At 34.4% G+C, this 72,089-nt stretch overlaps 6 protein-coding genes and 1 non-coding gene across 7 annotated transcripts; 1 reads left to right on the forward strand and 6 right to left on the reverse strand.

The window, feature by feature from the left end:
- Positions 1-17,435: 17,435 nt before the first annotated feature.
- On the reverse strand, positions 17,436-25,695 carry LOC109796826 (cellulose synthase A catalytic subunit 5 [UDP-forming]). The gene is made up of 14 exons (XM_020356642.3): positions 24,970-25,695; positions 23,494-23,689; positions 23,187-23,404; positions 22,909-23,011; positions 22,639-22,822; positions 22,098-22,364; positions 21,603-21,948; positions 21,103-21,240; positions 20,487-20,612; positions 20,160-20,372; positions 19,799-20,066; positions 19,511-19,707; positions 19,056-19,406; positions 17,436-18,458 (listed from the first exon to the last, which is right to left on the reverse strand). Exons 1-14 carry the CDS (start codon positions 25,048-25,050, stop codon positions 17,871-17,873), a joined length of 3,276 nt encoding a protein of 1,091 aa, XP_020212231.1. The 5' UTR covers positions 25,051-25,695; the 3' UTR covers positions 17,436-17,870.
- A 6,768-nt stretch (positions 25,696-32,463) lies between these two features.
- LOC145949410 (uncharacterized) lies at positions 32,464-33,956 on the reverse strand. The gene is made up of 3 exons (XM_083059370.1): positions 33,896-33,956; positions 33,149-33,823; positions 32,464-33,074 (listed from the first exon to the last, which is right to left on the reverse strand). Exons 1-3 carry the CDS (start codon positions 33,954-33,956, stop codon positions 32,464-32,466), a joined length of 1,347 nt encoding a protein of 448 aa, XP_082915496.1.
- Positions 33,957-38,497: 4,541 nt separating this feature from the next.
- TRNAI-AAU (transfer RNA isoleucine (anticodon AAU)) lies at positions 38,498-38,571 on the forward strand. Its single transcript has one exon. It is a non-coding gene; the product is annotated as a tRNA-Ile (tRNA).
- Positions 38,572-40,784: 2,213 nt separating this feature from the next.
- LOC109795982 (citrate-binding protein) lies at positions 40,785-43,309 on the reverse strand. Its single transcript, XM_020355563.2, has 2 exons — positions 42,098-43,309; positions 40,785-41,993 (listed from the first exon to the last, which is right to left on the reverse strand). Exons 1-2 carry the CDS (start codon positions 42,368-42,370, stop codon positions 41,601-41,603), a joined length of 666 nt encoding a protein of 221 aa, XP_020211152.1. The 5' UTR covers positions 42,371-43,309; the 3' UTR covers positions 40,785-41,600.
- A 6,144-nt stretch (positions 43,310-49,453) lies between these two features.
- Positions 49,454-55,920, reverse strand: LOC145958901 (uncharacterized). The gene is made up of 2 exons (XM_083076493.1): positions 54,369-55,920; positions 49,454-54,046 (listed from the first exon to the last, which is right to left on the reverse strand). Exon 2 carries the CDS (start codon positions 53,277-53,279, stop codon positions 49,458-49,460), a length of 3,822 nt encoding a protein of 1,273 aa, XP_082932619.1. The 5' UTR covers positions 53,280-54,046; positions 54,369-55,920; the 3' UTR covers positions 49,454-49,457.
- On the reverse strand, positions 53,852-54,620 carry LOC109795991 (citrate-binding protein-like). The gene is made up of 2 exons (XM_083059371.1): positions 54,369-54,620; positions 53,852-54,046 (listed from the first exon to the last, which is right to left on the reverse strand). The coding sequence occupies exons 1-2, from the start codon at positions 54,618-54,620 to the stop codon at positions 53,852-53,854; spliced, it is 447 nt and encodes a 148-aa protein (XP_082915497.1).
- A 10,701-nt stretch (positions 55,921-66,621) lies between the features above and the next one.
- Positions 66,622-67,716, reverse strand: LOC145949411 (uncharacterized). Its single transcript, XM_083059372.1, has one exon. The coding sequence runs from the start codon at positions 67,714-67,716 to the stop codon at positions 66,622-66,624; it is 1,095 nt and encodes a 364-aa protein (XP_082915498.1).
- Between the last annotated feature and the right edge of the window lie 4,373 nt (positions 67,717-72,089).

Raw genomic sequence — 72,089 nt, forward strand, 5'->3', positions numbered from 1 at the left:
ACTTCCAGAACGGGCCGTTCTGAAACCAGAACGGCCCGTTCTAGATGAAAAAATAACACAGGAATAATGCACCAGAACGGGCCGTTCTACAAGGAAAAAAAACACGTGATAAACTACACCAGAACGGGCCGTTCTGAAATCTGAACGGCCCGTTCCAGATTTAAAAATAACATATGATTACTTAAACCAGAACGGGCCGTTCTGAATTCAGAACGGCCCGTTCTGGCTACATATTTGTTTTTTTTTTTTTCATTATACTAAATCACATTTAAAATTTAAGTATAGTTTTTCAATTGAGCGAGATATGAAGCCCCTTCCTCAATGACATCAAACATCTTATGAATAAAAGCCAAAACTAGGCCTAATAAACTTAAAACCCAAAAAGTCTTATACTAAGGCCCATAATACAAGACCAAACAATATAAACTCCTATACTACCAAATATATGAGAAAGGTGGTCATTTATGTAAAGTCCAAGTAAAGAGAACCTTATGCCCATCAAACCCATTAGGCTCACTAAGCTCAAAAGCAATCAAAAGTCTAAAGGCCCATGAAGCCCAAAGCTAGGCCCAACAAGCTTATAAAACCCAAAAAGTCTTATACTTAGGTCCATAATACAAGACCAAACAATATAAACTCCTATACTAAAGACCAAGTAAAGAGAACCTTAGGCCCACCAAACTCATTGGGCTCACTAAGCTCAGAAGCAGTCAAAAGCTCAAAGGCCCATGAAGCCCAAAACTAGGTCCAATAAGCTTAAAACCCAAAAAGTCATATACAAAGGCCCATAATACAAGACCAAACAATATAAACTCCTATACTACCAAATATATGAGAAAGGTGGTCATCTATGTAAAGCCCAAGTAAAGAGAACCTTAGGCCCATCAAACCCATTGGGCTCATTAAGCTCAAAAGCAATCAAAAGTCCAAAGGCCCATGAAGCCCAAAACTAGGCCCAACAAGCTTAAAACCCAAAAAGTCTTATACTTAGGTCCATAATACAAGACCAAACAATATAAACTCCTATACTAAAGACCAAGTAAAGAGAACCTTAGGCCCACCAAACTCATTGGGCTCACTAAGCTCATAAGCAATCAAAAGCTCAAAGGCCCATGAAGCCCAAAACTAGGTCCAATAAGCTTAAAACCCAAAAAGTCATATACTAAGGCCCATAATATAAGACCAAGCAATATAAACTCCTATACTACCAAATATATGAGAAAGGTAGTCATCTATGTAAAATCTAAGTAAAGAGAACTTTAGGCCCATCAAACCCATTGGGCTCACTAAGCTCAAAAGCAATTAAAAGTCCAAAGGCCCATGAAGCCCAAAACTAGGCCCAATAAGCTTAAAACCCAAAAAGTCTTATACTAAGGCCCATAATACAAGACCAAACAGTATAAACTCCTATACTACCAAATATATGAGAAACGTGGTCATCTATGTAAAGCCCAAGTAAAGAGAACATTTGGCCCATCAAACCCATTGGGCTCATTAAGCTCAAAAGCAATCAAAAGTCCAAAGGCCCATGAAGCCCAAAACTAGGCCCAATAAGCTTAAAATCCAAAAAGTCTTATACTAAGGCCCATAATACAGGACCAAACAATATAAACTCCTATACTACCAAATATATGAGAAAGGTGGTCATCTATATAAAGCCCCAAGTAAAGAGAACCTTAGGCCCACCAAACCCATTGGGCTCACTAAGCTCAAAAGCAATCAATAGTCCAAAGGCCCATGAAGCCCAAAACTAGGCCCAATAAGCATAAAACTCAAAAAGTCTTATACTAAGGCCCATAATACAAGACCAAACAATATAAACTCCTATACTGCCAAATATATGAGAAAGGTGGTCATCTATGTAAAGCCCAAGTAAAGATAACCTTTGGCCCACCAAACCCATTGGGCTCACTAACCTAGTTTTGTACTTCATGGACCTTTGGGCTTTTGTTTTGGTCTTGTATTATGGGCCTTAGTATAAGACTTTTTGGGTTTTAAGCTTATTGGGCCTAGTTTTGGGCTTCATGGGCCTTTGGACTTTTGATTACTTCTGAGCTTAGTGAGCCTAATGGATTTGGTGGGCCTAAGGTTCTCTTTACTTGGGCTTTATATAGATGACCACCTTTCTCATATATTTGGTAGTATAGGAATTTATATTGTTTGGTCTTGTATTATGGGTCTTAGTATAAGACTTTTTGGATTTTAAGCTTATTGGGCCTAGTTTTGGGCTTTATGGGCCTTTGGGCTTTTGTTTACTTTTGAGCTTAGTGAGCCCAATGAGTTTGGTGGGCCTAAGGTTCTCTTTACTTGGGCTTTACATGGATGACCACCTTTCTCATATATTTGGTAGTATAGGAGTTTATAATGTTTGGTCTTGTATTATGGGCCTTAGTATAAGACTTTTTGGGTTTTAAGCTTATTGGGCCTAGTTTTGGGCTTTGTGGGCCTTTGGGCTTTTGTTTACTTTTGAGCTTAGTGAGCCCAATGAGTTTGGTGGGCCTAAGGTTCTCTTTACTTGGTCTTTACATGGATGACCACCTTTCTCATATATTTGGTAGTATAGGAGTTTATAATGTTTGGTCTTGTATTATGGGCCTTAGTATAAGACTTTTTGGGTTTTAAGCTTATTGGGCCTAGTTTTGGGCTTTGTGGGCCTTTGGGCTTTTGTTTACTTCTGAGCTTAGTGAGCCCAATGAGTTTGGTGGGCCTAAGGTTCTCTTTACTTGGTCTTTACATGGATGACCACCTTTCTCATATATTTGGTAGTATAGGAGTTTATAATGTTTGGTCTTGTATTATGGGCCTTAGTATAAGACTTTTTGGGTTTTAAGCTTATTGGGCCTAGTTTTGGGCTTTGTGGGTCTTTGGGCTTTTGTTTACTTCTGAGCTTAGTGAGCCCAATGGGTTTGGTGGGCCTAAGGTTCTCTTTACTTGGACTTTACATGGGTGACCGCCTTTCTCATATATTTGGTAGTATAGGAGTTTATAATGTTTGGTCTTGTATTATGAGCCTTAGTGGATGACCACTTTTCTTATATATTTGGTAGTACAAGAGTTTATATTGTTTGGTCTTGTATTATGGACCTTAGTATAAGATTTTTTGGGTTTAGGGCTTAGGGTGTAGATGTAATTTAGTAGAATGGATAAAAAATATATTATTTTGCTTTAAAAAATTCGTGTGACAAATTTGTAGTTAGAACGGGCCGTTCCGTTTTCAGAACGGCCCGTTCTGATTTAATTATTGATGTGTCATTTTTGAATTCGGAACGGGCCGTTCTGATGTTGGAACGGGCCGTTCCGTTCCATTCTTCATGTGTTTTTTTGTCATCTGGAACGGCCCGTTCTGGTCCAATATTTACGTGTTATTTATTCATTTGGAACGGCCCGTTCTGATTTCAGAACGGCCCGTTCCGAGTGTCAGTAGCAGCTGCGTCTGTTGTCACGTGTTTTTTTTTTGGGTAATTTTAAAAAAAAAATCAGTAAAAAAATCGAAAATTTAGATCCAGTGTGGTAAGGTGTATTATGGTCTACTAGTTTAGATGCATCTAAGGGTGAAAATTGATGATGCACCCATGGACCACTTGTGAAAGTGGTCCTTCAGAGAATTCACCTATAAAGACGCTCGGAGAATGATAAGTTTATAATTAACAAATGTTTATATATATATATATATATATATATATATATATATATATATATATATATATATATGTGTGTGTATGTATGTATGAGAGAGATTAAATAACTCTACCAGTAGCTTTTGATAAATCTACTTTACTTAATAACTCATGATTTATGTTAAATTTTAATGATCAAAATATTAAATTAAGATTTTTAATGTATAAATTGTGTCTATAAATTTTTTAAAATTTTGAAAACTATTTGCTGCTTTATTTTATTAGTTCAAATTGACAAATAATCATAAAAAATATTTTATACATTGATTTGAATCTATATATATAATAAAATATCATATGTTTTTAATTTTTGTAAAATTTTGTATACTTAGTATATACATTAAGAAAAAATAATTTAATGGTTGGATCATTAAAGTTCAACATACACTATGAGCTAATGAGTGAAATAACTTTACAACTCTTTGAGTCATTTGATCTCTCCTTATATAATGTGTGTGTGAAAGAGAGGAGAAATCATCTTACTCTAAGAATAACTCTATTTAGACTTATTTCACTCAATAATTCTTATTCTATATCAAGTAATACATAGATCAAGACTGCAAATTTTTAAAAATTTTAAAAATTATTTGATACTCCATTATTTTAATTCAAATTCATGGATAATCATAATAAATATTTTATATATTGATTTAAATTAATAAAATTTAGAATCGAACAACCAACCAAAAATACTTGGTGGTTTTAGTTATTTCGAGAAGGATGGAATCATGATTTTTTAAACTTTTTTTTTTTACTATTTTCTAAATACTTAATTACTAAATTTGTAAAATTATATAAGTTTAGAGTTAAAATGTGCAAAAGAAAAAAATTGGGATGAATTTTGCAAAATTTAAAATTTAAGAGGAAAAAAACTGTAATTAACCTTTTTAAAATTTTATTTAGGCATAAATGTGTTTTTTATCTTTCAAATATTGTAGTTATACGATTTTAGTCTTTCAAATTTAAATCAAACAATTTTTATCTTTTAAGTAATACAATTGTACAATTTTTCTTTCTCAATTTTCAATTGAATATTTTTAATGTCTAAAGTACCACAATTATGTAATTTAATTTTTCGTATTAAAAATTTAAGAATTTTTCTTGATGAAATTCTAAAAAGTAATATGATGTACCGATATTTCTAATTATTTTTTAATATATTTATATTTTTATAAAAGTATATTAATATATACTATTCATATATTTATGAAATTATTTATTTATCTATCTATATATATATATATATAATTTATAAATGAATTTGACCGTTATTACAATTTTAAGAACTAAATCACTCTACATATATAAATCAGAATATTTTTCTTGATGAAGAGTTTTTTTTTTAATAATTATTCAAAACAAAAACATTTTTAGCTGTTTTCTTTTTCAACCAGAACACTTTTAGAAGTTTTCTCAATCGCTCATCTCTTTTAATTTATCTTTTTTATTTTTAATTTTATATAGTATAATTTAAATATTTTTTAAAAATTATCAGAAACTAAAAATTACAATATAATACATTTATTATAAATTTTAATTATATAAAACAAACATTTATTTTAGCAGATTTTTCTTTCCGACCAGAACATTTCTAGAAATTTTCTCAATCTAACATTTCTTTTTAATTTATCTATTTTATTTTTAAGTTTATATAGAATTAATTTTAATTTTTAAAAATATTATCAGTAATTAAAAATTACTATAAAATATGTTTTTATAGATTATAATATATAAAACAAACATTACTTTTTTGTTATATATGCACGAGCTAAAATATTAGTTAATTAATAGTTTACAATTTCAGAAACTATTTGTCATTTTATTTATTTCAAGGATCAATTTAACCATTTATTACAATTTTAGAAACTAAAAAATTAATTGATATTTATGATCTCAAAAACTATTTTATCTTTTTACTAATTTTAGACCGACTTAACTACCTATAGAATTTCAGAAACGAAACCTGTGATTACTCTTTCAGAATCAGAATATTATATATGATGCTAACAAGGGCATGGTGGTGAACTTGCACGATAATCTTCCTCTTAATATATTCATGGCTGCTCAGTTATACCATCGTTGCATATGACATCATGCACACTTTACTGCAAAATGTGTCTGTTCTTACCGGAGATTGGTCGTAGGGGACGATCTGTTGGGTAAGATCGGTAAGCCTCCTTCGCTGGTACGCTTGCTGCTCCAAGATGGGGGTGGTACCTGCAAAAGAGACTCCGATGCTAAAGTTAGTGTTTGTGGGTGTATGAGTCTCGTATAAGTAATGCACGTACCTTTGTGTGTATTGGGATTTTGTTAGGCCTTGGGCCCGAGATCAGTTTATGACCTAATTGGATAGCGAGCCGATGTCGCCTAGCGCGTGTCCGAGGTCATTTCGCGCTGTGATGCCGAGCTCGAGCTCGGCATAGCGGTACGGATAGTACACTAGCCCCCCGAGCTCCGAAGACCGTAGGTCGATGAGTTACGACCGAGCTCGACAATGGTGACTCGCGTACGCCTATTTGTCATGACGCCATGTGTCATAACCGTCACCTCGTTCCCATAACGCGTGGGCGGTGCGGTGACAAGATTGTATTTTTATTTGTTTGATGACGTGACCTCTTTGGGTCGATGTGGTGTTCCGATATCCATGTTTCATGGTCGGGCTGAGGAGCTCGGTAATAATGAGCTTACTTCTTGGTTAGGCTGGTAAATCTTTGACCGAGTCAGCAAATTGGTGAAGGACAAGTCGGCAACTCGGCTGGCCAGTACAGTGCCTAATAATTTGGATAACATATATATATATATATATATATATATATATATATATATATATATATATATATATATATATATATATATATATATATATGAGGAATGTTAATATACTCCCACCTATTTTTTAGTGGGAGTATGTTAGCAACCTACACCAAAATTTTAGGACAAAAAAATCACTCATTTCTTTTGATTTGGTTAATTTGTACAAAAGATATTATAGTAATTTAATTTAATTTTAAATAAAAATAAAATATTTTTTCTCTCTTATTAATTTCATTCTCCAATTCATTTATTTTTTCTATTAATTAATTTTTATTTGTTTAGAGAGAGAGGGGGGAGACATCATGAGAGATGAGAGAGAAATGAGTTAAAGAAGAAATTTAATAGGAGAGAAAAAAATAAGTTAGAGAAAGAATTTAATAGGAAAGAGAAATGAGTTGGAGAGAGAATTTAATAGGAGAGAGAAATGACTTAGAGAATGAAATTAATAAGAGAGAGGAAATATTTTATTTTTATTTAAAATTAAATTAAATTACTATTATATCCTTTGTACGAATTAACCAAATAAAAAAAATGAGTGGTTTTTTTGTCCTAAAATTTTGGTGTAGGTTGCTAACATACTCCCACTAAAAAATAGGTGAGAGTATATTAGCATTCCCCTATATATATAGGTTATAATTACACCGATGTAACTTTTAATAAGTATTACACCGCTCAATAACTTTATATTAAATGTGAATTTTGTAAATCTAACCGTTAGATTGAAAGTTCATATTTCTTAGATCATATATACAAAATTTTATATTAATCCAAGATGATTTGATACTTCATTCTTATAAAACAAAATTGACGTAATATATTCATTTCAAAATACATTAAAATATGAACACTTTGATCACCTTCAAGTTATTGTTCAATTTTAACAAAATTTGAATGTGAATTTTGTAAATCCAACCGTTGGATTGAAAGTTCATATCATTTTATACGTATATATCAAATTTTGTTAAAATTGAACAATAACTTGAAGGTGATCAAAGTGTTCATATTTTAATGTATTTTAAAATGAATATATTACGTCAATTTTGTTTTATAAGAATGAAGTATCAAATCATCTTGGATTAATATAAAATTTTGTATATATGATCTAAGAAATATGAACTTTCAATCTAACGGTTAGATTTACAAAATTCACATTTAATATAAAGTTATTGAGCGGTGTAATACTTAGTAAAAGTTATATCAGTATAATTATAACTCCTCTCATATATATATATATATATAGGGAACATATCAAGTGAGGGAATTTATTATGAGAGATGAGAGGGTTAAAATATAACTCTTAGATTAATTTCTTCTCACTTGATTAAATCTCAAATTTTCTCTCACTTGATTAATCTAAGGGTTATATTTTAACCCTCTCATCTCTCATAATAAATTCTCTCTCACTTAATATGCTCCTTATATATATATATATATCATCTGCTTTAATTATAGCTTCCTTTACCGAGTATGAATCACTGATGAAATTAAATAAGTGATTGAGGAATTGGGCTCAAGCTTGTTATTTATCTATTTGTCCATTTTTGGGGAACATTTTTCAGTAGCCTTTATGTATTTCTAAATCATGATTGGAGATTATATTTTGGAAAAAATTCAAGTTTAGTAATACAGGTCAGTTTTGTAAGTTTGAATTAAACTCAAATTCACTATTCTAAAATGATATTAGAACTATCATAAATCATTAAAAAGATACTACCTATCCTAAATTATTAAAAAGGGTGACTCATCATTTATCCACATACAAGTCTAATAGTATTGGACGTGGAGAGATGTATTAAAAAAAATCCAAGTTCCACATCAACTAGAAATTAAGTAATTACTTACTATATAAGTGAAAAATAAGCCTTCCCTTCTAAAATGATTTTGTAGAATTAAATTAAACTTAAATCTACTATTTTAATAACGAGAATAGTTATATATTTGTTTCCTATGTAACAATCTCGCCCAAGTTAGAGCTGACACCAAATTAAAATGCTTCTGCAAGCTCCACAGGAAAAGTTTCCTATGACGTTTTATTATCTGGCCCATTGATAAACAAATATATTGTAATATTATGAGTTATGAGCTTGTTATTTACGAGAGTTTTTCTTTCAGAGTTTTTTTACTGTAAAATATTTTTCGGTAGATAAGTTTTTAATTTTGTTTTTCTAAATTTATATCCAAACATATTTTATATTATATGTATATGTATGTGTTAAGACCACTCGAAAAACATGAGACTCAAAAGTTACATTTAATTGGCCATTCGGAGGAATGATAAAGGGACGAAACTTATCAGGAGCCTTATTTGTTTGTATTCGAGACATGGTCGAATAGAAACTGGTCGAGTTGAAACAAAGAGATGCTCGAAAAATGGAAAAAAGAGGCTACTAGAGGTTTTCAAGTAGTGTTTGGTTAAAATAGATCGAAGAGATAAAAACACGTGGGACGAACGGTTACGAGAAGTTATATTCCAAACCCATGAAAAGGACGTAGTGGCGAACGGTTACGAGAAGTTATATTTTAAACCCATGTAAAGGACGTAGTGGATGGCAGTTACGCGCCCATGATGGATTTACGCAAGAGTAACCACCCTCGAGGAGAGTTTATAAATACGAGAACCATACCCCATACAGGAGGTCGAAAACTTCATACTTGAAACTCTCAAGCACTCGCTGCCTGCGCATATGACTTTCGTGCAAAGAATGGCTTCTGGGTATGATCAATATGTTTCAACTTCTTAGTGTAACACTACAACAAAATTTGTTATTAATGATAATTATTTAATGATAATAATTTAATTGTCGCCATATATAAAAATATTAATGGCTAATATATAATAACCACTAAAAATGTATTTATATTACACTAAAGTTTACTATTAGCGACAATTATTTATTAGAAAAAACTTAAGTCTCACATCAATTAGAGATAAGATAATTAAACAATATATAAGTGAGTAATAATTATCACCTTACAGGTTCATTTTATAGGGTTGACTCCTAATTCACTATTCTAAATTGGTATCAAATCACTCATTGTTACTAAGTTCAATAGTGCTATAAAACAATTAGAGAGCAACTTTCACCTTATAAATCTCACATCTCTTAAGAGACAAGACAATTAAAAAAATAAATTAAAATATATATAAGTAAAAGACAACTCTTATCTTACAAATCCCACATCAAGTAGAGATAAAAAGTATATAAGTTATGAATTTAGAAAAAGAAATTATAGGAATAAATTATTTAAAGTAAATGAGACAATTGAAAAAAATAACTTTTAATAGCCTTTAAAATGGCTACTAGAATTGCCACTAAAAAAAAAGTTTTTCCGACAATTTAGTAGATCTTTACCGGCATTTTATATAAATGACGGTAATAGTATTAGCGACACTGGATACACCAGCCATTATTTAAATGCTGGTAAAAAAATAATGGTCATTTATATGACCACTAAATAATAAATTAATTGCCACAAAAAATTAATTTTGGTGTAGTGTAATTTGATCAGTAAAACAAAGTGAACCATGATTTGTATTGCTAATGTGTCTATTGTTCATTCTATTTATATATAAGGATTTATGTGAACGAATGTTGTTGCTTGTTAATCATTGATGAATACTTAGAAACAAGTAATTCGTAAATCTTTCTGCTTCATCTCTTATTCTTCAAATACCTAACTTGAAACGCCATTCGTGCTAGTTCGAATAAAAAGAATCCATAAACGAATTTCACTGTAAACAGTATGTTAGTGCGAGTAGAATTAAAAGTGACACTTCTAAAATAATTAGTCAGATTTTTTTTCAGTAAATTATTAATCATTAAAAAAATTGGTGATACTTAACATTAATAACATGATGAAAAGAAAAAAAAAAACTGTATCACGTACGATATATCAATATGTTGTATAAGAAAACTTGCTTCAAATTCGTGCGTATCAAATACTATTCATACAGAAGCTTAATTCGAACTCTCTCCTCTTCTCAATTCTTTTATCACGTAATGCATCAAACATTTCTAAATTTTATGAGTAATATGTTGATAGTAGTATATATTTATAAATCAATTTTATAAGAGGGAATTATTAACTCTTGTAACAGGAAAGGTTAGACCTGAGAACTTAAAGCATGGATGCAGCTATTCACTTATTTAGCAACCGGTCAATAGCGGGCGCCGACTACAGTGCCCTTGCTGACCCTCTTTCTCCCTTTGAATTAATTCCTTCCTTTGTTCCACTTCTTCAGTTCACACCTTAACTTCCTCCTATATTTTTCTTCTTATTAATCATTCTCTTATCTATTGCCACTGAGAACCATACACACTTGAAATTGAGAATGAGCATCCTAGCTATATAACAATGATTTAATTGGATTGAAGAAACAATTGTTTTCTATTTTTTCTTTAGGTCTGCCCTCATCTCCTTTCCTCCTTTTCATTTCATTGTAAATTACATTGGTATGTAGCATAAGGGTACCACCTCCAAGTAACTCTATATATATCACAAAGCTTTCCTACTTTTTGTCTTGTAAACGCCAAACTTGTGAATTAATTAAGCTCTGCACTTTGTAATGCTTATGCTAAGGACAGCTACCTAGTTGCGCACTGAATCTTTGTCTTTCTTCCGAAATAAACACCATACTTTTTTTTATTAATAAAAGTTACAATTGGGATAAATCGAAGATATTGTATATATTGTTCTAAGTCTTTAACCTCTCACTAGACTTATCCTAATATTTCTCGATATAGTTCTTTATTCCCAAGGAGGCTTGAATAATTCATTCTTCCATCGACATTTTTTTACAACAAAGATAATAAGATTTAATTGAACTTAAAATCTGTTGCAAACTATCAACCCTTCATTACTTAGATTACCTTAATGAGTTCCTCTAGTATAAAATAGCAGGTACACACACTTACATGTATATACACACGCACTCCCCACGGAATTCAGGTAATAGATATCAACTCCGGAAAGGTATTAAAAATTATGAAAACCAAAGCTCATCTTAAAAATAATCAGAGGAAGTGGTGATCATTCCCCCTCTACCCCACTGAAAATCTTAATTATTATTCCCCTTGTGTGTAACTTTTTTTACAATTAAGAAAGAGATAGAAAAGAAAACAAACTATAGAATGTGCATAGAAATCATATGACTCAATTATCAACATGCACATGCACTTGTATCATCAGGAGATTGACAATGAACAAGGTAAATAATAATTAACAAGCAGCGCGTCAAGTTGAGTTTAGATCCTTGATTTCATTCTCAACATTGCAAGCTAGAAGAAAATTGATGTTTATACAAAGAAAAATCTGGGAGTGAGATCTAGTTAAAAAAAAAAAAAAAATTCATGTTCTCCTAATCCTAATCCTACTTGATTTAGGGTTTTCTCTTTCTCTCTCTCTCTGAGGCATTCACACTCACACTCACCTTTGAAGCATTGATATGGGTGTAGTGGCCATGTATATCTTGACAAGAGACCGATATCTCCTCTGCTTCTTCGGCTGAGAAACCTCGTCTTCCCCGAAAATCTCTCGAATCTTATTCGCTATCGTTACCTCGCTTATCCTTTGATGAACCTCTTCTTGTTCTTCTTCTTCGTCCCTGCAGGTTCTGTTCCTCTTGGACGCAGTGTTGTTGTCGCTGCTGCTATCTTCGCTTAGTTGAATAAGATGCTGCGCAGCTTCCATGTCTGACTCCGTGATTTGAGGTTTTCTACTTGTGCCCAAAAGAGACGTTTCCTCCATAACATAGATTTTGGTTTAAGGAATTGGAGAAGAAATGGATCTCAGGATATATCTATATATATGTGTATTGAACACTTGTGCGTGTGTATGTGACTCTCCTTTGTGATCAGTTTTATTATTACGTGTTTTGCGTGGCTTTCTTTGATTTTAAAGTTGCGAGAAACTACCAGGTTGGTTCTATGAAGATATGTGTGCTGGTCACATGTCTCTATTTCTGGCAACAATATCAATCATATTTTTTGTTTTATTTAAATTGAAATTCTCTACAAGTAATTGTTAACGGTTGATTAATTATAAAGTTATATTCTTGACCTAACGGCTGCTCTTAATTAATCTTCAATCTAACGGGCCATATCCATGCATATATAACTTTTTGTTTTTTCCGATAATCATATCCTATGATGAAACACTAATTTACTACTGTTTTGATAATGATTGATAATATTTTGTGTCCTCAAGCTCGATTCTTCGAGTATTAAAATAATATATGATTAGAACAAAAGTTATATCTCATGAATATGAATTAATTTTTAATTATAATTTTCTAATGCTGCATAAGTTATTTTTAATGGACTAAAAAAAATTTAACCGATATTTTTTAAAGATAATTAAAGATTATCAAAGTGCCCTAATCATACATATATATTTTAGACTATTATTTTTTATACATTAGGAATGAAAACGCATTTCTGTGATTGTGTGTGTTGTTGAATCAGTAGCGGTTGGAAGTCATGGTATATCGTGTTGACCTTAGTCATGGAATCAATGATGTTGAGTCTTTGGTAGAACTTGGAAATTTGGAACACTATATATTGGACTGAGTTGGGTGAACCTATATTGGTAATTTCCTTTTATTTATTTTTTTATTAAAAATATGGGGTTTGATCAGGAGAGTCCAGTCCACTTAGCACTCACGGAAACCTTCAAATTTGTTACACAAATTAAATTTATATGACAAAATGCTATATATATTTTTCTTAAATAATTTTTTTATAACGCTTTCGTTTTTTGGTCTAGCTCCATAACATCACTCTCATCTTATACTTTTCTCTCCTTTATTTAAAAATAATTAGAAAGAAGTGTTGTAAGAGTAGATTTCTATTTAGCAAATAAGCTTCCATGTTCTTTTATTTAAAAATAAAAAAGAATAGAAGCTCCTATTCTTTTGCCGATTCTCCATGCTCATATGCAAGTCAACCCGCGACTCATCTTATTAACAACTTATTATTGGTGTATAAACCAGTCATGTCAAGACAAGTATTAGAAAATTTGGTTTAGTATGTGAAAAATATTCTAAATTACTCAAATTTAACTCATTTATCTAACGAGCATATAAGTTGCATAACGTTGAAGCTTGAAATTGACTTCATTAGCTAATATAAAACTATTATTTTTGTTTTTATGGAAAATTTCTGTAAATCACTTTTAATTTTATAAATTTAGTATCTACCAAAAAAAATTTGATATTAGATAATAATCTACAGATAGAAATATCTTCTATGATGTTGTGGAATTAATTAATTAATTATATATATATATATATATATATATATATATATCATATTTTATTAATGTTGAGTTGTAAAGTTTCAGCTTAATAACTTGTTTAAATGATTGAGCTTAAATAATTGCTATGTGGTATAAGTGGACGATAATGTATGTAAATGATCGATATATGAGCTTTGAAGTATATATCAGAGTTTCAAACGATTTACTAGATTTACTATTTGTTGCTAGTAAAATTTGTGAGAAATTAAAACTTGTGAGAGCTTTTCAAAACATGAAAAATGTTTTTCTTTAAAAAAAACTAAATAAATGTCTTGTTTCATTAAAAATAAATAAATGAATAAATATATTGATTAATTTAATTTGAAGAATTGATTTTACTTTCATTAATTAAAACTGGGAAAATTTTAATTCAATATAAGGGTTATAATAATGTTTATACAAGTCAATTATAAACATAATCAAAGAGCACGTTCATATATGAATAGACATCAAGTAAAATCTTTTTTTTTATTTTAAAAAAGACATCAAGTAAATTGTGACTAAATACATAATAATAGATTTTAATTAAAATGATATATATATTCAAGAAAAGTGGCTTTTCATATATGTGAAAAAAAATGTTAGTTAAGAGGTTATTAAAATCAATTATTTATCAAATGATAGAAATAATTATTTATTAAAAGATAAAAAAATTGTGTTGATTTTGCTTTTCTTTATTGTTTATGTTATATTTTTTTTTATTAAATTTTATAGTATTGTAAATCTATATTTTATTGTGAAATCTATAAAATCCTTTAAAATATTATAATATAAATTCATTAAAATCTGAATTACAAAATCTTAATTAAAATTTTAATTTTAAATTTTTTTTAAAAAAATCTTAAAAGTCATGACATTCTCACAAAATCTTTTAAAATTCATTAAAATTCAGAAAACTTTTTCATGCTAAAATTATTTTTCAAAATCTCAATCCAATACACCTTTAAATAGAAATTTAAATGATTATTCACTAAATAGATATCATTTAGAATAATGTAACTCTTAATTTATAGAATATATATTAATTGAATTAATGTAATTTATCTTGAAATAGACGCAAGATGTTCCCCAGTAGGAGTATTTTGCATGAATAAGATATGAACTCGTGATCATATTAAATTCCTTTATTCATTTTCTCAATATACTTATAAATTAATTTATTATATTTACCTTCAGTGCACAAGAAAAAAGGGCAAGTTAATATCATTATTGTCACAATGTTACGTACGTCTTGTATTTCGATATAGTGCAATGTACCGAAGGTTTTTATTGTATCAACCATTATATATATTAAAATCAAATCACTATATTGTATGATCATATTTTTAAGAATTATTTTTTTAAGAGTATTTTTAAATTTTTAATATTTAAAATAATTTATCAATAATTAACATTAATCTTGTTTGTAATATAAAATATTTATTATTAAATCTAAAATATAATTTATATATTTAAAATATTTATTTATAGAAATTTTAAATATAACTTATATATTTAAATACAATATTTATTTATATAATAATTTATTATAAATTTTAATTATATATAATAAATATTTAATTTATAAAATATATAAACTAAAATACTAGTACATAATAAATATTTAACTTATACATTTCACATATTAAAATACTAGTTATAAATGAAATTTATCATCATCGACTCGAGATTGCACCTAAGTTATGCTATTGATGGAGGCAAATTGAGCATATAGAGAATAAGGCGCATATCCATGCCTTGAAGGAATATTTATGCATACTTTCCTTCTTACTTTTCTCGTAAAAAAATAATAACTACAACCAAATAATATAAAATATTTTGAATAAAATTTTAATAATAAGTATTTATATTTATAAGATAAAAATAAAAATTAAATTAAATTAAACTTAACTTTCCTTATAACTTAATATCAACTTATACATTTTAATTTTTATATAAAAAAAATCTTATTTAACTTCTCTAAAAGCTTTTTATTTCACAGCAACTTCTCTGAAAACTTAGATATATAAATTGATATTAATTTATATAAAAATAATATTTGTATGCTGATTCTCTTCTCTTATATAACTACTGAATCAAAAAAAAAAAATCCGAACTAATAATTTTCAAATAATATTTTTCAAGAAGTAATTTGTGTTTTCGTACAAATGGCAAAAAAATGGATCAAATCCTTCCTAACATGCTTAGAAAACTATCGTTGGTTAATGAAAAAGTTAATACAAAGATGACTATGCATGAATAAGTGTCCAATGACCATATTCCACGTCATCCAAATAGAAACTTGTAAGCAGAGTAATGTGTTCAGTTTCATAGTTTTTCCTTTCTTTTTGGAAGGTATTTCTTTCTGCATTGTCGTGAGAATAAAGCATCGTTTGGTTTGACCAGTCCTCACAAAATTCACATTTTGCCCCATTCGGTATGCAAAAGCGCTTAAAAGTGTGGAATTTGACTTCAAATGAAGCAACGAAGGGGAAATAGCCAAATAGGTGGTCAAGCTCCCAACATGAATTCATTATATTATTTATTTCTAAGTTTCTACCTTTCAATGTGTTGAAGGAGCAGAAGAAACGCCGGCATATGTTAATTTTAAATCGGAAGTCTCATTGTGACTATAATTTTCGTCCTTTTCTTTTTAGTTTCCTCTTTATAATTGACTAAGGGTGTGTTTAATAAACACTAAGCGATTTATGTTATTACATAACTTTTTTTTCTGGTATATTATTTAGTAGATAATAAATAATACAAACAAAATAATAAGTAATTTATTACACTATCTTTTTAATATAAATTGTCTTAATATAAAATTCATGTTATTATAGCTAGTAGAAGACGATTAATGTTTGCATTTGACAAATGAGAAGGATGTCAGAAGTTATAGCTAGGTGATTTATAGTCAAAGGATGAATGTGTGAGATTAGATTAAAAAAAATGAGAAAAAAAGATAAAATAGAGTAATGAATGGTTTATCGTAGTTAAAGAATAAATATGTGAGTTGTGAGAGATTAAATAAAATAAATTAGAAAATAAAGTCAAAATGAATAATTAATGGATGGTTTATAGTTGTTAAAGGATGAATAGGTTTAAAATTAAAAACTAAAATTATTTATGGTCTTACACAACAATAATAACGACAAAAGTGTTGCCCCAGTCGAATAAGCATCAATAAATGTCAGAATAGTCTTACAAATTCCCTTCAGTGAGCAATTTTATTCATTCAGGCAGTAAGCGAGTTAGAACTATGTTGGATGAAGATCGTATGACACCAAGAGTTCAGTCACATTAATTCGCTAACGATAAATGAATTGCATGTACTATGGTATTTTCTATATTATATAAATTCTAATTATATAGATATTATCAACTTAACATGGAAAGTGTCATGATTTGAAATTGTAGATTGTTGGCTTAACCAGTTGAAAGAAAACGCAGGGAAAAACCCAATACAAGAATGTTGCAACATACCGATCAAGAAGTTTGGTTGGCCAGATTGTGTTGTAACAAGAGGTAGAAAATGAAAACTCCAAAGGACAAAAATATAATTGCGATAGCAGCAATTAACAGTTTATCAACGCCCAAACATTCTACAATATATGTTTTTCATCAGTCATAGAATCTTTGCAGGAAAAATAAATAAACAAAAAGAAAAGCTGAGGAACAAAAATGCACATACTTGTTGGTATTACAAATGAGGATGTTACACGCCCACGTTTCTAAGGTTTGATAATGCAAGAAACATACCTCGACCTGACATCTAATTCTCGACACTGGGATCCCTCATTCTAAGCAGGGATAATTTATCATTCAATGCTAATAACTTTAGGAATACATAAAAAAGGAAAAAAGAATAACACTGTGACTCAGAAAAGTAATGAAAGAATAAACAAAAAAGAAAAGAAAAAAACCTATCACACAAGTAACAATGTTTTCAGCTCCCTCCTCTTTATCTACACGCCCCAAAATTTAAACTTTCTTTCCATCCAAAAATTGATGCAACACTGCCAAGAGTGTGTCATCCAATGAATTGCTTCTTCCACGATGCAACCAAGTAGTGTAGCTAGCTGGAGAACTCCTTCACCTTGTAATTCATGACTCATCACAATTCAAGCCACAAATTTCTAACACAGGGCCATCTCTAGACACAAATGGGTTAATCCGAACCCACATGAGAGTCAATATGGAAGCTAGCAAGATTGACCAAACCAACACAATGGTGGGCATTCTATCTTGTTTACCAAGTAACCCTTTGAGGAATGGGTAAAGATGGATGATGACCCACAAGGCAAAGAACAGTCTTCCAAAGAGAGGACCCCATGAATCATATCCATTGTTGATGGCATCTGAGACACCAACCACCACCCCAACAATGTTTATGATTAATAGAGTAGTTGGAGGAATCAATAGTGATGTCCACTTGAAAATATAGAGCTCCGAGAATTCTCCATCATCGGCTGCTTTTGAGGTAACCGTGAAGTTTGTGTCCACACCGGCCAAAACCTTCAGTAAACCCTGGAAAAGAGCAAAAAGATGTGAAGAAACACCTCCAATCACCCAAAACTGCTCGTTCCTCCACCAGTCGTCTATACCAACTCCACCCCACTGCATCTCAAGGATACTGGTTGCTGCAATGGATATGAAGAGGGCCATGAACACAAGACTTGCATAGTTGCTGATCTGTATATTAAGACAGAAAAATACATGTTAGAAGTCACAGTACATTTGCTCGTTATTGAAGTGAAATTGAATTGCTAAAAAGACTCAAATGCCACAGTAACATGCAAAATCATTAACCAAAGATACCTGTTGAGAAATAAAAAAAAAAATAGAAACAGATGAAAAGAACAAGCTTTTAACATCTTGAAAATCCATAAAAAAAAACATGTAATACTTTATTGTTTAAGTAATTAGGATGAATAATAAATGCTAGTTTTAGTAAACATAATCTCAAGGCATATGTTAACAAAAGAATTTAAAAGAAGTTAAAGCCACTACAATGGGGGTTCACTTTGCAATGTCTAATTGAGAACCAAAACTATTTTCATCAATTTCTAAATACAGTATTATCCCAGAGACCAGGAAAGTGAAAAAAGCTAAACCAAATTCTACTATCAGTCAGATAGTAAATAAAACTCGAATTCACAATATGTTTGACATGTCAAATATGAATTTTAACAGAAATAAGCATAATATTTTTTCTACATTCCCCTGTTATGCGGGAATTCAAAAGAAATTTTATGTTTCACACACAACATATATTGCGCACAAGCATACCTCGGGCACAATAAACTTTCCGGTCAGAAGGCATATAGCTGGTAGTGTACAGTAGACAAGCAATGGGATGGAAGTCAATGGATATACAACCGAATTTATGTATGAAAATCGTTCCAACCACTTCAACCCGCTGCCATAGCCATACCAGATTGGACAATGTTTACTCAGAAGAATCTCAACAGATCCAAGGGCCCATCGAAGAACCTGGTGCAAACGATCTGAAAGATTGATAGGCGCGGATCCCTTGAATGCAGGCCGCTTAGGGATGCAATACACAGACCGCCAACCATGGCAATGCATTTTAAATCCCGTCAAGATATCCTCTGTCACAGAACCATATATCCACCCAACCTGGTCATAAACCAAAATTAGAACACAATAAGGAAGAAATGTGAGAACTTTAGTAGACATTAGTCGTTCAAAAATTGAAAACATTGCCTTTCTCCACTACTTACTTCTTTTCCCCATTCACTTTTCTCTTCGTAACCACAGCTGATGACTTGGATGGCTTCTTTTAAAAGTGATGCAGGACTCACGTCATGTGGAACACCACCGTTTTCCAAAAGAGTGGAGGCTACAAACACTGGAGACTGCCCAAACCTCTTCTCCAACTTCAATTGAGCCAAATTGGATGACTTATCCGTACTGGAACCTGCAAAAGAATCAATTAACCATTACCATCCATGAATTTTCTTACCTGAGTTTTGATTTGTAAGGATAGTTCCAAGATTCAAAATTCTCACCTTCAATACCCTCAATATTTTCAAGTGCATGTATCTGCTTTGATGCTTCCCTATGCTTCACCTTCTTTTTCTCCTTGGTTTTGGCATTTCTTTTCTTCCAAGAGCCGCAGCATAGGCAGCAGCACCATTTTGGCCAACAATTACATGTTTTGCTCGGGGCCTTCTTCTTGGCAGGTGCATCATATCCATAGAGTGCTTGCCTTCTGAAGACACAGCCAGTTCCGACATAAATTGGTCCTTGTATTCCATCCAGTCCTTTCATGTTAATCTATTTTCAATCCAGGAGTCAGTACCGATCAAAGTTGTAATAGAAGGCAAGAAGAAAAATATACAAACCAGTAATGTGAAACACACAACTTACATCAAAAAATACAACATTCCGGTTTGAGTATCTATCATGGCGATCAATCCCATCAAATCTTTGAGGAAATTGCACATAGCAGACTTTTTTCCCAACTTGAGGATCCATCATGAAACACATAGCTTCTCTAAGTGCCTTGCTATTGTTAATGTAGTGATCACAATCAACATTCAGAAGATAAGGCGCATTTGAGATGATTGCAGACACCCGTACCTTCAAATATAATTTTATCATCATTATCACATATAATATAACCATGTCATTTGAGACCAGTGAAACATCAATTGATCTGAATCTGAATCAAAATAATAGGAACTTGAGGCTTACCAGCGCATTCATTGCCCCAGCCTTTTTGTGGTGATCAAAGCCTGGCCGTTTTTCTCGAGAGACATAAACTAAGCGAGGCAACTCATTTCCTTCAATATCACGAACACCATCCTGACCAAGGAGGACCTGCAAAGAAAAATTGTATTAGTTTCTAACTTCAAGAGTAAGAGCAATGTGAATACTAGAATCCAAAATCCTACAGTCATAGCAGGAAGGAAGCTTAAGTCAGTCTACTTGGAAAGCATTAACACTTGCATAATTGCATTACAAACTGCAAATTAGTTTTCACATCAACAAATGGAGCATTAATAACTACAAGATATCTCTTTGAACCATTATTTAAACAAATTCCTTGTGATTTAAACAAAGACAATAATAAGAAAAATGTAAAACATTTAGACTAAGATATTTAAAGCACAAGTTTTCCAAATATTTGGGCTTTGTTATTTAACTTAGTGTAATTTATGAAATTATATACCATTGAGTTTTATTCATCGACGCTATCAACCCTGCACTTTAAAGGATCCAAATCTTCAACATCTCACCAGATGCCCGGCACCCAGAACTAAAATCAAAAGAATCGCTTGTAGTATCTGTTAATTAAATGTGATCTTACCTGAATCATGCCAGGATGATCCCTCACATTATTTCCAGGCCACGGAGTCCCATCCTGCATTGTCCATCCATCCTCAGGAACCTTTTGTGCTGTTGCCACCAAACTGTTTATCCTCACCTTAAATTCTTCATAATCTCTCTGTAATAGTCAATGGAATAAATACCATTAGTAGTTTCAAATATTTTACTATTGTTTGCAACCTTGAATGCAAAATGTTGTATTCACACACACACATTTTTCAATATGTTAGTCTCCTTGAATTTACTAATTGCATTCAATGTTGTCCTTGTGATTTTCCATCCAAGTTATCAAGTGTCAAATGGTTATTGGTGTGTAATAATTTTAGTCAGAGAACATTTTCAAGGCAACTCAAACCATTTTGCATAGCAATTTGCATGAAGGTTCAAATTAATGACATTTGATGTAATAGGTAAATAGAGGCACTAAAAACTTGATTATATATATAAAGGGAAAAAAAAAGGCAGACAAAAAAGTGAAACCTTCATTGCTCTCCTTTCCCTGACAAATGCTGGATGTACTTTATTTTTCAGATAATCCATCTTCTGGCTGAAATACCATTCCGGGGCTCTGGGCTCAATATTGTATTTTTTACAAAATGGCACCCATCTCCTAGCAAATTCAGATGTCTCAGATAGTGCCTCAAAAGTAAGCATAGCAGCACCATCATCAGAGACATAGCATGCAACTTTATCAACAGGATAATCAACAGCAAGGATAGATAGAACAGTATTTGCTGTTATCAGCGGTGGCTCTTTCATGGGATCAACAGTACTGACAAAAATGTCCACACTGGACAACTCAGATGGCTTCCCTTCTTTTTCATACCTGTAGCCATGTTATGAAATAAATATTAAGGCAGCATACTAGGAAGATGAGTGTGAAAAATATAATATATTAATATTAAACATATCATTGGGTATGAACTTAAAGCAAATCATGAAACAAAAGGCACCAGATGTGGTAGCTTCAATTACCTAAGTGACAGACGATCAAGGTATGTTTCTCTCTCTATTGGGTACCATTTTGGAAACTGGTCCATTATCCATGATACAGCAAACCATATTTCACATATGACTGACGTCAACCACAAGCCATATGCATCATTAACTGGGTGGAGAATTCTATAATGAAAGAAAAGCCCGAGGATCACAAGACGGAGTATTATAATTATTCTGTATGGATTTATCTTGCTTGAAGAGATAGGTAGCTTTCGTGAAAGTGGTTGTCTGCCTTCATCCATCCTGAAGAGTATATTGAGAGGGAAAAAAAGTTAAACAGCAAACAAAACAAAAATTATTTAGCAAAGATTAAGGGGGGGAGTTATTTTTATTTAAACTTCTCAACCCCACTACAACACCTAATAACTAACAAAACAATAAATTTCTCAGCAAAGCATAGGTATTTATGCGCTAAGTATTTAAAAATGATTTTCCTCAATATTAGACCCACTCAAGTCAAATCATGGAGCACAAGTACAATTTACAAAGATAAGAGGTGCAAGAGTATGGGATTTACATGGGTAACTCAGGGCCATCCAACTCATCATCAAAGTTTCCTCCATTGTTATTCCCTTCATGTTTCACCACCTGAAGTCTGTCACTCTGCCTTCTCTTCCAGTCTTCCATCCTGTCTTTCCAAGCTACACTTCCATACCCATACACTGCAAGATCTTTCTTCGGAACCATTGGCTTGGGTTGCACTGTGACAACAAACACCAGCATGACAATGCATACAGATAATATGAAAGATGGAAATGTAGAATCAAACAGTGGTCTTAATACTTACATGGAATAGATGGATCACCATATGGCATTGGATGAACTCTATTTCCATTATTCGCGAATGGAGGAACAATTAGTGCGTGTCGATCAGAAGATATATCTGGATCCTATAGGGAAAAAGAACAATATTATATAAGAATTATTGCCGTTAATGTGCAGAAATGACAATCATAAGATATATTGGGATCCAATACAAAAAAAAAACGTAAGAATTATTGTTGTTCCCGTGCAGAAACGCACTGGATAACGACAAACACATCAAAAGGATAATTTGCCAAATACCTCCTCCCCATAAGTCAGGAGTGGAATTTCAGAATTGAGAGGAGACATGTCGTGTTCCAAATTTGTCAGATTGCCAGATATATTATAACTATAACCACGTCCAGAAAGCATTGAATCTGATGGCTGCAGGCCCAAAGCATCGGCATATCCATAATCAAACTCGTTGTCCAAGTCATCAATACCATCCTCCTCCTCATCACCTTCAACCCTTGGACAACCTGTAATTTCATTTATTAGTTTATATGCATGCAATAGGCTTAAGTTACAAAAGTCAAGGAGAATAATAATAATATGGAAACAAATTTACCTTTGATGCGTTTGTATCTGGTCTTACACTGTGGACACACCTGATTACCCTCTCGTCTCTCATACTCATAGCATGGCCGACAAACAGGGAAAGCACACTCATTGCAAGCAACAAAGGGCTCACCATCCTCTGTAATCTCTATTTCATCCCCACAAATCTGGCATATCTGTCCACTCAATTCTTGGACAGACTTAATCTGATAAGAACCAAACCAAAGAAAAAAAAACATATGAGTGATATTGCAACCTGGCACTACTAAGTGTACAATTTTGAGATAACTAATATTCAGCTAAAATGCTCAATGTGATAGCATGACATTCAAGCCCGTGACAATTTAATATGACTGATTCTGTGGCTTAACCATGTTTTATGAGTTTACTAATACTATCTCCTCATCAATCTGCCATCACTTTTCTATAAATGCAAACGCCTACCAAAATCCTTTCATTGTATATTATTTACGCATCATCAAGACAATTTTATCATGAACACTTATACAATTACCGATATGATATGCAAATTGTTTTTGAACATTCATAGTCAATCTAAATTAGCTAAGTGAAGCCAAATTAATATATGACACATGTTTAGGCATCTAATATGCCAATTCAACCAAGTACGAAATCCAACTTGCGCCAGCAACTACAAATGCCTGAGCTGTCAAACGCCTTATAAATGATACAAATTTCCAATAAGATTCAGCGTTAGAAACTTGTCCAATGAATAGGTAAAAAATTCAAGCATTGCCTTAGTTGCACAGAGGTGCCTCATAGAGAGGAAGACAATTCATTTTTATACTCCTTATTAATATTTTGTATTTATTAACCAAATCGCACATCACCACGAAAATCTCCCCAGATGTGGCAAAATCATAGCAAGAATTCACTTTTTCGAGACAAGAAAATACAGTTCATTCCCATGATAGTTTATGCACAATAGTCAATAGAGCACTTTACACCACAGAAAGGCCCAAGTCCAAGTATACACAACAAACAAATAAACTCCGATTTTTAACTACAAGGAAAAAAAAAATTAAGAGCATAAGCTGGCAAGCAATTCCACTCAAGTCCAAATTCTGTAAGGGAAAATGTCATGTTTTGAATGAAAAATAAAAATGAGAGGAGAAAGGAAACTTGCCGCTAGCTATCAAGACCTTATCCCAACAATTAAATGAATGCATAAAGACAAAACGAACAAGGTAAGCACCGAAACTCCATCAACCCATAATTTTTGTTTCTAGGTACTTCTCGCCACCGAAACAATAATAAAAAAACAAAGGCACAAGCATCTACGTCACACCCCACCGACAGTGAGGAAAAATGATTTTTTTTCCTTTTTCCAAAAAGAAAAAAAAAAAGATGGGATATCTCCGTGCATCACCGGAGATCAGAAGAAAACACACAGACGAAGTGCTCCAAAACCTATTCGTGGCATTGGCATCAAACCGGAAGAGGGGATATTCCAATGGCGACTTACCTTTCCATTGTCGTCGGCATTGATGAGCACGAACTCGTTCCTGTTGTGGGAACCAGCAACGAGTCTTCCTCCCGTGTTCATCACTCCCAACCCCTTAGCAACTCAAAACCAATGCCGTTCTTCTTCCGCACAACCAAAACGGATCCTAAACCACTCCGGTTTCAACATTCAACGAAAAACAAAACCATTAAAAGAAACAAAACGGTCCTCGGACTTGGCTGTGCTTTGATTTTGATTTTGATTCTGATTCAGATTTGGATTCCCTCACACGCCAAGTCTCCTGGACCAGAGTGGGAAGAGAGGATAGTGTGTGTGTGGAAACGAAGAAGCGTAAGAGAGAAGGAGGCTTTTAGAGAGAGAGAGAGATCGAGAATGAACGAAAGAGAGAGGGTAATAAAAAGGAGAAGAGGGAAAATAATTTAATTGAAAACAAAATATAGAGAGGTGGTGGGGCCCAGAGGAAAGTGGTGGTGGCGCTGGGTTGTGCCCCAACCGGAGTTTGGTGAAAGCTTTTATTCTTTTCTTGTTTGTAAGTATCTGTGAGTGTATAGATATAGGAATAGGAATAGGAATAGGAGTAGATACTGTCTCTATACTGAAAATTAAAATGTGGCTTAGGCTAAAGTTTTTTACTTTCGTCGGCGGAGAGAGTTAGGGTTTTGGTTTTGTGTTGTGTGAAAGTGAAATGGAAGACAAGGTCCAAAGTTTGGGTTGGGCGTGTAAGTGGGTTGAAGTTAAACACAACAAACATAGATCGTCCCAGGAAAGAGAACAGAGAAAGTGAACTTGGTCTGGCTCACGCGCCCAACCTTAAGAACTCAATCTACTCTCTCTAATGTATTATGTATCTACGTACGCAACGTATGTGTATGTATGTAGACTGAAGAGTGTCTTTTTTTTATTATTATTTTAATGTTACGCGTTTTGCTTGATTTTGTGCCCAAGAAAATAGAAAGCAAATTGAGAACGTTTTAGCTGTACGGTCCACGCTGGAGTTTTATCATAAGTGTTGAGTGTTGACTGTGTCTGTGTGCTGTTACACAATAATCATCTGTGGGTCCCTCCTTTTTTCTTTTCAAGATCTGGGTCATGAACTATGTGCTCATGGATCTTCCTTTTTTGCCACGGATCCACTCATTTTCTTCACCACTTTATTAATTCATTCTTTAGTTTTTTCAATATAAATATTATTTTTATGAAATTCTACGCTTCCATTAAAAAATACATATTATAATCATGCATACATAGAATTCAAGTTTCGTGTTTGAAATTGAAACTACTATTAGTAGTTAACTTGAAACAAGCATCGGATTTTTATTTACTATTTACATTGAACCCTTAAAACTAGCTGAAATTTATATCGGTGTCCTTGTTGTAAATCACTCCATATCTATTTTTTCGGGTCATTAAATCAGACCAATTGATGCTGGTTGGGTTTGGTAAAAGACATTTCATTCTCAATCTGGATGACAAAACGACACACAGAAAGTTTACCTGTCAAATATAAGCATTTGTCCTTCTTTGCCTTTAAAAAACATAGTCTATAAGAACGTTAATGCGAACGTCGCATTTAATTTGCTGAAATGAAAGATTTAAAGCCGTGACTACTAACAAGGAGTTATATATTAGCAATACGTCATTGCCATAAAATACTACGGTCAACACAGAGGCATAAGAAATGCTGTCATGGAACCTAAATAAAATGGTAGAATTTCATGCCAATGAGGGGATTACTGCGGCATTAAAGGTGTGCCTTTTGTTCTAGGTTTAGGGTTCTCTTCTATATATGATGTGGACATTTTTACCATTAAATCCTTATGAACTTTTTTCACAAATGAGTTAATTGGTAGTTACAATTTAGGGTAAAACTTAAATATGATGTCAAATTCTTACACTAAAAATGGATTTTAATAGTAGTTTAAAATATACGAAATTGTTACAATCATATCAAAGATTAAACACTAAGATCGTATATTTGGATTTTGTTATCCTCTTTATAATTTTTGTAGATTAAAAATATTTTATTTTATTTTTTATGAGGGTTTATGAAAAAAATTATTAAAAAAATTTATTATTAATTTCATTGCAAAACAATCGCTTTTGGGTGCATTTTTGTTGGTATGTTTTCAAACATGTTTATAAATGTGTTTAGAATTATCGAAAATAACTATTATCTTGTCATGCGTTATCTAACATGTATAGTTGATCAGGTTGGTTATAAATTCTATCGATTTTAATTGTATTTGTGTCAAAGATTTGATACGTATATGTTATTATTTTTCAAATCACAAGAATCATCGTTTGTCTGGTTGCACCTTTTCTAACAAATGAAAACAAAATAATTTAACTAAATACAAATCATATATAATGACCTTATAAAACCTTAACTAGTTGTTGGTGCTTTGTTAGGGAGTTTTAAAAATAAGTCCCTCATCTAAAGGATAAAAATACAATAATAACAAAAATATAGCTTTTTGTCTTTGCAAATGAAGTCTTTCATCTAAAAGACTTAATGTTATAATAATCAATCGTATTTTTACTATTTATCTTATAAAATGATTTAAACAATGTTTATCTTGAAAAATGTATAAGTTTGTTATAAATAAAACTTATAATCTGATGGATCTAAGATCGATATTTTTTGACCTAACATATATATAACCTGTGAATCAACCTAGCTATCCATGAGTTGAATGTAGGTGAGCCATGTGAATGGGGTTGGATTTTTCAAATAATTGAAATTGATAAAAATAATAGTCCAACCCAATTCAAACATGTGACGAGCGAGGTTAATTCACGAATTCTAACTATTTTGACGACTTTATACAAAATTTTCCCATCATATCTTCCACATTATTTTAACAAGTATTTTCAAACTTATTAACTTATTTCCAATATTTAAGAATAAAATTATAACTTTTAGTGGCTCTAATATCTCACTCAATGAATCTATTATAATTTATATAAAAGGTTCAAAATTATTTTATATTTTTATTAGTTTGATATGAATAATAAAGAAAGCATGAAAAAGTGTTGATAAAATTTCATTATGATTATAATATGTCATTAAAATTTTCATATTAAACAACAGATTTTTAATGATTAAACATACTTAATAAATAAATTTTCAAAGAAAAAGTTACATAAAAAGGAGGGGGAAAATAAGTGTAATATGATATGTAATGTAAAGAGAGAAAAAGAAAAAATAAAAATAATATATATATATATATATATATAAACTCTGACATGTATATATTGTAACTTTATGCCACGTGGGCATCTACTCTCGGGCGGTGGGATTACTTAAATATATTAAATAACAAAAGGGTTGCTTTATTTATTTAAAAAATTTGTCCATGATAATGATTTGCTTCTGATTACATTTGCATTTGCACATACTTAATCATTTTTTATTCGCGAGACTAACTTTTGCCTAATAATAATATACAGTGTTGTGAATATCTTTTTGTGGACTCAATCTGCTATCATTGGGGTTCATTGAATACAAGTTTACCAACCAACCAAGTGTCTCCTTTATCGGTGTGTTGGTGTTGTAGTTTTACAGATAACAAGCATCTATAATTTAGTTTATATATATGTTCTAATTAGTTTAGAGATATATTTCAATTTTGTTTAGTTAAATAGTAAAAAAGGTTAGCATTTATGATTTTATGGTGTGAAAAACATGTGGGTGAATGTTTCATGTTAGCGCGGTTACGTTTGGAGTAAGATGTTAGAGCATTTCCGATAAAAGTTATTTATAAGTAATTTTTGTGTCACATCATTATCACATCGGGTTGCTTAAATTTTAACAAAATTATTTTTACAAGTAACTTTACTAAAATTTAAGCAATTCATAAAATGAGTCAGAACTGATATAATAATGATGTAATACTGGGAGTTGCTTGTAAATAAGGTCGATGGAGATGCTCTTACAGTCTACCGCAGATGGATGAAAAAGAAGGATTTGCGGGATTGATGCATGAAAGTAAACGCAGGTTATTAAGAAGATTGATAAGTTAATAATAATGATGGAGAAGAAGAAGATGAGACGTTAGAAAGCATGGTACTGGGGTAAGAAGTTGAAAGCGGTAGGGTAGGGGTAGGGGTAGGGGACCACAAGAACAAGAGGCCACAGCTGGCGAATGTCTTCTCTCTTCACTCTTCACTCTTCATCTTAATCAATAATCATAGCGTTGGCGGAAACTAAGGTAAGAAAGAGAAAATTTTGACACGTTCTTCATTCCATGTCCATTTAGCAGCCTAGTGCCAGTTCATTGCCACTGCACACCCTAGCCTACGCTTTCATTTCTTTTCCTTTTCCCACAATATGCAGCCAAACATAATAACTCACCTTTTCCCTTTTTCATTTTTGGTCATCTTCAATTTTCTTTTGCCTATGCTTCACATATTTATCACCTTCATTTTTTTTATTTTTTACCGTAGTAACTCCGAAGAGCGTCGGTGCTATACTTTTCTTCCTCTCTCTTTCCTTGTCCTTTTCATCTTTTCTTTTCCGGAGCGTCGGTGTACTCATGCGTATATTCCTCCAACATCTCTATAAACATCAAACCGAATGTTTCGTTTTATTGCATTTTAAAGATAAAATCATTTTATTTATAATTGCATGCACTATTCTAAGCATTCGTTTTACGAAACCAATTGAGTTCATTTCCACGATATATTGAGTAGCGTTCTAACGACAATAAGCTTTGACCAAACGTAATTGATTCGTAAACCTAATTCGTTTGACGAGTTCACTGTGAATGTGAAATTGAAATGGAGTACTACATATTAATCAATTGTGAAAATGATAACTTGTGTATGAATGATGATGATATTAATGTCAATAACTACCGCTGTTATTTGTTGTTAAAACAGTAGTCCTCAAGTACAAGAGAATCCATGAAGCAGATAAAAGGTAATTGAATTGAATTTTTACAACTAAAGGCAGGATAGATATGACGTTTGAAAGGGAGTAGTTTTACATTTTTACTCGTGCTCTCCTTGGTACCCAACATGAGTTACTTCACAGTTCAAATGCTTTTTTTGGTCAAACTTTTACTTTACCCCCAAACTGATATACGGAAGACATTGGGGGCCCGGTACGTAAATAACAAGTTAAAGCAATGAACCAAAAAAATAAATGTGAAAATTAATAGAGTTGAATATGGTGGGAAAAGTTAAATTTCTTTTATGTTGGAGTTCAAGTTTTTTAAGGGATTTTCACCAAAGTGGGGTAATTTGTAAACTTATTTATGTAAATGAGGCGTTTGTAAAGAATATACACCTTTGGGGCTGTTTACAACGGTGTCGCTATGGGTCATAGCGACACCAGTGACACGTGACTTTTTTTAAACTCTACGAAAGCCATGAAAGCCATATTGATAGTGTCGCTACAGCCTATAGTGCCACAAGACAGCTTCACTAAAGTCGCTATAGCCTACAGCGCCACTTAACAATTTATATACAAATTAAAAAAAAAACAAAAATATAGTGGCGCTATGGCCTATAGCGACACTGTGTCGCTATAGGCCACAGCGCCACTTATTTTAAAAATTAAAAAACGTAAATAAAAAATAAATATGTATAAAATAATGAAAAATGAGAGATAGCAAAATATATAAATACATATTTTTATGATATTCGTAAATAAATTAAAATGTGATAAAAAACAATTTATTTAATAATTAAAAAACAAAAACAAAAACATAGTGGCGCTATAGCCTATAGCGACACAGTGGCGCTATAGCCTATAGCGACACAGTGGCTCTATGGCCTATAGCGACACAGTGTCGCTATAGGCCACAGCGCTACTTATTTTAAAATTTAAAAAACGTAAATAGAAAAATAAAATTGTAAAAAATAAAGAAAAATCAGAAATAGAAAAATATATATAAATACATAATTTTATGTTATTCGTAAATAAATTAAAATGTGATAAAAACCAATTTATTTAATAATTTAAAATATATATATATATATATATATATATATATATATATATATAGTGGCGCTATGGCCTATAGCGACACAGTGTCGCTATAGGCCACAGCGACAAAGTGGTAGTTTGAAAATTTATTACAGTGACCACATGTCAAATTACTGCAGATTCGACCAGTAGTAATTTGACACGTAGCTTCGAACAGTATAAAAAAAAAAAATTGGCTATATAAGGGTTTTTACCGTCAGATGGTCCCCTCCTCTTTTCACCCTTGCGCATCCAGCATCCGAGAACAGGTAAGTTTTAATTTTTTTAATTTATGTGTTGAATTTAGTATAAAATTATTTTGTTATTTTTAAATTTTGTGTAACGTTTAGATATTTTAATTATTATTTCAGGTTAATTTTTATTTTCTGAATTTCGGCAGAGCTCCAGATTTATTCAAGCTTTCAGGTATTTTATGTTTTATTAGTTTCTGTAATTTAATTAAATTTATTCATTTTTATAGTTACTGTAATTTAATTATATATATTTAATTTTTTTTTGTGTAATTATTTGAAAGTCGTTGTGGGCTACGTCATTTTACATAAATTATATAAAAACTTATTTTAATTAAATTTTATATTTTATAATTTAATTATGTGTAATTATTAAATTATGAGTATATTTTTTTCTGTGGGCTACGTCATTTTTCTGTTTAATTTATATTTATTTAGAAAAGAATTTAATTTAAATTATAAATTCATTTAATTTAATAACATGTTATTTAAATTTATTTTAAAAAAAATTATTTAAATTTTAAATTGAATTAAATTATTTCTGTGTAATTTATATTTATTTTAAAAATAATGATATTTAAATTTTGAATTGATTTATTTTAATTCTGTTTAATTTATATTGATTTAGAAAAGAATTTAATTTAAATTATAAATTCATTTAATTTAATAACATGTTATTTTAATTTATTTTAAAAAAATTATTTAAAATTTAAATTGAATTAAATTATTTCTGTGTAATTTATAATTATATTTAAATTTTGAATTGATTTATTTTAATTCTGTTTAATTTATATTGATTTAGAAAAGAATTTAATTTAAATTATAAATTCATTTAATTTAATAACGTGTTATTTTAATTTTTAATTGAATTAAATTATTTTTGTGTAATTTATATTAGTTTATTTATATTTTATATAATGGATGAAATAATGTGTTGTTAAATTTTGTTATAGATGGCATCATCTTCTACATCTATGCGTGTGAGTTGTGGACCCATTGAGGATGATTTATTGTCATTGCAATCCATACATGTTTCGCAACATGTTTGGAATAGAGAAGATGATAGGAGATTATTAGCACGACGTGCTGCTCCAACACGTAATGGAATTGACGGAATTCCACATCAAATAGTTTCGTTATTAGACCAGGCTGGATTTGGATGGATTGCTCGGTTGAGTTATATAAAAGTTAGTCCTGGTTTATTAACTGCTTTGGTAGAACGATGGAGACCAGAAACACACACATTTCACATGCCATTTGGAGAATGCACAATTACTCTCCAAGATGTTGGTATGATTGTTGGTCTTCCAGTTGACGGTGAAGCACTGTCAAGTAGTAATCAATGCTAACAACACCACATGCAGCTATAACATGAGAACAAGGATAATGAAATGTTGTAAACTTTCCGCATTGACAGTATCGTTCCTTTAAATTGACTACCCATTTCTTCCCTCCTGTTTGTGTTATTAGATCAAAGGCCTCTTCAACCTCAAATTTTGAAGATTGAATGTCGTATCTACAAACTTGGTGGGAACAAGCCTCTTCTTGATTTTTTTGCAAAGCTTCAACCAACTTTGAAACGAAGACCTTCCCAGATGAAACATCGGCTAAAGCACGACTACCACGATTACTAAAATACTCAGCGCACCTGGTATAAGTCGATCGAACTAATGCAGTGATAGGGAGATTTCTACAATCCTTTAACACCTTGTTAACACATTCAGACAAATTTGTTGTCATATGACCATATCTTCGACCATCTGCATCATATGCCATGCTCCATTTGTCTTTTGATATCGCTCCTATCCACCTTTCAACATGAGGGCTAGATTCACAAAACTTTTGCAAATTACGATAAAAAATGTGCTTACACGGTGTATACCCTGCATAGAAATTATAAATAATGCACAATAAATTTTTTTGAAATGATTAAAAATTTTAAAATAACAATACGTACCTAACTTCACAAGCTTTTGTTTAAGTTTCACATCCTTGAATCGAGTATTAAAATTACTTGCAATGTGCCTAATGCAGTACTTGTGATATGCATTTGGCGGTCTCCAACCAATTGCCTCATTGTCAATGGCCGATTTAATGCTACGATGTCGATCAGATATTAAACATATCCCTTCTTTGTTTGTAACATGTAACCGCAAATGAGACAATAACCACAACCACGCAAGTAATGTTTCTCCTTCAACCACAGCAAATGCAAGAGGAAGAACGTTGTTATTACCATCTTGTGTTGTAGCAATGAGCAATGTACCTCGATACTTGCCATATAGATGAGTGCCATCAACTTGTATCAACGGTTTACAAAAATTAAAGGCATCACAACACGGGTTGAATGTCCAAAATAATCTGTGAAATTGACGGTAACCACGATGACAACGATTACCAACAAAAAAATCATCATGACACAGATCATAAAATGACCCTGGAGCAATTTCTTTCATGTATTGCATCCATCGAGGTAAATAAGCATACGATTCTTCCCAATCTCCAAAAACGTTAACAATTGCTTTTTGTTTCGCCATCCAAGCCTTTCTATAAGATATTTTGAACCCAGTTTGAGATGTTATTCTCTCTTGGATAAGGCTAATCTTGATTGATGGATCTTGGTTAACCATTCCTACATATTAAATATTAGTAATCACTAAGATAAATTATCATTAATATAAACTATAAACTTTGCATAACTTACCTTGTATGAATGTTGCAATTAACTCAGAATCTAACTTAGCATGATCTTGGGACAAAGACATGTTCAAACACGTATGACGTCCACCCTACTGAGTCACTTTCCACTTATCAGATCTCTTTGACTCAATGGCTCTCATGTACCATCCACATCCATCATGTGCATTTGGACATCTAACAACCCACTTAGTCTTTTTCGACTCAACCACATAAAAACTTTGATGCATTCTCATTGCATTTTGCTTGACTGCATTTTTAACTGCATCTTTATTCTCAAACTCCAACCCCACATATAAATCTTGCCCAATTGACTAAGTACTACCGACATCCATCCCTGGGATATCTTCTTCATCGGGATGATTCCAATTGATGTTAGTGTAGTGGGGTAAATTACCCCAAAATTGACTTCCACCTATTTTAATAATAATGAATTTAGTAATTTCAATAAAATTAATTTCAACAATTTATTTTAAACAAATAACAAATTATTGACAAATTTAATTTTCAGATGTTACCTTCAGTAGATGGATACATTGAAATTGGTTCAACCATTGGACTACTAACAAGAACATCCGGCTGTACCTCATCATCAGATGGTTCACAATTATCAATTTCATCTTCATTGGATTCATCAATGCTTTCATATGATGATGAAACATGATAGTCTTCATCTTCTTCGTCATCTTCATCTTCGTCTCTTGTGACCAAAGGTGATCGTTCAATTGACAAATTTTCTAATGAAAAAGTAGAAGATTCTTACATACCTATTTCAGCATATAATTTCATTATTGGCATCACATTCTGGCTCTGAAATGCTTCTATCATGCATTGTACATCATCATCGTCACTCAATTCCAATGAAGAATATATGTTGTTATCACATTGTGAAACTAAAAATATGTAACTTACAGATAATATCACTTGATTTGAGTTAAGACTAAATTTATTGTGAATCCTTCTCTTTAATATATCCAAAGTGATACCTCGTTTAATATACATTCCTTTTCTTGGTCCATCAAATGTTACACCTTCAGCACCTTCATACATCTTTCCAGTGTAAATATAAGCAATCATTTGATCCATAATATCTGCAAAAAAAAAATTAATTAGTGAAAATAGCTACAATTTATATCTTAACAAAAACAAAATTATACTCACCGAATCAAAAAGAAACGTAACTGGCTCAGAATTTTAAATCAGACCAAAACGTAACTGATAAATATATGATTTCAACTGCGAAAAAACTGTAGCTAGGAGGGGGTATAACCATAGCGTCACTGTGTCGCTATAGGCCATAGCGCCACTTTTAAATAATTAAATACTTTTTAATTCGTGGTAAAATAGTTTAAAGGACAAAAATCTATATAGAAAACAAAAGAAATTAGAGAAAAAATAACTTTTTAATTACACATTATTATTTAACTGCTAATATAAAATAAACAAATTTTAAAACAAAATAAGTTAATAATTTAAATAAATAAAAAACAAATAATTTAGTGGCGCTATGGCCTATAGCGACACTGTGTCGCTATAGGCCATAGCGCCACTCAGAAAAATAATAAAATACATTTTTTAATTCGTGATAAAATAATTTAAAGGAAAAAAAATATATAGAAAACAAAAGAAATTAGAGAAAAAATAAGTTTAGAATTACAAATTAATATTTAACTGTTAATATAAAATAAACAAATTTTAAAACAAAATAAGTTAATAATTAAAAAAAATAAATAATTCAGTGGCGCTATGGCCTATAGCGACACTGTGTTGCTATAGGCCATAGCGCCACTCAGAAAAATAATTAAATACATTTTTTAAAATTACGTTTATAAAAAACTATTTTTTATTTTTATAAATATATAATAAGTAAACTCAGTTTATTATTTTTAGGTTACATTTAAATTATTTTAGTTTTTTTCATTTTTTTCTTAAATGGTGTCGCTATGGGCTACATCATTTTTGTTGGCCCATCAACTGTGTTGGCCCAGCCCATAGCGACACTGGTATGGCTCATTCCAGCCCACCCTAGGCCAAAAAAAAAATTCCACGTGGCATGGGTGTCGCTATGGGCCATAGCGACACCGTTGTAAACAGCCCCAAAGGCGTAAATACTTTCAAAAGAGTCCCATTTACGTAAATAACTTGTCAAACAACCCCACTTTGGTCAAAAAGCCGTTTTTTAAACCGAATTTCATGTCCGTTAGAGTTGGGATATATGAAGTAATATATAAAGTAAAAAAAAATTCACTTATTTAATGTCTTAAAATTTTCAGTTATAATATAGTGTTAAACTAACTTATATGATTTTCTTACTATCCATTATATGAATGCTTCTCGATATTTAAAACTCTCTAATTTAACAGTGATGTCAGAGCCGATGATTTAATTAAGTAATTGGTAATCAACTCAAACAAATATTAAATAGTGAAATTGGTTGTGAATACTAATAGTGAATTGACATAGGATCCAAGAGTGAGATCATTTTTGTATCAAAAAATCTTCTTAGAGATGTGGACGATGTGTCTCGTTAATGTGTAACGACAATGCAAGTAAGCCACTATTGAATTCTTGTGAATGAAAAAAAAAAGTCCACTTGAGGGAGAGCATGAGGAGAATCACACTTGGGATGAGTGTTAGAGTTCAAGTGTGAAGTAAGTTTCACATTAGTTAGAGTTAGAATATTGAGTAGTATATAAGTGAAAAAAAAACTCACCTACCTAATGCCTTAAAGTTTTAAGTTGTGATATGGTGTAAAACTCACTTGTGTGCTTTATTCGTTATCCATGGATGGAGTGCTCCCAATGTTTAACTCCCATGGGTAATGACTGACTCAAATGCCTATTGACCAATAGGATTGGCAATGGATCCGAGAGTGGGATCCCAAATAATAATGGAATTGGCAAGAATACTTGTGGATGAAAAAGACTTCCACTTGAGGGAGAACTTGACCATGTGAAAAAGATTCACACTTGAAGAGAAATATTGGAGTTCAAGTGTGAAGTGAATCTCACATCGGTTAAAGTTAGACATGTTAAACAGTAAATAAGTGAAAAGGACTTACTTGCCTAATATCTTAAGGTTTTGGATTATGTGATATCAAACTCACTTATATGATTTATTCACTACCCATTGTGTGGACACTTTTTAGTGTTTAAACTCTTCCAAACCAATATTTTATAATGTGATAAATTGTATTTACTATTTAACATTAGAATTTACCTCAAACTTCAAGAAATATATAAAAAAAAATCTCATGCTTAAATTTTGTTCAAAATTTTATTCAAATAAATGTATGACGTGTTTTATAAATATATGTTAATATATATTTATATAACGAAATATTAAATAATTTTTAAATTTTACAAAAAAAATTATTAACATGATTTATTCATTAATTTATTTTTAATTAATCATTGAATTGTTGAATTCAATATAAATTATGAGTTATTAAATGAAGTAATATAATCAATAAATACTTTAAATTTGTTCATAGATCAAATTTTTTTAAATTTTAAATTGAGTTAGACCAAACCATTTTATAAGGTAAATTGATTCGATTTGGTAAAATTTAATTATTTATTTTATATTCACCAAACCCAATCCATGTTTTGTAAAACGGATGATTAATTAGATAATTTTTATAAAGTAAATTAATTCAATTTTTTTAAAAAAGGTCAAATTTTATAATCTAAAACAAATTAATTTTAAATAGATCAAACTTATTTGAATTTTTTACACTCTCCTCTTATATTCTTTAATAAATATTTTTGGCAGCTAAAAGAATCGAAGACTATCATGGTACTTCATCTCATTTAAATTTATCAAATTATTCCAAATAATTAATAATTAATTAATGAAATGTCTTTTAATACCAAAATTCACCAAATGTATAATATAACTAATATTTTTAATTAAAAACACACTTAATTAATGCGATCAACAAACAATATTTTTTTTAATATTATTTATCACCCCACAACACAGTTAAAAGTTACTATTTTGTGGGGGTGTCTAACAGTACGGGTACTTGGCGTAAAAAAAACATTAGGAGGTATTTGTGTAAAAAAATATTTTTTGTTTTAAAAATGTGGGTTTAAAAATAGATTGGGATTGTTAATAGTAACTTCCCTTTAATCACCTTATTATGTTATATATTAAAATTAAAATTAAAATATAGATATAGATGGCATTACAACAAAAAATAAATATGGATGTCACTACATCAGTTTCGTCAGAAGTTCAAAAAACTTTTGTACAAATGAAAAGTTGTTGGCGGAGAAAAATATAGGGATTGAATTTCTTTACAATTTGTCAAAATATAAAACTTACGTAAAAAAAAATAAATTTGTAGGAAGTAAAATAAAACACAAACTGCTTAAGAAAAACTAAAAATATATCAAACTCTTAAATTTATCTTTATATTATATTATATATATACAGACTGAAGTAACAAAATCAATAAAAGCAACATTTTACACTTAAGAGTGTAAGCGAGTTAAGATTCACACGTAAACCTTGATTAACCCAATCTAATCTAACTACACTGCAAAGGTGTAACTATTTACAAAACAAATTCTAACTATGATAAAACTTTAAGACAAAACAACTTGGCCTATTAGCTCAGTTGGTTAGAGCGTCGTGCTAATAACGCGAAGGTCGCAGGTTCGAGACCTGCATGGGCCATGAATTTTTTTTTCTTTTTTCAGAACTTCTATTCCTTTCCAACTTCGTTAAAGTCAGATATTAAACAACAAATCCACAGGTTATTGACTCTTCTTAAGATATTAAACCCTAAACCCGTGCACGAATAAATAACAAACCATGGCTTTGCAAACTGGGTTAAAGCAATACATTAGGTTATTGACTCTTCTTAAGATCGCAGAATTAGGGAACATTCTTTATAGCTACCCTTTATATTTTCAAAGGCCATAACCCTTTATTTATACCCCAAAACTTATTCCATAAGTTTTTCAACAAGCATCAAGTATTAACAAAAGAGTTAAACACCTATACATTATCGGTGTAAAGTTTTTTTACATTGACAATCAATTATATCTTTTAATTGTGTCATATTACTATTAAAAGTAAATGTGTTTACAGTGACATGACACAATTAAAAGATATAATTGGTTGTTAGTTTATACTAGCAGTGTATAGGTGATTAACTCTTAAGATGATACTAATTTTACACTTATATGATTAAAATAAACGACAATAGACTAATCAATTGATAAAATGGAAACTGTTGAACTGTTTTACTGAAGTGGTTTCCATCACACATATTTTGGACTGTTTCTTTGGGCCTTAAAGGCATGGCCCGTGAACACATTAAATTAAGAGAACTCACGTTCAGCTGCACCGGATAGGATACATATATTTAGAAAATTTTAAATATGTTTTTAGTTTATATAAATATGGCTTTTTTACCCAAGTTTATATAAATATGCTAAACGTGAAATTAGAAAGAATGAACACAACTTTTCTTGAAAAGCAAATTTTTTTTTTTAGTTAAACAATGATTTTGATAATTATCCCTTATATAAGAGGCGTGAAGAATTACACATATTTTTATTGAAATTCAGTATGAAAAATTTATACAATAAATATTAAACTTATTTATTACATCTTTGATTTGAATTTTGAAGTATTTTAAGTCTACGAAGTGTTTAAACTAAAAACATATATTTTTTTATATAAAAATGTTAACAAGTAACACTACACTATTTCATGTGTTATTTATTCTTAACTAATTTTTCATTATTAAACAAAATTCATGTGAGAAAATGAAGTCAATTTTTCTCCAATTTATAAAATTTATACAAAAATAAATAATAAAAATATATTTATAAAATTATTAAACAGTGTGTTGCGACTTTTTCATTAATTCAAATTTCCTTTTGCAAAGGCAGATAATGTTACGATATAAAACAAATCACATGAGAACATGTTATCTCTAATTAAATCACAGAAATAGCTAATTAGTGAACAAGCAATTTTATAACCAGAACTCCAGACGTTGTTATCTAGGCTCGATTGTTTTATCCTTCGTCATGAAACAACAAAATAATTGTGGCTGTATAAAATAAATGCTTAATGTACAGTAAAATGCTTGTGATGAGCTTGAGATTAGAGGTTCTGTTTTTCTTGATTTGTTTTGCAGCAGCATATATATTATTTTAACTCGAGGTATCCTCCCGTCAAAAACATCCTTTATTTTTATTTTTTAATCCCTAAATATTATTTACACTACTTTATTCTTTACCCACTTCTTAAACTATTAAATTATTGATTAAAAAATAGCATTACTATCTATGGTTCAAAAGGGGAGAAGAAAACAATTATAAGTCTTGTTTGATTGAGAGAAAAAGAGAGAACAGATTTTAATAAACGATGAGAGTTAACACTTTTTTTTTATTTGATTTATGAGGTGAGAAAATGAATTTTAAAAACTAATTTACTTTATGCCCTCATAATTATGAATTTAAAAATAAAAAGAAAAATATTTTAAAACTTTTCTCCTCTCATTTCCTCCAAATTTCCACAATATTGGAAGAAAGTTAAAATTAGAGGTGGGGAGATTTTATTACTTTCCATTCTTCTTCAAACCAACACACTATCTAATCTATATATTTATAACATTAATAAAAGGGGTATCTTGTTTTGGTGTTCACAATTTTTAACCCTTTCTCCCTTAACTAATTTGCTTAATTACATTTATATCTCTCAACAAATTTGCTTAGTTATTCCACTATTTTGAACTTAACTGCAAACTTTTCTAGTTTCATCATTTTTGTTTTATTTTTTTATGATGAGGGATAAAGTATCTCATTTTTATTAGTATTTATAACAATATATAAATGAGATATCTTCTTCTCCAACTGTTTTTTATCTCTATTTTTAATGAGATCATTTTGTGCTTCACAACAACTTCAAAAAATAAACCAATTTATTTATATCTAAACTTTTGATTTCATGTTTTAATCTTTTAATCTTTTAACCTTAAATAACTACAAGTTACATTTCTATTACAAATGAAAATTTCTCACTACTCACACAATTACCCTTTTTTTTTTGTCTCTTTTCATTTCTTGTTGTACACAATTGCTTCCAAAGTTCTTTTTTTTTTTTTTAATGAAAAAATAGATATACGAAGTATTTTAGCCATACTAATATATAATAAAAAAGATTGGATTTTTTAATGTACACGGTTTTGATATAATTTTACTATTATAACCGCTATTTTATAAATTACAATTTTTTTTAATTTTTTTTAAATTTCATTCTATAATTATCTATATTTTAAATAACACTCTACTTTTATGTAATTTTTATTATTTATTATTTTTAAAAATAATTGTCGGAGACATAGATTATCTTTATACGCTAGTAAAAATAAAAATAATGAAAGCTGAGTAACATTAATCACAAATTCATAATCATATCATGAGACACCCTTTGGCGAGAGAGTTGGTATTTTTTAGCGATATGGTTGGTCCATATACGACAAGAAGTAAATTATGATAATTTTGTAATCATGTTACTTAGTTGAAATGGTTAGAACAGAAAATAATGTTTTTTTTACTTGAGCCATGGGCTGAATTTAAAAAAGTACAAGTTGAACCGAAAGAGAGTGAACTATTATTTCGTGATTCAACAGTTTTATTTCATTTCACCAAATATTCTTCTACACATGCGGTGCAGATGGAGAAATCTCAATGATAAACCTTTTTGAGAACTCGAACTCCTCTCCACCGAGACTCCATGTAATTAGAAGGATCATTTTGTGTGTACACTCCAAATTTGAAGTAGTGGGAGAAACCACCATACCCCGTTGCTTCGTAAACCTGAACACCATCTAAATAAACCTTCACATTAGAGGCCTCCACATCGTGGATCACGTTTAACTGAAACCATCTCCCCCATATGTTTGGAACAAGGATTGGAGCCTTATAATACGAAAGTGTATTATTGTAGGTTCTAACCATGAGGGTTGTCGCACGAGGATAATCTGCCCCAAACACTTGCATGATGCACACGCCAGAGGTACCATATGGCACAAACCCCTGCCCTTGAAATTGCCACACCCCAGAGGAATAATCATAGCCCTAAAATCCCATAATGCATGTGATATTATAAATGTAGTAATCACGTACACAAGTATCATAAGGTGTATTTGAGAAAAGAAAAATGCTTAGCTTATTTTACTTACTCTAATGCGGATTTCGGATCTAGGCCTTGTTGTGCTATTTTGGGAGAGAGGTTTGTCTGTGGAATATACCCACAGTTTGTGCACTCCATCTATGAAGCTGTAGCGTTGTGTTACGGGTACGTCGTAGGGTTTGTGATGGTCGAAATTGGAGGTGTTTAGTGGGAGTTCAGTGAAACCAAGTGTTAGGTCCACTGGCAAGGTGTTTGTTCTATTCATGAATAATGAAACATAAAGAACTATGTTCACAAGTGTAATCTGATACAAAGTGCCCATACCTTTCAATTCAAGATGAGGAATATAGTATTAGCAGTGTGAGTTAAAGAGGCAAGACGAGGTATAACCTGAAGCTAGCTGGATTCCAAAATTTGCATGCACATGCACCCTATTTATAAAGTTGATAATTTAATTTACTATATACATTTTTTAAAATTATTTTATCTTTAAATTTTTAAATAATAAAAAATAAAAATAATTATTCTTATAAAGATGAGGTTCAAAGTTAAAATCTTAAAATTTAAGGACTAAATATAACATTAATAAATCTAACAAATATTAATAATTTTAAATATTTTTATTAAATAAAATAAGCACGAAATGCCTCTATCTAATTAATATGTTGTAACTCGGAATGGGAAATGACCGAATGGTCTTGCAACATCTTCGGTACTTTCTTCACGCACTAAGGGCCAAGCTCTATTGGGCTTCCATCACTGTTGGATTGGAATTGAAGAAAGAGAAAAGGTAGATGATAAACACACCTCTACTCTCCTATAAATACACCTCTTTTTTTTTTAAAAAAAATATAAAATATCTAAATTATCCTTTTAAAAAAAAATGAAATTCCTAAATTTACACCTCCCTTCTCCGCACCCCCTACCCCGCACAGAACGGTACCAGAACGACACCAGAGCGGGCCGTTCTGCAAGTAGAACGGCCCGTTCTGATTGTAGAACGCACCGTACTGCTTTCAGAACGTCCCGTACTTCTTGCAGAACGGCCCGTTCTGCAAGCAGTATAGGCCGTTCTGCTTGCAGTATGGGCCGTACTGAAAGCAGTACAGGCCGTTCTGCTTGCAGAACGGGCCGTTCTGGGGCCGTTCTGTTGCAGTACAAGCCACCGCGTCACTTTAAAATGACTACCTTATGACTGATTTTAAAACTCTGATTTTAAAAGTCATTTTTGTACTAGTATGTCTTTCCATAGAACAAGTAAGAGTCTTTCTCTTACAAGACCACCTGCTGACATTGCGCACCCCTCTTCTTTCTCTTTCTGGCACTCCTCTTTTTCTTTTTTTTTTTTTCCCGCACCTCGCACACCCCTCTTCTTTCTCTTTCTGACACTCATCTTCTTCTTCTTCTTACTGTTACGGAAATTTCTTTCCGGAATTATATAAAAATGTTCCGGAAAATACTTTCCATAATATTAAATTCTTATTCCGGAAAGTAGTTTCCGGAAATGTTTTGTTACATAATTCCGGAAAGTACTTTCCATAATATTAAAGTTACTATTACGGAAAGTTCTTTCCGGAATTATATGAACAATAATTTTACTATTCCGGAAAGTACTTTCCGGAATGCTAATGACTGTAAAAGAAACTTTCTTATGCTGGTTATGGTGGGGCTAGTCCTTTTTTTCTATTCAGAATGACTGTAAAAGTATATTGCTTAATAACATTGAGCGAAAAGAAACTTTGGAAAGAAGAGGGATGTGGAGTGTGGGGTGCGGGAAAAAGGGGTGCGAGGAAGGGAGGTGTAAATTTAGGAATTTCATTTTTTTAAAGGGTAATTTAGACATTTTATATATTTTTTTATAAAAAAAGGGTGTGTTTATACGAGAGTGGAGGTGTGTTTATCATCTCCCAAGAGAAAATGAGATGGTCCAGCCCGTTTTGTTCTTGCCTTCCTGGCCCATAATTAAATTCAACGTACTCATCCTTGTCGACTTTTCACGCGTATATAAGTATCGCTTTACATTTTCATGAATTTTATTTTCTTCCATTTACCACTAATATAATGACATCTTCCAATTTGGATGACAAAAACAATTATTTATTTTTAACTTTCTGACCTGAATTGTTATTTAACGTTGAGGTTATATGTATAGCAGTATAGGACTTTGAATTCAAACTTGTAATTTTTATGAATAAAAAAAAGTATATATCTCCTTCAAACTCCCAACTAAGATCGAAACTGTACTTACACGAATCAGGTTGGACTCCTAACTCGGATAAGTAGTCTCCCTGGTTCTGTTCCTGGCCGGAATCGTACGAAAGCGGTCGCTGGGGTGTGTCTCTTCTCTCTCTCTGATCTCCTCGTCCGAGCGTCTTCGATGTACCTGCAAAAGGGACTCCGAAGATCAAGTCAGTCGTCTATCCAATATCGCGTACTGCTTATATCATTACCTATCGTGGGTTTTTCGAGTAACCGTGTGAACTGCTATATGGTTATTTTCTGAGGGTTGTCCTTGGTTGAGTCGTGTTCGATGTTGTTGATATGCCGAGGTGTATTACCGATCTCATTCTTCTGATGTGGCACCTCAGCATTAGATATATTTACTTTAGTCGAACTAGACTAGGTGGTCATCTCGGTCAAGGTTGTTTTATGAACTCGGTTGAGCTCGGTCAAGATGTTTAATGAACTCGGTTGAGCTCGGCCTTGAGCCAGGTTGGTACACAAGCCCCCCAAGCTCTAAATGAAGTATGAATGAAAGAGTTGATAAGTGCATAGGGAGGCTCGGGGAAGGGGAAAGATGAAAAGACGTGGGGAAGAGTTAGAGCGGTACGTTCTTTCGATGCCACGTGTGAAACATTAAACATAAAAAATTAATACGTTTCAAATCGAAAGGTCGCAGTATTGGGGGCTGTGAAATGCGAGCGGGTGAGGCGCTCAATCATGACGATTGGAGTTGTTCGAGGCAACATTTAAGGCGCTCTAGCATAGGCCAGAGGTCGCACTGAGGAGCCGCGACGCGCAAGCATTAAACGACCGGGTGTGATACTGGGCCTATATATATACAAAGAGGGGACTTGCGAGCAGAGTTTTGGCTGTGAGAATATAGTGCGACAGCGATGGTGGAGGCGAAAGCATACTGCACAAAACAAAAGCGAGGAACTAACAGGTATTCCCCCTTTTCTCTTGGATTGTGTGTTGTCTGGTGTAAAGAGGGAGTGAGATTGATGGGAAAGGTGAATGAGGGGAAGCGTAAGGGAAAAGAAAGTGGGGGAGAGGAGGTAAAGGGGTCTGTGATACGAAAGAGGGGGGGAAACAATAGGAAGGATTCGCATCCTAAAATTGCAGTGACTGGGTACGAATGGGTACGGGGTGATGTAGGAAAATACGAGAGTAAAATTAAGAGTGAAATGGAGGCAAGCGTTTTGCAACACAAGTTGAGATTTTGTCTTCCCCCGTATTTAGAGCGTTTATCAATTGAGCCTTGTACAGTGGATGAACGCGTATTTTTTGAAGTCTCCATATCACCTCCATTTATATATATGTATTAGTGTTTATTCAAAGATTTGGGTGTGTTAATCCCTTTTACGCATTTTGAGTGTGAGTTTTTGAAGAAGATTAATGTTGCCCCTAGTCAATTACACCCAAACAGTTGGGGTTTTGTGCGTGCATTTCAAATTTTGTGCTCAGTGTTGAGTATCGAGCCAAGCTTAGGGACGTTTATGCACTTCTATCAAGTGAAACTGGGGGAACGACCTTATGGTTGGGTATCGTTGAGTGGGAGTTCGAATGGGGGGTTGTTCAAAATTTTTTCGCAATCATATAAAAGCTTTAAGGAAGAATTTTTTAGAGTACAATCTGCACATGAAAACCCGAATTTGGATCCGATTTTCCATTGGAATGGTGAACCGAAGTTTCCTCTATGTTGGCAATCACAACCTGTGAGGTTTGCTGGATCCGAAGGGTTGGTATTGTCTCCCAGCGAGAAAGAAGATATAAGGAAATTAGAAGAGCTAGCTCGGCCGTTAGAGAGCAAAGCTATTTTATCGCTTGCGAGATCCCAAAATCCACAAGAGGACTTAGAGAGTAAGTAATAATAATGTTGATATGTAGTTAAAATTGTGTAATTGAATATGTCATTGATTATTGTGATGTGCAGAGATCATGGGACGAAGCAAATGGCGTGAGCTAAAGGCCAAGTATAAAGCTGAAGAAATTGAAAGTCTAGAGGCCGAGGTTGGCCCAGTGAAGGAAAAGAAAGTGGCGCTGGATGACCGAGTTTTGAAAAAGAAACTCTGAGTTGGCAAGGAGAATGTAGGTCGTCCGAGTGGGGTGAAGGCTGATGTGCCAGATTCTTCCGATGTGGAAGACAAATCTGGGAAGGAGGATGAGCCCAAGAAAGATAAGCCCATCACCATCAATCTTGAGGAGGAAAAGGTGAGAATTACCGTTCTGTGATGTATAAATAAACAAATATGAAATTCGTGTGACATTATATGATATTATTTTCGTGTGTGTAGGTTGTAGCGATGAAGGACAAGGAGGTAGAAACAACTCCACTTTCGTCTCACAATGTGATGTCAGACTTACAAAAATCTATTGCCCAACTTGGTTTTGCGTCACCAATTCCTCGGGAAGGGCCTTCTCGAAGTGCCCAAGGTACTCGGCCTGCATCAAAGATATGATACCGATAATCCTCTGGGAAGATTGGATCATGTTAGTATGTCTGAGGATGTGACCTCCCTTTGGAGCGCCAAGCTGACGGCAGAATCTTTTTATAAAGAGGATCCAACATATATTGCTGATAAGGCCTTAATAGAGAAGGTTGGCCCAATTTAGGGGTTAGACTCTGTTCAAGTATTTTTGTAGAGATCGATATCTGTGGTAGACCACTGGAAGAAAAAGTGGGAAAAGAATGCCATGCAGATGGCCAAGTTGAGAGCTGAAAATGCCAGAATTGGAGCATTGAACTCTGAAGTTGAGGAGGCGAACAAGAAATTGGCTGAGATGACCAAAGCCTTCGAGATTTCTACCAGGTCAAATAAATCTTATTCGGCCAAGGTAGAAGAGTTGTTGGCTAAAGTGAAGGCAATGGAGGAGGAAAAAGAAAGAAACAAGCAGGAGCATGGCGAGTTGAGAAGGAAGATGGAAGAAAAAGAAAAAGCTACAACAGATTTGCAAGGCGAAGTGGAAAGATTAAAGTCACAAAACAAGGCCTGCCAAGAAGTAATAGCTGCTGATGTTGAGAAATATGCTGAGTTGGAGAAGAAAAATAATAAGTTGAGCAAAGAGCTTCAGACCATCGAGTACATATAATAGGGGAGCACAAAAAAAGGGTTTGCCAAAGCTCTTCGTCAAATTAAGGTGGTGGCTCCAGAGGTTGATCTGTCTGATCTGGATGTGAACAAAGATGTGTTGGACGGGAAGTTAGTGAACGAGGATGACTTACCTGATGACAATAGTACTAAAAGATGAAGTTAGGAGGGAGGAAATTGTAATAATGAAATATTTTGCTTGCTTTAACTATTTTGATGTATGTACTGAGTGGATTAAGCGTGTTTTGCTTTTTTAGGAGTAAACATTATATGTATGTATTGGAGATAAACTTGATATATGGATGTCTATGCTATTTTCTTTCATGTGAATATCGGTATGTTTGAAATTACTTCTCAATGATGAAGAACGTGAGTTCAAACTTAGTGAAGTTGATAAATATTGGCTCAAACTTGGCCAATTTTAGAATTATAAATAATGTTGGCGTAAACTTGGCCATGGGAAAATAAGATTGGCTCAGACTTGGCCAACTTTGGAATTATAAGTAACATCGGCTCAAACTTGGCCAGTTCCGTGAACGTGGGCTCAAACTTGGCCAATTTTAATAGTTATGAGGCTCAAACTTGGCCAGTTCCGTGAACGTTGGCTCAAACTTGGCCAATTTTAATAGTTATGAGGCTCAAACTTGGCCAATCTTGTTAACATGGGATCAGTTTTAGGTAATAATTTCATATAATTTCCGAGACAGAAACTCTAACAATGACATAAATTGAAAAGGGAAAGAGCTAAGATGAGAGAAAAGAGAATGTATGATGTATATTATGAAATTGGATATCAAGTACATCTCTTCTACTTCCCAGGCATGCCTCGTTAAAACCTCTTCAGCCAAAACCCTTTCTTTTTTATTGGAAAAAAAGACTGAAGTAGGAAAAAGAGTACAATACCTGGGGTTACAACATTTCAGCTATAATAAAATTTCATATGAGTGGCATTCCAAGTTCTTGGGATAAGTTTGCCACTTAACTCTATGAGTCTGTATGCACCATTTTGTAGACATTCCGAGATGCGGAATGGACCTTCCCAATTGGCTGCGAATTTTCCTGCTAATATGTCTTTTCTAGTGTCTCCGACAGCTCTCCAGACGAGGTCTCCTTCTTGGAACGATCTCGGTTTAAGTTTGGAATTGTATCGCCGAGATGCTCTGAGTTTGCATGCCTCTTCTTGAACTCGGGCGCACTCTCTGGCTTCGTCTATGAGGTCGAGATCGGTTCTCAAGGCTTCCACATTTTGAGTTGCATCAAAAGTTAATCTTCGGTGACTTGGTTCCCCGACCTCCACCGGGATCATAGCATCAGACCCATAAGTCAATCTGTATGGGGTTTCTTGAGTGGTGGTCTGTGGTGTGCAATGATAGGCCCATAAAATACCAGGGAGCTCGTCCACCCATTCTCCTTTTTCCGAGCCATGCCTTTTCCTGAGTTCTCTAAGAATAACCTTGTTGGCAGCTTCAACTTGTCCATTGGTTTGTGGATGTTCAATCGAGGTAACTTTGTGATTGATTCCGAGTTGCCCCAAAAATTGCTCAAAATTTTTATCAACAAACTGCTTGCCATTATCAGTGGTTATAACATGAGGTAAGCCATACCTGCAGATAATTTTCTTCCACGTAAATCTTTGGATATTGGCCGCAGTAATCTTGGCTAAGGCTTCAGCCTCAATCCATTTTGTGAAGTAATCAATGCCAACTAATAGGAACTTTAGTTGACCTTTGGCTACTGGAAAAGGACCAAGGATATCCATCCCCCACCAAGCAAAGGGCCAGGCTGACTGCATCGAATGTAGGGTTGTTGGAGGTAACTGGTGTAGATTGCCGAACTCTTGGCAGGCTTTGCATTTTTGCACATATGACTTACAGTCTGATCTCATAGTTGGCCAGTAGTACCCAGCTCGGATAACTCTGGCAGCCATGGACCGAGCTCCGGAATGCATGCCACAGATTCCGCGGTGGATCTCATCCATTACATAGTGGGCTTGATCTGTGTCTAAACATTTGAGGAGAGGCATAGAGAAGCCTCGTTTGAACAACTCATCCGCTTCAATTGTAAAGTGGCATGATTTGTTTTTAATCTTGGAAGCTTCTACCTTGCTGTCCGGTAAGATCCCATCTTTAAGATATTTCCAAATATCGACCATCCAACCTTGCTGATATGAGTTGTTGGCAAAAATTGCTGTAACTTGGCAACTGGGGCAGCTATAGTTTCTTGAATGATGGTCTTGTGTTGGCCGGGGCGCTTAGTGCTAGTAAGCTTGGACAACAAGTCGGCCCTCTGATTCTGAGCTCGTGGGATGTGCTCAATCTGGAAATTATCAAAGAAAGATGTTTGCTGAGATACCATAAGATTATACCTTTGAAGTTGGGGTTCTTTAGTCTGATATCCTCCTCCTACTTGTTCGGTGATCAGCTTAGAATCACTGCAACATTTTAGCCTCTTTACACCAACGTCTTTGGCCAATGTTAAACCTGCCAACAGAGCCTCATATTCAGCCTGATTATTAGTAGCTTTGAAATCAAATTTTAGAGCAAGTTCAAGCATTATGTCGTTTGGTCCTTCAAGAATAATGCCAGCACCGCTGCCTTTCACATTGGAAGATCCATCCACATGCAAGGTCCAGATTTGTTCATCCAGAGGTGGAACGGGGGTGAGCTCGGCTACAAAGTTGGCCAGACATTGGGCTTTTAGTGGTCCTCGACTTTCATACTTTATGCCGTACTCGAAGAGCTCGACTGACCAGGTTATCATATGCCCGGCCAGGTCGGGCTTTCTGAGTATTTGCTTGATAGGGTAGTCCGACTTCACAATAATTTGATGACTTTGGAAATAGGGACGAAGTCGGCGAGATGAAACCACCAATGCCAAGACCAGCTTCTCTATGGTTTGATATCTCCTCTCGGTATCTTGTAATACCCGGCTGATGAAGTATATGGGAGTTTGCTTTTTGTCATTCTCTTGTACCAGTGCTGAGCTAATAGCGTTGTCGGCCACTACAAGGTATAGCAGAAGATCATCTTGGTAGGTCGGTTTGGATAAGATGGGGGGAGCTGATAAGAATTGCTTGAAGCTGGTGAAAGCTTGTTCACATTGGTCACTCCAACAGAATTCTTTTGCCTTTTTGAGTAAATGGAAGATAGGCTTGGCCTTTTCTGCCAGCTTCAGAATAAACCAAGATAGTGAAGCAAGTCTTCCTGCCAACCTCTGCACCTCTTTGTGATTTTTGGGACTTCTCATACTGATCAATGCCTGACACTTGTCAGGATTTGCTTCAATACCTCTACAAGTAATCATGAATCCCATGAATTTGCCTCCATGAACTCCAAAAACACATTTTTCGGGGTTTAATCTCATATTGTGCTCGCGGATTTGCTTGAAAATCTCCTCCAGATCTCGGACATGATTGTCGGGGGACTCTGTCTTGATGACCATGTCGTCAACATACACCTCGAGGTTACGGCCGATCTGATTGACGAAGACCTTATCCATGAGCCTTTGGTAGGTGGCTCCTGCATTCTTGAGTCCAAAGGGCATGACATGGTAGCAATAATTGGCTTGTTCCGTGATAAAGGCAGTGTGCTCCTCATCTGGGGGGTACATCAAGATTTGATTATACCCAGAATAAGCATCCAGAAAACTGAGCATGGCATACCCTGAAGCTCCGTCCACCAATCTGTCAATACTGGGAAGTGGGTAAGCGTCTTTTGGACAAGCTTTATTTAAATCGGTGTAATCAACACACATACGCCATTTTCCATTGGAATTTTTAACCATTACCACATTGGCTAACCAGGTGGTGTATTTGATTTCTCGGTTGAACCCGACATTCAAAAGCTTTTGCGTTTCGGCCTTGACAGCTTCTCTTCTTTCGCCACTAATCTTTCTTTGCTTCTGAGATATAGGTCGTGCCTCTCTGTGGATAGCTAACTTATGACAGATGAAATTGGGATCTATCCCAGGCATATATGCACTACTCCATGCAAAGAGGTCAGCATTTTCAGTAAGAATTGTCATGATTTTACCTTGGACATCAGGATCAATGTGCTTGGCAATCTTGGTGCACTGGTTTGGCTTCTTGCCGATCTGAAACTCAATCAACTCGTTAATGGGATTAGGCCGCTGATCATGCATATCGATTCGGGGATCTAAGTCGGTCATTTCCCTTGTAGCGATGTGAGCAATGATAGAGGAAGTTGGCACCTCAGGTTGACGACTTGGGGGTGTAATCTTCAAACTTTCAGCGTAGCATTTCCTTGCAATTTGTTGATTGGCTTTTACAGCTATTATGTGTCCATCTGTGCCTGGGAACTTCATAGTTAGATGAGGTGTTGACACAACTGCTCCTAATTGATTCAACGTTGGTCTCCCGATCAGGATGTTATAAGAGGTGGTAGCGTCAACCAACAAATACTTCACCAGGATTCTCCTTGAGTTATGAGCTGTACCAAAAGATGTTAGCAATTCAATGAAACCACGAGTATGAACTCGCTCACCTGCGAAGCCGACGAGAGGCTCGGAGTATGGTTGAATCATGCTATGAGGAATGTCAAGCTTCAGGAAAGTCGGCCAATATAGAACATCGGCGGAACTACCTTGGTCAATCAACGTTTTTTGGACTTCCCAATTGGCCACCTCGACTGAGATGACCATTGGATCGTCTTGATTCAAGCTGATACCTTCATAGTCATCATCTGTGAAAATGATAGGAGGGGTTGGTGTTTCTGACTTAGATCCCGAGTTATGGCAATTGTTGACGTTTTGGACAGTGCGTAGATGTCGCTTCCTGGCCGAGTTGGAACTTCCTCCTCCTGCAAACCCTCCTAAGATAGTATGGATAACTCCACGTATGTTGTTTCCTTCGGAGGATTTATCCATATGTTGCGGATGAGCGCTGTTTGTGCTTGGTTTGCTTTCATCACGTGTATTTGTTTGATGATATTGACCTTGTTCAGATCGTCCTTGATAATTCTGATATCGTCCTTGATATCGAGCAGGAAATCGGTCACGTCCCCTTCCGCGTCCTTGGAAGCCCCCACGAGAAGCTTGGCCACGTTGGATATATTGCCAAAGTTGACCAGCTTGAATGAGTTCTTCAATTCGATCTTTGAGGCTCCAACATTCTTTTGTTGTGTGTCCGTAATTTCTATGATAACGGCAATGCTTGCTCTTATCGGCGTTGGCCGGATTGTGTGTCGGTGGGGGTAAAGAGATCAAATCTGCATGGTTAGCTTCCTCCAAGATGTTAACACAAGGAGCATTAAGAGGTGTGTAAAATTCATACATGGGACCTCGTGATTGACGAGGTCTTTTTGATCTTTGGTCAGTATGAGCCTTTGAGTTTTCCCTGATACTAGATTCGCCCTTAGTGGTGAGACTGTCACGGACAGAGTTACGGAACTCGGCATGTTCCTCCATTTGAATGTAGCCATCTGCGCGGGCCCTGAGTTCATCCATGCTCTCCGGCTGACATCGGCAAAGACTGTCAACAAAGGGCCCAGGTTTGAGTGCCATAAGCATGGAATGAAGGGCAACTTCCGGATTAAGATTACGAATTTTTATAGAAACGTTGGCAAAACATTCCATGAAATGTCTCAAAGACTCATCATCTTGTTGTCGCAAATTTGAAAGCGCGGCCGATGTGATATCGTGTGGTCTGCTAGTGGCATACTGGGCGGAGAAAAGTCGTACCAAGGTGTTGAAGTTATCAACCGATCTGGATGGTAGTTGGGTGTACCAACTAAGAGCAGCGCCTTTGAGGGAAGTCAAAAATACACGACACATGATGGCATCGTCGTTTGTGTAAAGGTTGATTTGAGTGATATAGGCATCGATGTGCTCATCGGGGTCTATAGTGCCATCATAACGCTCAATATTCAACAGTTTCCAGGAAGTTGGAAGGGGAACTTCCATGATTCCATCAACAAAGGGGTGTCGACGAACCGAGTGTTGATCTTCAACCGGACGACTGATATGGGTATCTTCGGAACGATGAGTCCGAGTTGGGTTTGATGGATAAGTAGGATCTGGGGAAGAATGATGTTCTTCGATGGCAGGGGAAACATGACTGGCATGATGTTAAGGGTAGTTTATAAACACCCTTCCCCCTTAACCCACCAAGGCCCCTTTTCAAGGACAAAACCGTGACGGCCCAACAAGCGTCAAAGCAGACAATACCTCGGATGCGGTGACCCTAACGATGACAGCGGACTTACGATAGGAACAGAAACCTATCACAGTTTAGTAAAATAGGATTAGTAAGGTTATATATTATTTTTTTCCACTGGATGCATGGATCAATATTTTCTAAAAATCTTTATATCCCTCCAACGAGATTCCATGTAGTTGGAAGCAGCGGTCTGTGCGTAAACACCAAACTTGAAGTAGTGAGTGCTGGCTCCATGTCCAGCTCCATCGAACTTTTTCACACCATTAACATAAATCTTGACGTTGTTGGCACCCATGTCATGGATCACGTTGAACTGCTACCACTTACTGTAGATGTTTGATTCCAAAACAGGGGCGTTATAGTGAGTGAGAGAACCATCGTACACCCTACTCTGCGAGGTTGTGGAAAAGGACACTGCACCGAACACTTGCTGGATGCACACCCCGCTTGTGCCACTAGGCACGTAAAAATACCCTTCGAATTGCCACACACCAGATGTGTAATCGTATCCCTGCAAATTTATAACTTACTGAATTTTAAATCGTCAACAAAGCATAATAACATGGTGATCATATCAAAACAAAATAACACCTACATGATTTTAAAAACAAATTAACTAATAGTAAAAAGAATATTAAAAAAAGAGAGTTAGTGAATTTAGTGTTAATATTTATGGTAAATGCAATGAATGATACTGTTAAGTAAAGAATAGTATTTATCTGAAAATTTTCGATATGTCATTGATTTATCAAGGTAGTTTTAGGAGTATCATTTCCGATCTACCATGGTGAATTGAGTATGAAAAAATAAGGTGAGACATGCATGGGTCATACAGTGACAAGAATCTCAGTTCGCGGTGCTGTTTCGTTGGTAGCTGTGTGAGGCTTGTCCGTAGAATATACCCTAAATCTGTGGACTCCATTGGAAAAGCTATAACGCTGGTTTTCTGGAATGTCGTGAGGTTTTTGGACCTGAAAGTTTGAGTTACTTAATGGAAGACGCGTGAACCCATCTGTGGGATCCGCGAAAGCCCGGGAAAGGGTGGCCACACAGATGATTAATGGCAGAATGGTTTGGGGCACCATTGTTTTGTTACGGATCGAAGTAGAAGATAACTAGCTCTTTTTCCTCGAATTTTGAAAGGTTTATGAGGAAGGCTTGATGGAAAACATTTTTGTACGAGTATACTATTTGTAGAAGTCCAAAGACAAATCGTTGACATGCATGGGTGATGTACTTGTCTGAGGGCGCACTCGTAATCTTCTCGTAGCGTAAGGGTCGAACGAGAGCTCTGAACGGATGGGGGGAGGTACCTACAAAAGGCACTCCGACGTTCAAGTCAAGACAATCACGAATCGCAATAGTAATAAATGAACAGTATCATACCTCGTTTAACGTGACCTATTTATACTAGTTATAATGGGTCCTGAACGTCTCCTATGACACTTACCAAATTAGGTAATACGATGTAATCGGTTGATTATGCGTTAATCGTGTGCTTGCCCTTGTTAATCATGATTGTCACTCTAATGGCTACGGTTACTCGTATTGGCACTTGGTTGGGCCGAGAGGATCGGATTCGAGGTTTGCCCTTCCAAATTTCGGCCATTGACCGGTCCGAGAAGATGACAAGACGACTATGTTAAGCTACTAGCTAGCATGCTTGAGCTCCCAATACCTCGAGTATGGACTGTGGTCTCGGTCGTCTCGGCCATCGACGTGCTCAAGTTCCCTAGTAACCGACTGACGTAGGAGCCTGTGTTTTGGCAGTCTCGGTGCCATCATGACCGAGACTCCTTGTGAGAAACATCCTTGCTTCGGCCATTTTAGTGGCCGGAAGGGCGTCGCGTGCCATTCCATGTAGTCGGTCTAATATTTCTGATACAGGTGATATTGCAAGTTAATGATCATAATTTTTTGTTTTACATATATTATTTTGATTTCAATGAGCGTTTATGTGTAAACAAAAATAGAAGTAAAATAATTTGAGCCCATTTTACAAGTTAATATTAATTTACATATTTTAATATTTAAAAAAAATGTAAAATTAAAAATGCATCATTAGCTTAATTCAATTACATCCTATATATTAAACATAAATTTTATCTTATACGAAAGTCTTTTTAAGAGTTTTTTTAACTTTTTATTTAAATCATTTTTAGTTATCATAATTATTTATATATTAAATATTAATTTTTAAAATAATTTATCAATAAATAAATTATTTTATAATACAAATTATTTATTATAAATTTAAAATATAACTTAAATATTTAAATATAATATTTATTTATATATACATATGTTATTATATATTTTAATTATAGGTAATATATATATATATATATATATATATATATATATATATATATTACACATGCTAAAATACTAGTTTATAAAAAAAATTGATTAATTTTTTCTAATTTTTTAAAACAAATTTTGAGAGTGTTTATATAATTTAGTTTGTAAAATAAATAAATAATTATCTTATTTTACTAAATTTAACTCCATTTTATAAAATAAAATAACGATAATATAATAAAATAAAATGCACTTTTCTTTGTCAATCCATTTATGATTAAAGTTACATTTTTAATCATGACTTTGTGTTCAAATCGTAAATTGAATTTCATACATTTTTTATATTAAATAATACAAGTATCAAAATTTAGTACACCAAATTTTACATTCATATCCAATTTTATTCTATTTAAGAAATACATCAAATATAATATAAATCATATATATATATATATATATATATATTTTTTAATTTAATTTAATTTTTTTTTATTCATCAAACAATCAGTCTACTCGCATAATCTTTTACCAAATAAGAGTAACTCAATTTGATTGAGTAGGGTATATAATCTAATGTAAATATGCTTTTCAAAATTAGACTGAAATGGTTGGTCGGATTCTTTTAAAACATTTTGTTGAATCGGTAAAAAAATCAGTAGAAGGGTTTCAGAATCAGTTAAACTTAACCCCAAAAAAAATGGTCAATTTGGTTTTTTTTTTTTTTTTTCATGAAAATAATAATCTTTACAATGTTTTAAAGTCAACAAAATCAAAGATTAATTACGTTCACAAAATATAACTTTCATTAGCCAAATATTATTTAACACATATGAGAAATCAAACCTTATTTAACACATATGAGAAATCAAACCTTGGAGTACCAGGTCAATCCCCCGTGCCACACAGTAGGCCTTACAACTGTTGAGCCAATTTAATTAAAAAATATTTTTTAATTTTTTAAATTTAATTTAAAATATTTTAATAAAATTATATTTAATAAAAAATTCTAAATTAGAATAAATTATTTTAATACTTTCCTTATAAATATAATTTAATTATTTTTGTTAATTTATAAATTTTAATATCTTCATTTTGTATGGTTTATATTATATTAATATGATATTCTTTTATTTAACATGTAAATTTGTTATTATTAACAAATATTATTATATTTTATTAGAACTTAAACTTACAAATTATCTTATATAAAAAAAATTGCACTCACCTCCTTGAGGTCTATTTAGATAACACACACCTTTCTTCTAATTTTTTAAAAATTACTAATTTCCCTTAGAATAATGTCATTTGTTAAAGTGAAAGAAAAAAAAATAAAAAATTAATTTATATTTTGTCAATCATATGCGAATCTAACATTCGTTTATGGATTATGTATAATTTTCTATTTTTTAAAGAAAATTTTCATTATTCTTCAATTTTAAAAATAATAATTTTTTGGTTTATTCTTTTGAATTGTCCCTTGAAGTTGGTATATTTTTTAAATCACAACATGCATAATAATTTTGATATAATTTAAGAGTTAAAATTGAAAAATTGATCAAATCTCATTAAATTATTGAAACTTGTATTAATAATTTGTTTTCTCTTAATAGTGCATAAATGATATTAATTATCTTATATAAAGGGTTGTACATGTCACTTAAATAAAATGTTATCTAATATAATGAGAAGAGATTGTATGTGTCACTTGAATAAATAAATAAAAAAGATTAATGTTTAAAAACTAAATGAAAGATATGTCCTTTTAAAAGATATCTGAGGAGGTCATTAATTACATTTTTTTTCTATTATATATAGTTTAAAATTTTACGATACATTTAAATGATAAGAATTGTTAATATTATATTTATTTATTATTTTATCAATTCTGGTGAATTTAATCACAATTTAATCATAGTTAATCTATTAAATCTTAAACTAGTAGTTCGACTAGTTCGATGAACGATTAGACTTTCAAAACATTGAATGTAAAACTTCATACCAAAATTTCTCATGAATAAATCGATCAAATTCCATACTCAACGAATACAGCCGAAATAGGTTTCCTTTCGTGTCATAACCAAATCTTATCTATATTTACATATCTCTATCTTTATCTACAAATGTTAGGCACCACATGACCACCTAATTAATGTGTATTAATAGAGCATCTGAGCATGGATTCTTATAACAACTAATGATCAGTGGATTAATTTTTTTTTTTTGAAGGGATCAGTGGATTAATTTTAAAATGTAAGCAACACATTATTTAGATAAACGTACGTTATATGGATCTTGTCAAAAAAAAAAATTATACCCAAAATTTTAATGAGACTTTATGAAATTCAATTAATAATATAAAAATAATTTATTATAGAGGCCCTTTCACATGTGAAATTGAATTGAAATTATGGTTCAAAATTTTATTTTTTAATTTTATCAAACTTAATTATTAAAATCTTAAAATCTATGTTTGAGCTGCGAAGAAAATGTAGAATAATAATAACTTAAACTCCATAATTAACACATCTAATAACTAATCTTCTATACCTTTATAGGGATATAGTTTTGTTTGTAAGTTGTAACATAAATCACTTTTAATTTTCACTTTTTCTTAGTCTATTTTATCTCTAAATCATTTTGCCACTCTTTTTTTTTTTTTTTGAATATGAGTTTCTTTCTCTTCTACGAATACTTTACCACAACTCACAATTCATAAGTAATTAAATACATGTAACCACTTAAATCTTTCGATCGTTAACCATCCATATTATTATATTTTAAAATAAAAATATAAAAGCATAAAATGTTTCTTTTATAATAGTAATAATCATTATAATGTCTGTGTTTAGGGTTTAGAATTTATTTGTTAATATTAAGTATTAATGTTTTAATTTAGTGTTTTTATTAATTAGATTAAATATACACAATTTTACATAATCAAGACTTTTTTTTTTAAATTTGTTAGAAAATTTATTTTAATGTATCAACAAATATGAATATTTTGTCATTTCTAATAAAGTTAATAAAAATAATAGAGCAACAACAACAATAATAGTAAGAGTGAAAAATTTGAAACAATATTTTTTTAATCTATATATAGTTTTACTTATTTTATCTTTTATTTTTTATAGTTTAATAAAATAGATATTTTTAGTCTATATACTTAAATTTTTCAATCTATTTTAATCTTTATAGTTTAAAATGAATCTTTTAAATCCTTATTAATCAGATTAAATATATGCAATTTTACACGAGTAAGACTTTTTTTTTAAAAAATTTGTTAGAGAATTTATTTTAAAGAATCAATAAATATGAATATTTTTCTCATTTCTAATAAAGGCAATAAAAATAGTAGAGCAACAACAATAATAATAATAAGAGTAAAAAACTTAAAAGGAAATATATAAATTTTTTTAATTTATATAATTTTACTTATTTTATCTTTTAGTCTTTATGGTTTAAAATAAACATTTTTAATTCATATGCTTAACTTTTTCGATTTCTTTTAGTCTTTATAGTTTAAGATGAATCTTTTAAGTCCTTATTATTCTTTATATTTGCAATTTTGTAATCATTTAGTCTTAGTTACTAATTTTTTTTTTTATTTGTAATGTTTTTTTATTTTTTATTAATGTGACAAAAAGTATTAATTTAAATTTTTGTATCTTATATCGGATTTATTTTGCTGAAATTATTATAAATTAGATATTCCTATATTTTGTGTGCCTTTTGTACTACTTTCACTTACGATATTATTGTTGAAATACTCATTTTTTATTTTTACAAAATTAAAGACTTCTATTACACAGAAAACAAATAATGTTAAAAAAAAATCAACAATAGAGACTAAAAAAATTAAAAAATTATAAGTATACATACTAAAAAGATTTATTTTAAATTATAAGGACTGAATTTTTTTAAAAAAAATTAAAAAAATCCATTTTAAATTATAAAAATTAAAAAACAAAGTAAATATAATTATAGAGAGTAAACATATATTTTAATAACTTAAAAATAACGAGAATAATGGAAACGGTGAGAATTAATGACGTCTAAAGCAACAAAATTTAGGAGATAAACTGCATAGTGTGTTGAAGTGAATTTAAAAAATACCTTTTAGAGGGTAAGAATTAAAATTTTTAAAAAATAGTTATATATATATTATAATTAAAAAAAATGAAGTCTTAAAATTATTATTCAAATTGAAAAGATTTTCAAACAATATAGTTAAAATTTAAAAGTTTAATTATAATTTTGAGATTAATTTCATATCAATATTGTTCATCTAATTAAGAAAAAAATTCTTTCTCACATAACAACATTATTCACACATTCACAAATCTTAAATGAAACATAAATTTTATTTCTTAACTTCTTATATATAAAGTAAAATTGTATGTAATACAAAATTTGAATCATATAATTTTTTTAATTAAAAAGATATAAAATAAATTTTTGAAAAATTATTAAAATAAATAAAAATCTGTAAATATAAACAATATTCTAAAAATTAAAATTTTTTAAAAATAATTACTTAAATTTTCACTCACTCAATTTATTTAAAATTTAAATTATTTTTCATCACTAATTTATACCGAATATTACCCTTTATGCTGATGCATGCCGGAATTAAATGGGAGTAATCACGCATAAAATTATTAGACGATCTAAGTTTGTCGGAGCGAAATTCAAAGACGTACAACTGCAACATGCAGTTCACGAGTCTCTTTCTTCTCAGTGCACTGCACTGGAGTGAAGCACACGACCGCGCCACACGGCAGTTTATGATCAACTACACCAAAGCTAAACCACGTCAATCCTGGCAACCGCTACAATAAATAGATATATAGAGGTTTCTGTCATCTAGGTTTTCAATATTACGTACCTCTCCAAATTGAAAGCACTTCTCCAACATGTAGCCAATCATGCATACATATATCATTTTAGTTCAACTTTTCATTAAGGTTCTAACTATGCATATATGTGCAGCATCTTCCATATGCAATGCGATAGTTGTGCTGTTATTACACAACTGACTTTGACCTGAGTGTAGCAGTCGAACGAGATTTTTTATTTAATATATTAAGGGTAGACTGAAATAAGTACGAGATCACTCCCAATATTTGCATTTAAAAGCCCTCAAAGTTACTTTGCCTCATTATTATATTAATTAAGCAGTTTTCTTAAAACTGGAAGGAACTGTCCAATTCCACAAAAAAAAAGGGTCAATGAATTTAGTTTTGAGTTTATCACAGTTCCTGTACCTGTCCGAAGGGTACACTAGTAATCTTCTCGTATCCTGAGGGCCGAACGAGCGCTCCGATCGAATATTCCGGCGAGAGGGAGGTACCTGCAAAAGGCACTCCAACGCTCAAGTCAGGACAAAGCACAAATATCGATAGCAATTAATGAACAGTGACCTTACCTCGTGACAAGAGCTATTTATACTGACGAGTGGTGCCGATGAGTTCAACATCCGCGACCTTTTGACCGGTCGGATTCAGCAAGCTCGAGCCTCGGGGATGTAGGCAGCTCGGCCGTTGCACACGTACCAGGTCCAAACCAAGACAACCGAGTGCCCCCTACTCCAGAACGGAAGCGGAAGAAGGTCAAGAAGGGGAAATAGGTGGTTCAGGAAGGGCCGAAACGAAAGAACAATGAGGAGCGGCCTGAAAAAACAAAGAAAGCTAAACATGCTTCGTCTTCGCCGGGTGGGACGACCATATGCGTGCCCCCCATGATTATGTCTAGGAACTTTCTGAGTGAAGAAGTGACTGCCGAATCGCTGGTTCGGCCACATGCCGTTTCTGAACAAGGGCGCGAGTTCTTAGGCCAATATGATGCCGTAGCCAAATGGAAGTACTTTTGTGAGGTGCAGGCTCGGTCGTTAGCACTCGCACAACATCTCATGATGGAGCCCATTGGTGAGTTGGTGCAACTGAGGCGAAGGGTAGAGAATGCCGAAAGGGAAATGGTCGAGGCTGTGGCGACTGCCGAGGATGCTCAACAAAGGAATCGGCAACTCGCGGCCGAGCTAGATGTATAACGGCGCAATAACGACACTCTTCGGCTAGATATGCAAAAGGCTGCGAACGAAGAGAAGCGCCGACTGGAGGAAGCCGAGGCGGAACTGAGCAGGGTGAAGGAACAGGCCAAGGAGCGGATTGTTGCCCAACATGAAGCTGGGTTTCGCCATGCTCTTCGGCAAGCACAACAGTTTGGCCGTTTCGAGGAGGGTTTTGAGTTTGACATGTCGAAAGACTTTTACCAAGGGTCGTTCATGTCATTTCAAGACATGCCCCCGGGGGCCGTTCCTGACAGTGATGTGCCGACAGAGGATCCTGAGGCCGAGGAGACGGAGGACGCTTCGGATGGTGAGACTGAAATCCACCAAGAGTCGCGACCGGACCAGAATGCCGAGCCGGAGGCGCAAGTGGATGATGCGAACAATGTCGAGGAGTAGTCATGTAGGGGACTTGTTCTTCCTTTTTTGTATGAAAGGCCGATAGAGCCTAGTAGTCGTTGGAATTTAATTTTTTACTTTGCTTGTAGCCGTGTTCAATAGCGTTTAACGCTTATTAATGAAAACACTTCGAATTTATAACTTCATTTCGGCTTTACTTGCTTTCGGTTTTACTTGCTTTCGACTTTATTTGCTTTCAGGATGAGCAATGCCAAGTGCATTCACCGAAATATTTTGCCGAGTGGGCTTACTCGGATTGCTCGATTTTCTGAGCAATACCGAGTGAGATCGTTCGGATACTAACTTTTTTGAGCAATGCCGAGTGAAATCACTCGGATTGCTTTCCTTTTTGAGCAATGCCGAGTGAGTTCACTCGGATTGCTTGGCTTTTTGAGCAATGCCGAGTGGGTTCACTCGGATTGCTTGGTTTTTGGAGCAATGCCGAGTGGGTTCACTCGGATTACTTGACTTTTTGAGCAATGCCGAGTGGGTTCACTCGGATTGCTTGGCTTTTTGAGCAATGCCGAGTGGGTTCACACGGATTACTTGGCTTTTTGAGCAATGCCGAGTGGGTTCACTCGGATTGCTTGGCTTTTTGAGCAATGCCGAGTGGGTTCACTCGGATTGCTTGACTTTTTGAGCAATGCCGAGTGGGTTCACTCGGATTACTTGGCTTTTTTGAGCAATGCCGAGTGGGTTCACTCGGATTACTTGACTTTTTGAGCAATGCCGAGTGGGTTCACTCGGATTGCTTGGCTTGTTGAGCAATGCCGAGTGGGTTCACTCGGATTGCTTGGCTTTTTGAGCAATGCCGAGTGGGTTCACTCGAATTACTTGCCTTTTTTGAGCAATGCCGAGTGGGTTCACTCGGATTACTTGACTTTTTGAGCAATGCTGAGTGGGTTCACTCGGATTGCTTGGCTTTTTGAGCAATGCCGAGTGGGTTCACTCGGATTACTGTGCTTGTGTTGTCATTTCGAAGGCACGTCCTTGGCCGAATGGGTTATTCGGGAGGGAAGCCTTTTTGCGTGATCCCGAAGGCACGTCCTTAGCCGAATGGGTTATTCGGGAGGGAAGCCTTTTTGTGTGATTCCGAAGGCACGTCCTTAGCCGAATGGGTATTCGGGAGGGAAGCCTTTTTGCGTGATTCCGAAGGCACGTCCTTAGCCGAATGGGTATTCGGGAGGGAAGCCTTTTTGCGTGATTCCGAAGGCACGTCCTTAGCCGAATGAGTATTCGGGAGGGAAGCCTTTTTGCGTGATTCCGAAGGCATGTCCTTAGCCGAATGGGTTATTCGGGAGGGAAGCCTTTTTGCGTGATTCCGAAGGCACGTCCTTAGCCGAATGGGTTATTCGGGAGGGAAGCCTTTCTGTACGATTAATTTGAAACAACCAATTTGACATACAGTGATAATAATCGTGTTTCATTAATGAGTGCCTCGTTAAAAACCTTGTCGGCCAAAACCCCTTTTCACTTTTTTGTAAGGGGAGAAAAGACCGATCAAGGAAAAGAGTGCACTATTGCATATACATTGATGGCTTATTGCCTTTACCAAAAAAATTTTTAGCTAAAATATGTCTTTAGGTGAGTCGAGTTCCATGTGCGAGGAACAAGCTTGCCTGAGAGTTCTTCTAGCTTGTATGCTCCGTTTTGGAGGTTGTGTCGGACTCTAAATGGGCCATCCCAATTAGCCGCCAGCTTGCCTTCCCGAGGGTTGCGCCTTGCCTGCCCTTGTACTCTCCACACGAGGTCTCCTTCACGAAACTCCCTCTTGACAAGTGTTGAGTTGAATCTCCTAGCCATTCGCTGCTTGCACGCCTCGGCCATAATCCGAGCTTGAGTTCGAATTTCGTCCACCATGTCTATTTCGGCTCGGAGGGATGCCTCATTGGTCTGTTCATTGAAGTGCTGTCGGCGAAACGATGGCTCCCCGACTTCAACGTGAATCATGGCATCGGTGCCATACGTTAACCGAAAAGGAGTTTCTTTTGTGGTTGATTGAGGTGTGCACCGATAGGCCCATAGGACCTCTAACAACTCTTCGGCCCAAGCTCCTTTGGCATCCCCCAATCTCTTCTTCAACTCCGTAAGGATCACCTTATTGGCCGCTTCGGCTTGACCATTTGCTTGTGGGTGCTCAACTGATGTGAAGCGGTGTTTAATGCCGAGGTCTTGGATGAATCGATTCAGCTTCTGATCGGTGAATTGGAGACCATTATCGGTTATAAGGGCGTAAGGGATGCCGAAACGAGTGATAATGTTTTTCCACAAAAACTTCTGAACGTTGGCTGCTGTGATATTGGCCAATGGTTCGGCCTCGACCCATTTCGTGAAGTAGTCAATAGCGACCAACAAAAATTTGCACTGACCCTTGGCCAGCGGGAATGGTCCTAGGATATCCAGTCCCCACATTGCAAACGGCCAAGGCGAGTTGATGCTGTGCAGTTCTTCGGCCGAAGCGTGAATAAGATTGCCATGTTTTTGACATGAAAGACATCGCTTGACGAATTGCATGCAATCACTCTTTAGAGTTGGCCAGTAAAAGCCTGCTCTAAGTATCTTCATAGCCAACGTCCTGCCTCCCGAGTGAGATCCACATATGCCCTCGTGAACTTCTCTCATAACGTAGTCTGCTTGTGCGGACTCTAAGCATTTCAAGAGGGGTACCGAGAACCCTCTGCGATACAACTGTCCTCCTACGACCGAATACCTGGCTGCTTGTGTTCGAAGTTTTTTGGCAGTCGAAGGGTCAGATGGCTCTCTACCATGTACCAGGTATTCCATTATTTCGGTGATCCAAGTTCGGGCCGGCTCTGTGGTTGCCAAGCATTCCACCAGTAATATGCTTGGAGTGGCGAGATCGAGGTGGAGGGTAGTTCTCAACTGCCCAGCTTTTCGGCTGCTGCTGGCCAGCCGAGCTAGCTGATCGGCTCTCTCATTGTGTTCCCTCGGCGTATGCTTTACCAGCACCTCGTCGAAGGTGTCCCGTATCTGCCGAAACAAGTGGTAATATTTCAGCAGGTTTGGGTCCTTCACCTGAAAATTGTCATTTACCTGTTCCGATACCACCTTCGAATCTGTCCAGCACAACAGTCTCCGAGCGCCAATTTCCTGTGCAAGCCTTAATCCTGCCAGCAATGCCTCATACTCGGCCTGATTGTTAGAGGCTTTGAACGCAAACCGTAAGGACTGCTCAAGCACTAGTCCCGTTGGTGCTTGCAAGATTATTCCCGCCCCACTGCCTTGGCTGTTTGACGAACCATCGACATGTATCGTCCACAAGTCATTAACGAAATGGCCTTGTGGCTGCAACTCATTGACGAAATCTGCAAGGTTTTGCGACTTTATCGGTCCCCGAGGCTCAAATGATAAGTCAAACCCCGAGAGTTCTATGGACCATGCCATCATTCTCCCTGCTAATTCAGGTTTGCGCAAAACCTTGGCGATAGGGCAATCGGTTCGAACTGTGATGCGGTGGCTCTGGAAATACTGTCGAAGGCGCCGTGCCGTGTGTACCAACCCAAGGGCTACCTTCTCAAGAAGTTGATACCTAGTTTCGGAGTCTTGGAGCATCCTGCTGATGAAATATACAGGCTGTTGTACTTCCTTTTCTTGTACTAAAACGGCGCTGATCGCTTCGTCCGATACACACAAATATACGACCAAGCTTGCCTGGGGATCGGGCTTTGAGAGGATTGGGGGAGAGCCGAGGCGCTGTTTTAACGTTTGAAACACCGTTTCACAATCGGGTGACCATTCGAACTTCTTCACCTTTTTTAAGAGCCTAATGATAGGCTTTGCCGTTTCAGCAAGGCAGGGCAAGAATCTTGATAAGGACGTGAGCCGCCCAGCTAACCGTTGGACTTCTTTCAAACTCTGGGGGCTCCTCATGCCGACAACTGCTTGGCATTTGTCCGGATTGGCTTCTATGCCCCTGGCGGATAACATGAATCCGAGAAATTTTCCTCCAGAGATGCCGAATACACACTTTTCTGGGTTCAATCGCATATTGTGCTTCCGAAGTTGTTGGAATATTTCTGCAAGGTCAAGGAGGTGCCGATTAAGGTCTTCGGATTTGACGACCATGTCATCCACATATACTTCCATATTTTTGCCAATCTGGTTCCGAAACACCTTGTTCATTAGCCTTTGATATGTGGCTCCTGCGTTCTTCAACCCGAAAGGCATCACCGGATAGCAATAATTGGCCGAGTCGGTGATGAAAGCTGTTTTTTCCTCGTCGGCTGGGTGCATGCGTATTTGATTGTATCCGGAATACGCGTCCAGAAAGGTGAGGAATTTATGCCCTGATGCTCCATCAACTAATCGGTCAACATTCGGCAATGGATAACGTCTTTTGGGCATGCTTTGTTGAGATTAGTGTAGTCGGTACACATTCTCCACTTGCCGTTTGGCTTTCTTACCATGACCACGTTTGCTAGCCATGTTGTATAATGCACTTCCCGAATGAATCTGGCTTCAATCAGCTTGGCTACTTCGGTTTCAACTGCTACCTTCCTATCGGTCCCCATCTTTCGCTTTCGTTGAGCTATAGGTCGCGCATTAGCACAAACGGAGAGCCTGTGACACATGAAACACGGGTCAATGCCGGGCATATCTGATGGCACCCACGCGAAGAGATCCTGGTTCCGAATGATTACTTCACCTAGGGCCGGACGGTCCCTTTCGGCAGTACTGGCGCCGATGTAAGTCACCTGAGATGGTGATGGGCCTACTTGCAAAGGTATCTTGGTCTCGATTGGCTCGACATGCTCCTCTTCATTGATCCTAGGATCCAGATCCCAGGTTCGGGTTTCATCGGATGCCGCAAGGTTTTCAGCCGAAGGGTTGATTGCATGAACCCTTTTGGATTCCATTTGTTTCTCTTCCATGGGGATTATCCGCAAACTGGCAAAGTAGCACTCCCGAGCTGCCTTCTGGTCTGCATGAATAGTCAGAACATTCCCCTTTGCGGATGGAAACTTCATTGCTAAGTGTGGCGTCGAGACGACAGCTCCCAACGCGTTCAATGATGGCCGACCGAGCAAAATGTTGTATGACGTGCTAGCATGCACTACTATGTACTTCACCTGGATGTCCCTGTATTCCTGTTCATCAAAACAAAAGCGGGTAAAGAGCTTAATGTATCCCTTAGTGCTTACTCTTTCTCCGGAGAAACCAACTAGGGGATCATCATATGGCACAAGTTCCTTCTCTGAAATGCCCAATTGCTTGAAGGTGTTCCAATACAGAATGTCTGCCGAACTACCTTGATCGACTAATGTCTTCTTGACTATGCAGTTACGGATCTCGACACTAATCACCATTGGGTCATCTTGAACAGGATCGATGCCCTGAAAGTCGGCGTCAGTAAATGTAATTGCTGGTAGCCTCCGAGCTGGTCGTTTGTGAACCATATTGATCGACCGAACGACGCGTAAATGTCTCTTTTGTGCTGATGAGGTCGTGCCTCCTCCCGCGAATCCACCCGCGATTGTGTTGATGACTCGCCTATGTGACTCTGTAGGGCCTTCTTTTCTTTCTCGTGACCGGCTGCGTTCACGTCGGGGTCTCTCGGCATGCTCATGCCTATGCCGATTGCTGTGTCGGGATTGAAATGAGTGGTGCGGCCTAGATGACTCTGGCCGATTTACAAAATTACGAAGCTGTCCCTGCTTAATCAGGTCCTCTATTTTGTCCTTCAGAGCTGCGCATTCTTATGTAGAGTGTCCTCGGTTGCGGTGATACCTGCATAACTTGGTGGTATCAGCCCGTGGAGGGGTGGATGCCCTTTTTGGAACGGCCAACACTTCAGAAGCGAGGGCTTGTTCAAGTATCGCTGCCCGACTTGCATTCAAGGGCGTGTACTGCGAGTATTTTGGTCCTCGCGCGGGTCGCTCCCGAAGTGTGATTTCTTTGTTGCGACCCCGATATGGTGGTTCTCCGGGCTTTTCGGTTTTATTCATGGTTTCGGCTCGGGCTTGATTCCGAAACTCAGCTAACTCCTCCATTTGCATATACTTATCTGCCCTCCTACGTAGGTCACTCATATCCAAAGGAGGTTTTTTGCAAAGGCTATTGACAAATGGCCCTGGCTTTAAAGCTGTTGTCAAGTGATGGAGAGCTACAGCCGGGTTAAGATCTCGGATTTCCAAGGCTGCCTTGTTGAACCGATCCATGAAAGCACGAAGCGTCTCCTTCTTGTCTTGCCGAAGGCTAACCAGTGACAGCGAGGTCAAGCTATGGGGACGGCTTGTCGCGAACTGAATGGTAAACTGCGACGACAAGGTGTCGAACGAATCGTTTGAATTGGGAGGTAGTCGGGTGAACCAACTTAAGGCCCTACCCTTGAGAGACGTTGGGAAGATTCGGCACAAGGCTGTGTCGTCGGTTGTGCTCAAGGTTACCTGCGTAAGAAAAACATCAATATGTTCGTCAGGGTCAGTTGTGCCATCATATTTATCAATGGGTAGGGACTTCCAGTTATCAAGCAAAGGCCTTTGCATGATGGAAGATGTGAAAGGGTACCGATGAGAGCCGATGGGGGTGACACCAGTGGGTCGACCATCCGTATGTAAGGTGGAAGGGGACTTCGCGGGTGCCGCGGTTGAGCCGTGTGGAACCAAAGTGCGGGCTTCATGAGATTGATAAGATCCTTGTGTTTGAGTAGTAGTGGGATGAGTAGGCTTCCACGAAGAATCTTGATTTTTCAACACCTCATTCTCGGCTCTTAAGGCCGAGAGCTCTCTAGCATCTTTCTCCTGCTGCTGCTTCATGGCGGCCATTTCCTGCTTAAGTAAACGGACCGTTTCAGATAGATCGGTTTCATCCACAACCTCCACGTGATCCTCCTCTTCAGTGTGATGGTCTTCTGTATTGGTTCGCCTTGTCTTCGGCATCATTCAAATCGGTAAGCTCTGCAACTGTCTTGATTCGTCTTCAAGTTACTCGTTTCGGCCCCACGGTGGGCGCCAAAATGTACCTGTCCGAAGGGTACACTAGTAATCTTCTCGTATCCTAAGGGCCGAACGAGCGCTCCGATCGAATATTCCGGCGAGGGGGAGGTACCTGCAAAAGGCACTCCGACGCTCAAGTCAGGACAAAGCACAAATATCGATAGCAATTAATGAACAGTGACCTTACCTCGTGACAAGAGCTATTTATATTGACATTTATGGACCCGGATTCCCATGGGCCTTGGGACGTGATTACCGGATTAGGTAATACGCCTCTAATCGGCTTACTGGTGTGCTTAACTCTTAATCCTTGATTATCTCCTTATTAGTGGGAACCCGGGGTTATAGATTATCTGGTGGCCGAACGCCAATCGGCTTCCTGGTTCGGACATTCGGGTGCCGATTGGGTTTCGGCTACCACGTGGCCGAATGGCCGAACCAGATAGCCGATTGGCCGAGCCAGGTGGCCGAATGGCCTTGCTAGTACAGATCCAATTATGAGAAAACTCAATTAAAGAATTGGAAAAACCAATCTTTCTACACTGCCTTTTGGAACACATTTACTTTGCCTCCCAGTCTATTATTCGTAAGATAACTAATTCTTCACAATTAAAATATTAATTGAATTTTTTTATCCAACCAATTCATCATGCCAACACGGTAAACAATGTTAATCTCCAAATTTCATAATTTTAAAAATTTGAATTAAAAATTTCAAAACTTTTAAATTTAGGAACTTAATATTAATTTCTTTTACAATAGAAAGAATATTGGTAAATTTCAATTGAAGAACTTATTTATACACACACATGGGTGTGTGTTTGGGTCAACATTCTCATGGTTTTGTTTTTGGTCATCAACCAAAAAATTTATTATCAATGAAGACATTGTATATATATATATATATAAACTCATATTCATCTTCTTGTTCGAACGATTGTACCCCAACAATTCTCCCTTTAAATAAAGGACCATGATTTACCCCCTTTTGCAATGGAAGTTAATCCACAAGTATATTTGATGGTGATACATAGAGTTCAATCATGCTTTAAGCATGTGCACTGTTGTTCTATCATTAACTCACGGTAATGAAACACTTTTGCTCCATCATAGACTTCCATATTACCAGGAAGGTTTTCTTCCATATATAGACCCACTTTTGATGCAAGAAATAATCTCACTCTTAGATTTTCTACCAATTTCATTATTCAAAATCTCACTCTTGAATACATGTAAATTTTATTGACCAATACTCATCTAAGTCGATCACCAATCATTTGGTTGTGACACTAGTTGTGCGCTGAGGATCACCAGACACTTGGCAATATGTCTTTGTCCTCAAAAGCAAAGCAATATTTCTATTATTATTCATTAGAAATAGCTTGTTATTACCAACAAATATCCTATATCACACAATAATGGTCTTCAAGTTCCAACATCTATGGTCCTTTCTTCACGCATACACACACTAAGGGCCCAAATTCTATTGGGCTGCCACTGTTCTTAGCCTTGTAGGCAGTATGCACGTTGCATGCTCTTTCATAACTCCCAAGACCAAACCACTTTCTTAGCACACCGATTCCATAAAACTAGACAAAATTCCTTGCTTTGCTTTTGGCCCATTTTCCTAGTTCAGCTTCTAGACCTAACCTATCATTGGTTTTTGGTCCCCAAACTTCAATTAAATGCAACCTCCTTGTCGGCTTCCATTATTCCTAGTCCCCATCGTGTTCCTTTGCGAAGGTTAGGTCTCGTTCTTAAGGTCTGCTTTGGTCTAAACCATTATGGTCCAAATGCTTAGGAGTGGGTTGATAGATGGGCCTAATGATTCAGTGTATGTGTTAGGAAAGTGGACTCTTTGTCATCATCATGTACCCATGTAGTTCAACTTCTCTCTGTGAAATAACCCTATATTACAAAGCTCATGATGTCATCATTGATTTAACAGTTTTGTTTAAATCAACATTTTCATTTGGTTGGTCAGTTGCTTCTTTTTCTGATTTGTTTACCTTCATGGATTCCCTTGACTCTTTGATCGTGATTTGTATTGCCTAATTGATTCCATTTGTTACACAAAGAACATCAATTTAAGTTTGTTCATTTGTATTCGGATAGCGTGTAAATGTAAAAGTTTCCTTTTGTATAATGTTATCCCGGTAACAAGATATGCTAGAAAGTGTGGGTACGCATCTGTGTTTCCTAGCACAATTGTATGAATGAGAATATTCTTAAATAGTTATTAAACTACTAAAATCATATAAGTATATTCTAGAATATTACAGTCTCTTAAATATTGAATAAATTCAAATTATTTTCTTAATATAGAAAAATATATATAGTAACTTAGGAACTATATTGATAAATGTTATTATCAAAATTTACAAGTACTCCAATGGTGAAATGACATCATTGTCTCATTGTCACTCTAATATTTATAATGATAAGAGACACTTACAAAGATATTTCGATGTTCAAGTTAAACAGAAGTTTATATTAAAATGAGATAAAGATAGAATGATACTTAGTGCTTCATATATATGTAATTGATCTTATTCCTAGGTTTTTAGATAATGTTGTATGATATCTAGGAGACATTATTATTGATAAGTAGAGATATTATTTTTGATAAGTAAAAATATTTAAAAAATAATGTGCTTGATTACTATTTTCTAGAAGATAGTTATGCCAAAATACCTTGTTAGTTGTTACAAGTTAACTATTTAGGGTTTCGCTTTATGATCATGAGCTCGAGGTCCAATGTGAGTGAGCAAGAGAAGTTGGGATGGCAATGAGATAGGTATGAGTTTCACTATCTTTGTCCCCATCCCTATCCT

The sequence above is a fragment of the Cajanus cajan genome, chromosome 6 (genome assembly GCF_000230855.2).
Source record: "Cajanus cajan strain Asha chromosome 6, NIPB_CcT2T_4, whole genome shotgun sequence".
Classification (NCBI taxonomy): domain Eukaryota; kingdom Viridiplantae; phylum Streptophyta; class Magnoliopsida; order Fabales; family Fabaceae; genus Cajanus; species Cajanus cajan.

Bases quoted from the DNA above. Each gene is read 5' to 3' on its own strand.
- LOC145949410 (XM_083059370.1), bottom strand. From the start codon at position 33,956: ATGTCTTTGTCCCAAGATCATGCTAAGTTAGATTCTGAGTTAATTGCA. The intron at 33,824-33,895 runs GTAAGTTATGCA...TTTAATATGTAG, and splicing joins AATTGCAACATTCATACAAG to GAATGGTTAACCAAGATCCA. The intron at 33,075-33,148 runs GTACGTATTGTT...ATTTCTATGCAG, and splicing joins ACAAAAGCTTGTGAAGTTAG to GGTATACACCGTGTAAGCAC.
- LOC109796826 (XM_020356642.3), bottom strand. From the start codon at position 25,050: ATGAACACGGGAGGAAGACTCGTTGCTGGTTCCCACAACAGGAACGAG. The intron at 22,823-22,908 runs GTAAGTATTAAG...TTGTTGTCACAG, and splicing joins TGGTGATCCATCTATTCCAT to TGCAACCCAAGCCAATGGTT. The intron at 20,613-21,102 runs GTAAGATCACAT...TTTTCTTTGCAG, and splicing joins ATCATCCTGGCATGATTCAG to GTCCTCCTTGGTCAGGATGG.
- LOC145949411 (XM_083059372.1), bottom strand. From the start codon at position 67,716: ATGGTTCACAAACGACCAGCTCGGAGGCTACCAGCAATTACATTTACT.
- LOC109795982 (XM_020355563.2), bottom strand. From the start codon at position 42,370: ATGGGCACTTTGTATCAGATTACACTTGTGAACATAGTTCTTTATGTT. The intron at 41,994-42,097 runs GTAAGTAAAATA...ATGGGATTTTAG, and splicing joins GATCCGAAATCCGCATTAGA to GGCTATGATTATTCCTCTGG.
- LOC109795991 (XM_083059371.1), bottom strand. From the start codon at position 54,620: ATGGTGCCCCAAACCATTCTGCCATTAATCATCTGTGTGGCCACCCTT. The intron at 54,047-54,368 runs GTATGACCCATG...ATAAATTTGCAG, and splicing joins GAACTGAGATTCTTGTCACT to GGATACGATTACACATCTGG.
- LOC145958901 (XM_083076493.1), bottom strand. From the start codon at position 53,279: ATGGAAGTTCCCCTTCCAACTTCCTGGAAACTGTTGAATATTGAGCGT.